This window comes from Dromaius novaehollandiae, chromosome 16 (genome assembly GCF_036370855.1).
Source record: "Dromaius novaehollandiae isolate bDroNov1 chromosome 16, bDroNov1.hap1, whole genome shotgun sequence".
NCBI classification, from domain to species: Eukaryota; Metazoa; Chordata; class Aves; order Casuariiformes; family Dromaiidae; genus Dromaius; species Dromaius novaehollandiae.
In genome coordinates this window covers 10,000,001-10,059,629 of record NC_088113.1, presented here as the reverse complement: position 1 = coordinate 10,059,629, position 59,629 = coordinate 10,000,001, and the positions used below count along the sequence as shown (strand labels likewise).

At 58.5% G+C, this 59,629-nt stretch overlaps 4 protein-coding genes and 1 long non-coding RNA gene across 9 annotated transcripts in view; 2 read left to right on the top strand and 3 right to left on the bottom strand.

The window, feature by feature from the left end:
• Positions 1-743: 743 nt before the first annotated feature.
• LOC112979114 (neuritin-like) lies at positions 744-6,238 on the bottom strand. The gene is made up of 3 exons (XM_026093032.2): positions 6,190-6,238; positions 5,145-5,292; positions 744-1,774 (listed from the first exon to the last, which is right to left on the bottom strand). The coding sequence occupies exons 1-3, from the start codon at positions 6,236-6,238 to the stop codon at positions 1,549-1,551; spliced, it is 423 nt and encodes a 140-aa protein (XP_025948817.2). The 3' UTR covers positions 744-1,548.
• Positions 6,239-14,864: 8,626 nt separating this feature from the next.
• On the top strand, positions 14,865-21,689 carry DBNDD2 (dysbindin domain containing 2). Its single transcript, XM_064521433.1, has 4 exons — positions 14,865-15,013; positions 19,417-19,569; positions 20,076-20,219; positions 21,135-21,689. The coding sequence occupies exons 1-4, from the start codon at positions 14,971-14,973 to the stop codon at positions 21,335-21,337; spliced, it is 543 nt and encodes a 180-aa protein (XP_064377503.1). The 5' UTR covers positions 14,865-14,970; the 3' UTR covers positions 21,338-21,689.
• On the bottom strand, positions 17,741-21,249 carry LOC112979102 (uncharacterized). 2 transcript variants are annotated; one of them, XR_010391875.1, is made up of 5 exons: positions 21,117-21,249; positions 20,049-20,178; positions 19,744-19,813; positions 19,405-19,547; positions 17,741-18,185 (listed from the first exon to the last, which is right to left on the bottom strand). It is a non-coding gene; the product is annotated as an uncharacterized LOC112979102 (long non-coding RNA). The 2 variants fall into 2 exon arrangements; XR_010391874.1 differs by lacking the exon at positions 19,744-19,813 and having other exon boundaries at positions 19,327-19,547.
• Positions 21,690-21,920: 231 nt separating the features above from the next.
• On the top strand, positions 21,921-28,979 carry PIGT (phosphatidylinositol glycan anchor biosynthesis class T). Of its 2 annotated transcripts, XM_064521431.1 has the most exons (12): positions 21,921-22,163; positions 22,723-22,900; positions 24,179-24,306; positions 25,047-25,147; positions 25,310-25,396; positions 25,797-25,884; positions 25,967-26,064; positions 26,377-26,542; positions 26,818-27,018; positions 27,567-27,732; positions 27,883-27,966; positions 28,405-28,979. In XM_064521431.1, the coding sequence occupies exons 1-12, from the start codon at positions 21,986-21,988 to the stop codon at positions 28,655-28,657; spliced, it is 1,728 nt and encodes a 575-aa protein (XP_064377501.1). In that variant the 5' UTR covers positions 21,921-21,985; the 3' UTR covers positions 28,658-28,979. The 2 variants fall into 2 exon arrangements, with proteins under 2 accessions (XP_064377501.1, XP_064377502.1); XM_064521432.1 differs by lacking the exons at positions 21,921-22,163; positions 22,723-22,900 and adding an exon at positions 22,969-23,361.
• An 18,094-nt stretch (positions 28,980-47,073) lies between these two features.
• Positions 47,074-59,629, bottom strand: part of SRC (SRC proto-oncogene, non-receptor tyrosine kinase) — a 26,333-nt gene continuing 13,777 nt past the window's right edge. For 2 of the 3 annotated variants that reach the window (XM_064521428.1, XM_064521426.1), the window contains exons 3-13: positions 59,515-59,614; positions 58,780-58,797; positions 54,861-54,959; positions 54,353-54,456; positions 52,937-53,086; positions 52,505-52,660; positions 51,871-52,050; positions 51,666-51,742; positions 50,932-51,085; positions 50,685-50,816; positions 47,074-49,885 (exon numbers count right to left, since the gene is read on the bottom strand). In XM_064521428.1, the coding sequence (XP_064377498.1) occupies positions 49,677-49,885; positions 50,685-50,816; positions 50,932-51,085; positions 51,666-51,742; positions 51,871-52,050; positions 52,505-52,660; positions 52,937-53,086; positions 54,353-54,456; positions 54,861-54,959; positions 58,780-58,797; positions 59,515-59,614 (1,379 nt within the window). In that variant the 3' untranslated portion in view covers positions 47,074-49,676. The remainder of the gene's footprint in view (positions 49,886-50,684; positions 50,817-50,931; positions 51,086-51,665; positions 51,743-51,870; positions 52,051-52,504; positions 52,661-52,936; positions 53,087-54,352; positions 54,457-54,860; positions 54,960-58,779; positions 58,798-59,514; positions 59,615-59,629) is intronic. The other variant, XM_064521427.1, reaches the window with a different exon arrangement.

Genomic DNA, 59,629 nt, shown 5'->3' with positions numbered 1-59,629 from the left:
TTCTCAGGACCATCAGAAGAAATCACAAGCTTACAGGGGTCTGCATGACTTTGCTGTACGTTGCTGTTGGCTGCTGCTTCCCTCTGCTGAAAACAAGGCAAGTGTCCTGATAGACAGCCACACGATCTGCAATATTGGCCAGTGATGCGTGCCAGCTTTAGGAAAGTCAGATTGGGAGCATCTGTTCTTCCTGTTTCTTCTCTGTTTTTTCATTTTCTGAAATACTACATTAGTTAAACATGGAAATTTCAGATCAGATGACAATGAACTCGCAGCTTTGTCCTGCAAGTAGAACATGGAATTCACTGCTGCATCCAACTGCTGAGCCCTAATTTATAGCACGACAAAAAAACAGCTCCTTCCCCATTTGAGAGTTGCAATACCTAACGGGGAACACACTGGGAGTGGTACAACCCCCCAGCAGGACACACTATTTCTCTTAGCAAAAAATTCGCTCGAGACCCTTGCAGGAGCAGCTGACAGGTCTACACTGGTTCTTGGCTCCTATGGCCCTGCTCAGAAAGGCAGGCCATAGAGGTTCATTAGCACTCTGAAAGTAACTGCCTTGTACTGCCCAACGATGCTGATGATTTTTTCCAGTGTACCCAGAAATCACTTGTAAGGATCTATATTGCTAATATTTTTATGCTTATGCTGAAGCTGTAAAACCAACAGTGCTCTGAGCTGCAAAGGAAAACGTGAAGAGACGGTGCTATCAAACAAGAGGCAGGACAAATGATTTCTACCTTGACAGATGCAGGCTCCATGACAAGTTTTAATACTCTGGAATTACACACTGTCACCCACAGAGCTGCTTACGGGTACCTTGGGGAAAAGCTTTAAAGCAAAGGAGTTACTGTAAATCCTTTCTTTTGCTAACTTGACACTCCCTCTCTCTCCCCTAATATGTGTCTTCTATTTCCTTAGAAAAGGGATTTACACACAACAAAAGCTACTCAGGAATCCAGATGGACGCAGGAGAAGTCATGCACCTGTGATTATTCTTCAGTGGGAGGTTCACTCAAAGAAAAAAGGCCTGTACCCAAGCAGTAAGGACTCCTTTCTGCCTCTGACTGGATAGACACCTTCCCTTGCACCTCACAAATATCAGTGGTAAAAACTCCCATCTTGTTTGTAGCACCCGAATCAAAGACCTGGAGACTTGATCTGGTGGAAACAGGCAGGTAATAAAAAAGCTTCCTTCCAATCTGCATAGAAGGGTGCAAAAGAGTCCAGTGTTCAGGCCCGATTTCCCATTTTTCCCCCAGATCCTCTGCCCCACCTCTACAGCCCCCAAGTCCTCCAGAGCTGAGCCTGCACCTTGAGGCAGAAGGGGACAAGCATTATCCCAAATCATGGAGAAACAGCAAAGCCCAGGAGATCCCGATGAGTTCTTCCAAGTTTCATAGGCATGGGACAGCAGAGCCAAGCATTCACCAGGCACCGCGCGCCATCCTCAAAGGTTTAGAAACACGAGCGTATGACCAGAAAGACGTCGTGACGCGTGCCACCACCACCTCTCGGCTGTGATACTCACAGAGCTGCTGTTTATAAGCTGAGCCAAGTGACCACAAGAGGGATCCCGAGGATGGGGACATTTGGGACGTGTGTCCAGGCGAAGCTCTGGGCTGTGCCAGGGCTGCAGAGCTCAAACAAGCTGCCTGGAAACTTCATCTTTCGAGATTCCCTTTTCAGCATCTCCCAGACGGCCGCTGCTTCCTTGTGGCACTGCCAGAGCGCTGTCAGGGCGCACGCGTGAAACTCGTCCCAGTACCTGCAGCAAGAGACACACCGCAGCCCTCAGCCCGCCTGCAGCAACGCAACACGGAGGCGCTGCGGGAGCCTTCCCGACCCCTTTGGGGGCAGGGGGGGACCTTAAAACACACTGAGATGATTTGACAGGGGTTTTTTTAATTATTATTTTCAGGGAGTCAATAAAATCTATTATTTTTCCATCAGGCAATGTTACTTCAGTACTCAGGCCTCCGAGCATCTAAAACAGGATGGGAACAAAAGCTGGGCGCGCTTCATCAATACGCTTTCCGCAAGGGAGTCAAGGGCAGAACACAAGCACAAAGCAAGGAGGACAACGGTTCCTGCAAACCACCACGGTTTTATAACCAAGATGTCTGGAGAGGCTGGGGGAGTTACTCAGCGCATTGTCATCAGCCAAATCTCCGTTTATCCACTGGGTATCATCCTGCCTGAGCAGAAGCAGTGAAATAGAAACAGGCTCTTAGGGAGCGGGTGAAACACTGACAAAACAAGGCAGAGGTGACACTGGGGTCCTCCAGAGACGGACAGGGAAGGTGGTAACTGCAGACACCCTTGTCTCTCTCCCCTGGCACCTGCAAATGGATTTTTTTCCCCCCCTCCAGAACCAGCAAGGTAAAAGTCCCTGCAGAAACAAGGCTGAAAACTGCAGTCTCCGAGAAGACCTTCCTACAAGGGGCGCGTTGGATGCCGCCTGCCGCGTCCATCACCCTTAGGCCAGGGCCACGTGGGACCGGCCCCATGCTGAAAAAGGGGGAAAAAGGATTTATGCAGCTCAGCTGTGCTTTCAGCCAGGTACCCAGACCTGTCACAGTTTCATCCCCTGAACTTTCTTACCTTTGGTAAACAAGCGAGTGGACTTTGAAGCTGCTTTTGAGCAGTTTGAAGCACGTTCCCTGGTTCGAGGTCCTTGCTGAGGACCGTGGGTGCCGGGACGAGCCGGGGCAGCTGCAGAGGGCCAGCAGCAGGGCCACCCATCCCTGCGGCGGGGCCCAGGACAGCCCCGGGCCCCAGGGTGCCCAGGCTGCTGCAACACTGAGGGACAGGGTGACCCCAGCGGCCCAGGAATGAGGAGAGCACAGACCAGGTGAAACTGCATCCACCCACCAGGCCTGTTGGAGCCAGCCACACGTGCAGCAGAGCGGTGCTTTCTCCCTCACCTCGTGGGGCACGCGGAAGCTACACTCACATCACCACCGTGCAGAGCTGCAGCAAACAGCAGCCTGGAGCAGGCACCTTGCCGTACTCTTGGCTGCAAAATGCCTGACGACACTGGAGCATCAGGCTCGGCATCAGGCTGTGCTGAAGGCTGCAGTAACGACCGCACCGGTGCGGGGAGGCGGCACACACACTAGCACATCTGTACGTCCCCGCAGGGCCAAATTCGCAGGTAAGGGCTCGCCTATGCCCATGCATATCCCACGGAAGGAGCAGCTCCAGGCCATGATCTACCTGGAAGCCACGGGCTGGGAACCTGCATATCCAACTGAAGAGCAACTGTTCTGCCATCTTACGGGGTCCCCTGCACCGAGGGTCACCAGGCACGTGGCCGAGCACAGGCCCTGCTCACAGGAAGGGGCAGCTGCTTTTTGCCCAAGTGCCCCGTGCTGGAAACGCGCACCCTCATCCAGGAGCACCGCGGCAGCACTTTGCTTACTTAGCTTTCCTGCGGGGCCCATGTCATGACACCAGCTGGGAGAGCTCATTAAACAGAGGCACTGTGGCAGAATAAATGTCCCGAGATAATAAGAAAAGCTGGTGCCGACCAAGGCAACCCCCAGCACCGCTCTGCAGCCAGCGGGAGGAAGCGTCTCTGCCAGGCAAGGGTTAACACCGGCCCGCATCCTCAGGCAGTGGCTGCTTCAGGGAGGTGGAAGGGGGGAATCACAACTTCTAGCGCTGCTTCTGCGGTGATTCCTGCACTGTTTCACCCCTCACGACCTCCACCTGCTCAGCCAGACGGGCTCCGTCCAGCAGCTCGGCAGAGTGGCTCCGGGGGAAACCGCACGCACAGAGCCAAATAAGCCGATGCTGCCCGCTCCACGGCGGGCTCCCGCGCGAGGCCACCGCTGTCCCCATCCCCGCGCGATGCTGAGCCGCATCCCCACTCCCAGCACGGGGAGGCATTGTGTCGGGCAGCAGCCGCAGCGAAGGGGGTTAACGGTTAAAGGCCAATAATTCAGAAATATTTCCTGGCAGAAGACTGGGACACCATCATGTTTTTCCTCCAGCCACAGCAAGCCTCACACGGGACTGGCACCAGGAGCGAGCCTGCCTGCCCCGGCGGTGCCCGGAGCCCCAGCGAGAGCAGGCTGGGGAGGACCCCAGCTCCCCACAGCCCACAGAAAACCCAGTCTGACCTGCTGCACTTGACCCGGGGCTGCAAGTTGCAGCCAGGAGGACTCACCCCTGCAGCAGTCAACCAACACATGCCCTGGGTTGTACGCTTGCTTTCTAACAGCAAGAGTGGAGATATTTTGGCTAGGGCAGGCGGGACTGGGGGTCTCCAGCTGGGCTCTCATCTCAGGGCCCCCCGGGGCTCTCTGCCCCAGGGCCGCAGAACCAGCTCTGCAGTTTGCTCAGGCTCAGCCTTCCTCCGGCTGGCCATTGCCACGCAGGGCCAGATCCAGCCCCCACAGAGCACTGCCGGCCGGCACACTGCCGCTGGGCGGGTCACAGCACCTTCACCCCACCATGTTGGGGGGCACCTTCCTTCTCCCGGCCAGCTGAGGTGGCACTCACTAGTTTGGGAAGTCTCCCCAGGGCACTTAGCCCTGCTCCTTGTGCTGGCAGGGTTTACACCTCCCCAAGCAGCTTGTAAGGACATGCAGACAGCAATTACGGGGGAAAAAAAAAGACACCCCTGTTGGCCTTTTCACTCCTGCAATTCGTTGCTGGGGATGCTCAGAGCTGCCAGCTGCCTCCATTTATCTTGCAAACTTTTCATTTCCTCCCTCCACCCACCCTTCCCTTGCCACTGCTACTCTGCTGCTTTTTAATCAGACCCTTCCCCAAACACAGCCTGCCCCTACTCATCTGTTCTTCCTTTAGCCTCTATCACTGCTTTGTGCGATGTTGGGTATGGCCGATGTCTGCCCCCCACCCAGCCCCAACGCTCCCCTGCTGCAACCTCCAAGTGCCCTGGGGCCAGTTTGAGCCTGAGCCAGGAGGGGGTTTGGCAGGAGGGCAGAGAAGGGGCTCGTTTCCAGGCTGCGATACTAACCAGGGGCAGGCTGCAAGCAGACCGCCCGTCTCGCCTCCAATCGCGAGCCCGACAGGGACCAGGCTCCCCGCTCCGCACGGCGCCCCCGTCCCACCACCCCACCGGGGGTCCAGCCCGCGGCCCGGCCCTGCGCGGGGGCCGCACTCACCCGCAGACTCGGCGCAATCCCTGCGGCTCGACGCCATCCGCCCCCTCGTACATGGCCATGTTTTCCCCCAGCTTTAAGACGCAGTCGGAGAAGCCTCGGTAAACGTTCCCGCACGCCGCGGCCGAGGCCAGCAGCCCGGCCAGGTGCCCTGCCGGCCGCCGTGGAGGTGGGCGTCAGCACGGAGACTTTGGGGATGGGAACCCCCCTCCACCTCCCCTGCCTGGGGGGCCTGGCCAGCCCTGGGGCGCAGCAGCACCCGTGCCACCACGCCACCCCGTCCACACCAACAGGCACGAGCTGCCAGCACGCGCCCGGCCCTGCCCACGTCTGCAGGGAGCCTGAGCCAGCCGCTCCGTGAGGGCAGAGGACCGCGGATCCCGCCTGTCCCGGCTCCCCCAGGGCCCAGCACCCACCCCCTGGCCCGGGGCAGGGGACACACCACGGGGCAGGTGGCTCTGCTGGCCCGTCACCGGCGGGTGAGGGACACAGCAATGACGTGGGCAGCAGCGAGGGGGTCCCTGCAGGTACCCCCGGCCTGAGCACCCAAACCCCAGCCTGGGCAGTATCCCCTAGTGTGGGCACCCCAAAGCCCAGTCCAGGCAGTTTCTCTTCAGCCCAGACATCCCAAACCCCAGCCTGAACACCCAAAACCCCAGTCCAGGCAGTGCACCTCCAGCCTGGACACCCTAAACTGCAGCCTAGGCACCCAAAACCCAGCCTGGACAGTGCCCCTCGACCCACACACCCCAGACCCCAGCCCAGGCAGCCCCCCCACACCGGCCAAGCCCCCCAAACCCCAGCCCAGGCAGCATCCCCCAACAGGGGCATCCCAGAGCCCAGCCCGGGCACCCTAAAGCCTTCTCTGAGCACCATCCCTCCAGCTGGACACCCCCCACCCAGCCCAAGCACCCCAACTTGAGCCTGATTACCCAAATCCCAGCCCGGGCAGAGTCCCTTCAGCCCGAGCACCCCAAGCCCCAGCAGTGCACCCCCAGCCTGGGCTCCCCCAAGCCCCAGCCCGGGCCCGCCGGCGCCGCAGCCTCACCCAGGGCAAGGAGCAGCACGGCCGAGCCCCACCGCCGCCGCTGCCCCATCCCGCCGGCTCCGGTGCCCCCATGGCCGGCGGGGCTCCCACCCGGCCCGGCCCGCCTCCGTGGGGAGGGCACCTGGCCCCGGCCGCTGCTCATTAGCGCGTTTGGCAGCGGCTAATTAATTAGGGGGCTTGGCTGCGGCTAACGAGCGCCCCGGGGCACCGATGCACAGCTCGGCGCACTGCCGCGGCAGCCCGGCACCATTGCACCCCTCTGCCAGCACCCGCGGCTGCCTGCGCCCCCAGATCCCATTGCACCCCTCTGCCAGCACCTATGGACCCCATTGCTGCCCTCCACCAGCACCCATGACTCCCTGCACCCCCGGATCCCGCTGCACCCCTCTGCCAGCACCCATGGACCCTATTGCACCCTTCTGCCAGCACCCCCAGATCCCTGCACACCCAGATCCCATTGCACTCCTCCAGCACCCAGGGACCCCATTGCTGCCCTCCACCAGCACCCACGGCCCCCTGCACCCCCAGATCCCATTGCACCCCTCCACCAGCACCTCCGGCTCCCCGGTCTCACACCCCCAGACCCCATTGCACCCGTCCACCAGCATTCCCAGCATCCACAGCTTCCTGGCCCCTGCACCCCTGACCCTGCACCCACAGACCCCATTGCACCCTTCCACCAGCACCCACAGCTCCCTGCACCCTGCTTCCATGGACCACACCGTGCTCCTCCACTGGCTCCACAGCTCCCCATTGCCCCCAGCACCCCCAGCCCTGGGGAGGGCTGTCCCCGAGCAGCGGGGCTGGCAGAGCCTCGGGGTTTCTGTCCCTGCACGCTGCTGGGGGGAACCAGCTTCGCCCCAGCTCCTGGGGGGTCTCTCCCCCGCCCCGGCCTTCCCATGGTCTCCAGCTCCGCTGTGTCCAGTGTGGGGCCAGAAGCCGGCCCCCAGGCAGGAGCACGCTAGCCCCCGCCACACGCCGCCTTAGGCGGGGCGGACGGCAGTGCCGGCCACGCTCCCCGGCGAGCCGTCAGCGCCCCATCGCCATCCCTGCGTCCCGCCAGCATATTGCTGCGGGTGAATCCCACATCTCTCCCCGGAAGGAGCTTGCTCCTTTTCTCTCTCCCAACTTTCTCAGAAGTAGAAAAACTCCGGTTGTGAGTTGCTGGTGTGACGTGGGGATTTTGTTTCCTTCCCAGGGGAAGGCTGGTGCTGCAGCTTTGCGAGCGCTGGGGAAGGGCAGCTCTGACCGTGCTGGTGCCGAGGTCCCACATTCGCGGAGCCCAGGACGGGCACGGCTCCCGGTCGCTGCGATCCAAGTGCTGGCTGCTGGGCTGGCCTCAGCTGGCTGCGCAGCGTGCCCCACAGCCACCGCCGGCCCCGAGCCCCCGCCGCAGCCTGCCCCGCGCCCCCCAGGCAGCACCCGGGCAGAACAAGGCTCGCTTCAGGGTTATTCCCTCTTACGGCATTGCGTTTCTTGCATTTCTCGCTTTCAGCGCTCTGGCCCAGCCCAGTTATCGCCCCCGGGGGCCTGCAACGCTCCGTCCCGGAGATCCGGGGCTGTGAGCGTCCTCACCGTGCAGCGGTGCCGCACTGCTAATTCACTGGATAGATCGATTCATAATGTTAAGCACACTCCTAAGTATAGCTTCAAAGCCTTAAACGTTATCACCTACAGCCATAAAACTTCCTCCGCTGATCCAGGCACCAGCAAGTTCCTTTGCTGTAATATGCTTCAGGGGATTATACGGTATTTGCATCTCTATGGCCTGATCCTGGCTTCGTGTCCGATGAGTCACTTTTCTTTCACCGGGGCAGGAACGGGAGCAGAAGGTTTCCTGGCTGCTTTGATGGCATCACTTCAGGGGCTGCTCCTGTCCTAGTTCAGCCTGGTGACAGCGTTACCACTGATGACAGCGCACTGTAGCAGCCCATTAACGTCCTGGCGGCCGGCGCCGAGACCTGCTGTAGGCAGGAGATGGGGGTGGCTTTCCCGTCCTTCCCAGGCTGGTGAGTCAGAGCTAGCAGGCATTTCATCCGAGAGGCTGGCTGGAGGAACGCTGCCCCGCTCCCCGGAAAACAACCCGCTGGGGCAGCAGAGCCTAAAGATGACCTTCCTCAGGCTCCGGCTTTAGAAGCCGCTGTCTTCTGACCCGGGCCAAACCCCGTGGGGCGTACCGCTCCCCAGGGCAGGACAAGGTCAGGCTTGGCCTTTCCCCTTGCCTGGTCACGAGGTGGCACAATGAAGAGACCTGGGTGCTCTCTGCGTGCACAGGGGTCCCCTGCAGCTGCGGCCACCGTCCCAGCAGCCCCCTGCCACCTCCACCCCCGGGAACCCAGGACAGGTGGGAACCACAAATCTGCCAACACCGCGTTTGCCCAAACCAAACGCAACGTCACCGGGAAGCAAGAGAAGTTTTGTGCCTGAAAGACCCTGGTGATCCCCTTTATTTACAGCGCTACGGCTCAGCGCAGCACCCTGCCGCTCTCCTCCTGCAAGCTCGCCTCCACCGAGCCCTGGACTGCCGAAAGCCTGGAAGGAAAGCAGGGGCGAAGGGGCTCGCCTGGCCGTCGCAGGGCTGTCGAGCCGCAAGGGCCGCGGCTCGCTCAGCAGGCGGCTGCTTAGCCGCAGCTCGGGGTCGGGGTTCGTGTTGATGCTAATTACAGCGACCGCGATCCTGTTAGGCTGCGCGGCACGCCAGCGGAGAGCGGCACTCTGCCAGCGGCACGAAGCCCGGGCTGGGGAAACCTGGTTTTCCCGGCCCCGAGCCATCCCACCCGGCCCCAAGCAATGCCTCCATCCACGGCGAGGCCGGGATCGGCGCCACGGGAATGGGGCCATGGCGCCCGGGGAAGCAGCCCCAGGGCCGTGCCGTCGTGGAGGGGACCCCGTCCCCGCGGCGGCCACTCACGCTCACTGCGGGTAGCGGGCGGCGCGTGCGTGCTCCAGGCTGTCGCCGCAGGAGCGGGTGCAGCAGGGCTTGACCCAGCGCTGGGCCGAGGGCCGGCAGAGCACCTTGGGGGCGGGCACGTACACCCGCTGCGGCAGGGCCTCCAGCAAGCCCCGCTCGGCCTCCTCGGCCACCCGCCGCCCCGCGCCCGGCTGGGGGTCTCCCGGTGGCGCCCCGGCGGCCGGGTCCATCGCGGCATCGGTGGTGTGGTCAGCATCTCCCACCGGGCGGTCGGCGGCGTCCCCCTCGGGCTCCGGCAGCGGGCTGTGCTCCCTAAGCCCAGAGGCAAAAGGAAGGTGGCTTCCCGCAGCCTGGCTGCAGGGCCACGGGCGGAGGCGGCCGCGTTTTGGGGCTCACCCGGCAGGCGCGGGCTGCAGGCAGGGAGGCCCCTTGGCCCTCAGCGCCCTCCAGCAGCGCACGGCCAAGGCGTGGAGCCGGGCGACCCGGCGGTTGGTGCGCTTGAGCAGCTTGAGCAGCGACAGCTCCCGCAGGATCTGCCGGGCGGAGAAGGCAGGCAGGGGTGGCCGCGCGCCGGCGGGGGCGAGCAGCCCCGGGGACGCCCCCGCCACACGCCGCCGAGACCCTTACTCTCCGGACGCGTCTCTTGTCCTGCTGCGTGCTGCCGGGCGGCCGCGGCTCGGCTCCCACGTCGCCAGCCTGCGAGGGGAGATGGGGTTGGCGCAACGGCCGAGCAGCCTCGCCGCGGTGTCCCCCAGCCCGCAGCACCACCGAGGATGGGGCACGGAGAGGCCCCGCAGCGCCTCGGGGGCGGCCGGGAGAGCCTGGTGCAGCTCTACCTCCTGAGGGGCGGCTGGCTTGTTTGGGGAGGGCTTCATCACCCAGCAGGGACGGCTGCGCAGGCCGGCACAGCGACGGGCACAGGGCCGGTGCGGGAGGCACCATGCTGTGACCTCACTCACGGCTCTGTGAGGTGGGAGCTGGGCCCCGTGGGCGCCCATCCGCAGCACCCACTCGTGAGGGGCCCACAGCCGCTCCATCGGCTGTTTCGAGGAGGCAGTGTGTGCGTGGGGCGACCTCCCAGCACCTCCAACGTGGCGAGGGAGATGGGGCGAGCTCGGCGGCTCGACGGCCCGGCCCTGCCACGGGGGCACCGAGAAGGTGAGGCGGCCCCCCTTGCCCCGCCGTGATGCCCCGCGCGCTCCTCTGCCCAGGCAGCCGTCTCCACCTCGGGCTCAGCCCTGGCGCCCCGGTGATGGGCTCTGGCTCCGCCACTCCGCCCGGCATGTCCAGTGCCCGGGGGGTGCTGCGTGAGCCGAGCTGCTGCCAGTCCCAGCCATTTGGGGAGAAGAGCCCTGCACTCCACCGCCCGTGGGGCCCAGCGGCGTGGCTCAGTGGTGCCGTTTGCAGGCACCCGTGGGAGATGACGCCCACCTGGGGCTGGTCGAGCTGCATTTCCATAAAAGCCAACTGCCATTTAAAGCTTTTAAAGCTTTAAAGCGGGGGGAGGGGGGAAAGGCAGGTACACTGGAGAAATGAGCTTTCCTGCATGGCAGGGCTCTGCTCGCCTGCAGGAGCCGGTGGGATTTCCTGGTGCAGGGAGCCGCCGCGAGCGCGCTCCCTCTGCCGGAGCAGGGCACGGGAGGTGAGAGACGCATGGGGAGGTGGAAACTGTGGCAGCAGCTCGCAGAGCCCCATGAGCGGCTCAGCGGTAGCAGCCCCCCCAGGGCCAGGACGTCCCCGCAACAGCCGCTTCAGCTGCCCTCCCGCAGGTCCCCTCCTCCTCTCCCTCTCCTCTCTGCAGCCCCCTGCGCTGTCGCCCCCCCCGGCAGCATGCTGGGGGCTCGGGGCTTCCCGGCTGCTCTAGACCCCTTGCTCCCCTCCATGGACCGTGCCTGTGCTGCTGGCCGCGGGGCTCACACCAGCCCTGCTCCTCACTGCCCGCCTGGCGAGGGACATGCGACCTGGGTTTGTTTTTTGGTGAACAGGGTTTCACAGCAGACGCCGGCTCGGACGCCCTGCTCCCCGCAGGCTTGTGCTTCGGGCACCCTCTGCCCGGCTTTGGGGCAGTCTGGCCCCGCGTCTCTGGTCCCTGCTGCCTCCTGCTCCTCCTGCCCAGCCCAGGTGTGCGTCATGCCAGCCCAACCCTCCGGAGGGGTTTTCTTTGCCCCCCATCTCCCCTCCCCAAATTCACCACTGGAGCCCGGGGTGTTGCAGATGGGACAAGAGCCTGGCCTGGCCCCGGTCCCCTTCTGCCCCAGAGACGGGCACTGCTCCAGCTGCAGCCCTGGGCAGCACCCCGTCCTGACAGCACCCACGCAGCCAGCAGGCAGCGGGCGCAGGGACCGGCATCCCCAGCCGGGGAGGACGGCGTCTCGCCCAGCTCCTTGCCTGCCACTTTCCCAGCCACGGGAAACGCCGCCGAGCTCCTGCCGGTGTCGGAGACCCTGCGCACCTGGTGCCCCCGGCCCGCCTAACCCCGCGCTCGGTGCTCTCCTAGATGCTCCCACTCTCTGAGCCGGACGGGTGCAGCAGCGCTGCCAGGACTGCCTGGGCACCCCCGAGATGCCCTGGGAACTGGGGCTGCCCAAACTCAGCAGAGAAGAATCCTGCGCAGGACAGCACGTGACAGAGAGGAAAGCCGTGGCAGCCGCCCTGCTCCAGTCCCGCCTGCCCCGGGAGCAGTGGGAGGCCACTGGGACGCTGTCAGCGGGGGCTGCCCCCGCACCTGCCCAGTGGGATCTCACCGTGCCCGGCACCGCCGCCGGCGCCCGCAGAGATGCAGCAGCCATGGACTGGCTCCGCTCTGCCAGGGCGGGCGCCAGGCGGATCTGCGAGGGCGGATGGAACGGAGCCTGGCTGGCGGCTCCCCGCGCGGGCTGCCCTGGCTTGGGCGCACGTTTGTTATGGCCTGGCCGCCCCCGTTTCAGCGACTGCCTTGGTGTCATCCTGCGCGCTGGTGCATTCCTAGCCCCTCTGCCCAGCGATGGTTTATTCGCAGTGCTGGAGCCCCCCTGGCGCCGGGCCCGCTCCCGCCAGCGGGCTCTGGCACATGCTGCTGCTGACGGCGAGCACGACCTGCGCGCTGCCCGCACACTTCCCGCAGGGCTCGCTGACAGCGCTGCCCCATGGCAAGCACAAGCAAGCAGAGGAGCTCCGGGGAGAGAATTTCCTGCAGCGGGCGGCAGCGAGCCCGGTGCTGCACATCAGCTCGTGGGTGCTGGAGGGCAACCCCGGAAGCCCCCACACCACCTCCCACCTCTGTCACCTCCCGTGCCAGCAGCTGGCCAGCAGCAACGTCTGCATGGTGTGGAGCCTGAGGACACGGAGGCACGACAGCCCCTGCGCCTGGCAGCAGCCTCGCCGGATGCTGCACGCCCGCGCTGCGCTCTGAGCCTGCTTTTCTCTTTACTCCGCAATTTAAAGAACAACTGAAGCTGTGCCTCACCTCCAGCCCCTCCAAGCGTTGCTCGTAACAGATAAATGCTATTTCCACCGCTGAGTGATTCACCTGCCTGGTGGCAGCTCGCCTCCCACTGCCTCCTTCCCAGCTGCTGGTCCCCTCCTGCCCTGGGCCCTGACTCACCTCCTGCTTCCCGCGCACCTGGAGCAGAGCAGAGAAACCCCAGCAGGAGTGGCAGGAGGAACCAGTCATGCTACATTTGCTCCTGGTGACAGCCACGCTTTGGTGCTGCCTCCCCTGGGGACCTTTGGCACAAGCCAGTCCCTGGGTGGGGGCAGGAGAAGACACGTCCTGCTCCCTGCGCCTGCGACCCGCAGTGCCGCGGCTGCCCCCCAAGGACCGGGCATCCGTGGCTCGGGCGAGCGCTGCTGACCCGGGATAATGCCAGGAGCCTTCCCTGGACGCGCGAGAGAGGTAGGGGTGCTGCTGCCGGCCGGGGCAGGTATCTCTCAGGGCTGGCAAGGTTTGTTTATAAGGCTTCTTACCAGGTGTGGAGACTCTGCCCCAGCTTTGGTGTCACCCTTGTTCCCAGGTGCTGGGGGCCACAAGCAAAACTCATTAAGTGGAGCTGGCTTTGCCTGCATTTGTTTAAATGGGATAAAACGGGTGCCCCGCCGAGCAGCGCAGCTCGTGCCAAGCAGCCGGGATGAGTCAGTCTCCACGCTGCTGATTTCACCGCTTTCCCAGCCCAGCGCTCGCCCCGCCAGCGAGCAGGCCGGTGGGCAGGCAGCCGCAGGTGCCCAGCGCGGTATTGCCCCGCGCCGCTGTCACCCACGCGCTGCGTCCCCTGGCACCAGGCCTCGGGCACGGTGAGCTCCAGTGAGCTCGGTGGCCTCCAAGGAGCTTCTGCACATAGAAACCGTCCCAAAGCCTCACGCTAGTGACCGATGCCAGTTGGCACAGACAGCTTGCATAGCAGAGACCTGAGCTAATCCCCTGGTCCTGCCTCTCGCTTCCTCGCCGGCGGGGCAGGGCAGGGGGTCGGAAAGGACGGCTGACGCTGGAGAAAGCCGCCCGGATGCTGCGCCGGACCGTGGGGAGCTGTGACAGGGCCAGAGCTGGCAGGGACCTAGCAGAGGGCACAGATGTTCGTCCCCGCGGCTCCTTCGGGACGGCGCTGAACAACCCCTGTCCTGATACACCATCCTGGGACCCCCCAGCCCTCCAGGCTCCCAGGCACAGGTGGAAACCGCCAGGCAGGTCACAGTGCTTTTCGGATATGCATAAACATCCGTGTGGTCGGAGCTAAGTCCTCACAGCCGCTGCTGCCTGTGAGCCGGCGCCGGCAGCCACGTGCAAGCACACAGGCTGTGGGCAGCAGGTCCCCGGGGCAAAGCGGCTTTCGGCAGGAGGAGCTCCTGAGAGGCATGGCGGGGACAGCAGAGCAACAGTAGCCAAAACAGAGCCGGGATACAAACAATACCCAGTATCTCTAGTCAGCCAGACAGTGAGATAAACACACTGAGAATGGGGCTGGCAGGACACGCCATAGACACTGGAAACTCCCTTTCAGCCAGAGGAAAGGGCACAGGGGATGGCCTCACTCTGCACGGCTGTCACGGTCCCTCTCCCGGCTCCGCTGTGACCAGGCCTGGGTGCGGAGCTGGAGCTGGGCACCGCGACAGACTGAGTCACTCTGCTGAGATACAGCAAGGAGGCAGAGGGCCAAGTCTGCTTCTCTGCCACCGAGGAGCAGCCTCGATGTGTTGGACCAGCTGCGGGAGAAAAACATCCCCACATGGCTTCTCAGGAGTGCTGCTGGGGGACGGGAGTCTCAGATACCCAGGGAAGAGCCGAGGAAGGAGCCCACAGTCCATCCATGTGTGCTGTCCTCTCTCCTGCATGACCATGGGAGCTGGGCATTTAGAGAACAAAAGCAAAAAGAAAGCACGCATCATAACCATGCTCCTGTCCAGGCACAGAGGCCCCCGTCTCCGGCCCGGGCCACCCCTGCCCCACGTAGCAGAGCTCCTGCCGGAGCAGAGCACCTGCAGCTGGATGCTGCGGGGCAGAGAGCTCTGCCTGCCTCTGGCTTCTGTGCTGGCAGGCAGGTTGCAGGGAAAAGGGAGGCCTTCTGCAGGACCCCTGCATGGGGACCCTCCATAGGGACCGGGGACCCTGTGTGGGTACCAGGGACCCTCATTAGGGACTGGGGCCCCTCCATGGGGACCAGGGACCCTGCACGGGGACCCTCCGCAGGGACCGGGCTCCCTGCACGGGCACCCTCCAGGGGACGCCCCGTGCCCGCCGCGGGAGCCGCCGAGGCCGGGGCCGGGCCGGGCGCGCTGGCGCCGCCCCGTGCAGCGCCGAGCACCGCCCCGCGGCGCCGCATGGGCGAGCGGCGGGCGGCGAAGGGGGGGCGGCAGCCGCCGCCGCTGAGCCCGGCCCGCAGCAGCCTCCGCGCCGCGGCATGTCGGCGCCCGGCGCGCAGAGCCGCAGCCGGCGGCTGCCCGGTGAGTGCGGGGGTCGGGGCGGGGAGGGACGGGTCGGGACGGGACAGCGGTCCCGGGGCCCCGCTGCCGCCCCCGGAGCGGCGGCCGGTGCCGGTCGCCGCGCAGCAGCTCCCCCGGCCGCGGCAGCAACCTGCTGCGCCGGCCCCGGGCCGCCTCGGGAGGGCTCTGCCCCGCCGGGCCGGGCGCCGCGGGGGCTCCCGGCAGCGCCGGCGGCACCTGCCCGCGAAGCGGCGGCGCTCGGCGACCTGTCGGGCCGCGGGACCCCCCAAGCCGCCGAGACGAGCGGTCGCCCGGCGGGGGACGGGGGACGGGGGAGAGGAGGCCGAGCAGAGCGGGGACGTCGCGGCGCTGCCCCGGCGGCTCGCTGGCAGGGGACAGCCCGCCTCGCCTGTCCCCTCTGGCACCCCGTGCCGCTCTCCCGGCTCTCTCATCCTCGCACTCGTAGGCGAATCAAAGCCCGGCCCCGTAAATAGCAGGGTCTTGTGACACAGCCTCTGCTGGGGAACGAGCTCCGGGCGGCGGGGATATTTTTAGTGCGGAGACGCAGGGGATTTGGAGAGCGGTTGGAAGAGTGCGGGCAGCGGATCGGCGGCAGAGACAAGGGTCACAGGGTGCCGCGTCCTCCCTGGCTCACCCTCCCGCCGCCTTTCCCAGCAAACGGCCCTGCCGAAACCACTGCCTCCCTCACACTCGCCCTGCGCGTTTCCTCTTGCCGGGGCTGGGGTTATTTTTGCTTTGCTGCAACGCGGGGTCAGATGCGCGGCTCGAGAGGGGACCGTGCAGGGAGCTCGCACCGGCGCCCGCATCCCCCAGGCGTCCCGTCTCTGCACAGCCCGACGCTGCACGTTTCTCGGGGGCATTCCCGGCTCTCCCCTCTGGCTGCTGCTCCCAGGACAGAAGGAGCTGAGATTTGCCCTTTGTCCGGGTTTTGCTGAGGCAGGGCCGATAGGGAATGGCTCGGGCTCTCTGCCGGGTCTCCCGCAGGATGTCCCGGCAGCAGAGGAGCTGCGAGCAGCTTCCCTCCGTCCGACCTCCTCGCAGTCCTGCACACAGAGAGCCGGAGCGTGAGGCAGCATCCTGCAAGCCATGCCGCAATGGGGGCCCTGCACCTCTCGGGTCAGGGAGCGGGCTCCTGGAAAGCTGCGGGGCAAAGGGCGAAGGCTGGCCGGGCCAGACCACCTGAGCTCCTTCATTCTCTAGGCAACTGGCCCATACTTGCAGTGACTCCTCATTTAAAGTCCACTAACCTCCCCCGACTCCCTCCCGCTGTCCCCCCCCCCCCAGTTATTTTTCAGAACTTTCTTTAAATTCCTCCAAAGCTCTGTGAGGTATTAGGGAGCCGTGGCCTGAAGAAAAGGCCATCCCCAGGCTCACTTTGCCTCGGGCCTCCGTTAACCAGCCTTCCTTCACTCCCAGATACCCCCCTCCTGTTCACCAGCGCAGCGGGGGGTGATACCAGCATCTAGCGGGATGAGCCGAAATTAAAAACGCATCCCCTCCTGGCGGAAGCGCAGCCAGGTGACCAAAACGCGCTCAGCTCCCTGCCGCGTCCGCTTAAAGAGCGTGTTCAGGCGGTGCTCCCAGCACCCTAAAACCTACATTTGCTCTTCAGCCCCAGCTACTTCCACCCCAGGAGCTGCCCCAACCACAGCTCCTGCCCTCCCCGGCGATGATGTGGACGGGACGGCTCTGAACTTTTTAAAGCCAGCACCCCAGGTCCCTTTGCCAGCCATGGTGAGCCCAAACCACGCAAGAGGCAGCTCCTCTGTGTGCTGAGGCCGGGGAGAGGAGCGGGGGGAGCTGGCACCCATCACCCGCCCGCCCGCCCCTACCGCGAGAGGAGCGGTGCAGATGCCCGAGCACGGGCGAGAAGGAAACCCCTGCCTGCGCGTCCTGGCCGGGGCCGGCCCCTGCCCGCGCAGCCCCCCTTCCCGCGGTTCAGGGCCAGTGCCTCTCCCCGCTGCGCTGGCTAATGAGCCGCGGGAGCCGGAAGGGTTTACAGGCAGCGGGGCGCTTGGTGCCGGCGCCCGCACCCCGCCAGGCAGGCATGCCCAGAGCCCAGCGATCCGGGAACAGCCTGGCTCTGAATGCAGATAAGCCTCTAGCCCCTCGGCTGAGCCGCTGGAGTCATAACCATTACAATCGCAATAAAAGCCAGGCCACCAGCAGGTACCGACAAACTCCCCGCGGCGCACAGGGGCCGTATTGTGTGCGCGAGCGCGTCCCTCAGTGGGAACATGCCAGCCGGATGAGACAATCCCGGGACCGACAGCCAGGGAGAGCGTGACCAGCAGTCACATGGGGAAGGGAGTGACAGCCAGCGCCGCTCTCCTTTATTTCCCCAGCGAGGGCTGTTGGGCAGCAGCCACGCGAGCAGGGCTGTTTGCTCCCCCGGTGCCCGGGAGAGCCTGGGAGGAGGCAGAAGGCCCCGTCCCTGACTCTCACCGCGGTTACGGGTCAGGCTGGGCCAAGCGGCCCAGCTGCTGCCTCCTGCCGCGGGTGCTCCTTACGTAATGGCATCTCAGTGCTCCTGCCCGACTCCCCGGCAGGAGCTTGAAAACAAGTTTGTAAACAGGTCCTGCTAGCTTCTCCTGCAACACACGTTCCCCACCGGCATGCAGCAACGCCACCGCCAGCGCCCGTCCCTGTTCCTCATGTCGGCCCTGTGCTGGGGAAGAGGTGGACAGCAAGTGTGTTGCTGGTACGGATCAGCCACGCTCACAGCAGTTGACCCCTTAGAGCAGGATTTTGGTTTATATTGCATTTGTGCTGCAGGAGGATTTAGACACCCTGCATATATTGAAGCAAGGGCCCCTTCGGCAAGCTGCAGCGTGGCGAGCTAGTCCGTCCCCCTCAACGCCTAAAAACAGACCGCGGGACGGGAGGCAGGGGCACAGCCCGGCCCCTGAGGCCACGCTGCAGAGCGCGGGCTGGAGCAGGACCAGGCAAGGGAGCCCTCCCACTGCTGCAGGTGCCCAGTGCTTAGGCTGGACATGCCAGACCACGGCCCCTGCAGGCAGCCAGGACCCCACGCTGGGCACGGCAGGGACGCGCTGGGTGGTCGAGAGGACCAGAGCTGCTTCCAGGAAGCCCGTGGTGAGCAAGCCCTGAGTCACACCGCATCTCCAGCAGTGCGCTGCAGGCAGAGGGACCCGGCTTCCCGGGCAGGTGCCTGGAAAGGAGGGGGTTTAGCTGAGGGACGTCCCAGAGAAAGGGGTGCAGGCAGCTGAGAAAGAGCTCTCGGGAACAAATGACATCGATCTCCGGGATATCTTACCACGCCCATCCCCTCTCTTCTGTTCGGGTCTTACACCACTGACGGAGAGCCCCCCGCTGTCCTCCGCCCCCTCGCCAGACAGGGTGGGGATGCTGGGCAATGGCTGATGTTTGCTTTGTTCCCCTCCTCCCCAGCCCGAGGAGCAGAGGGTTTGGGCCATGCTCAGAGCGAGCAGAGGATGTTTGTTTGGTTTCCCAGGTTACCGCACTGCCTGCTTCAGTAATCACATTTTCCTTGTGCCTGCTGGGCCAAGAGCAGCAGAGAGGAAATCTGGAACAACTGAGGTCAAACACTGGCCTGGGAACAGCCGGGGCCACTGCTGAGACTGGCCACAGCCCCTCTGTGGCATTTAGGTCCTTGCTGTTGCGGGTACCCAACCCAAATGGGATGTACCAGATGTGAGGATGCAGGCTGGGAGATCACTTCTGGCTCCCTTCAGCCACTGCCCGAGGGCTCTTGTCACACCCGTGTGAGTCGTCGGGGAGGCAGGGAGCAGCGTTGAAATGCAGGAGGAATTAAAGGAATGAAAATGTTTGTGCAGGCAGAAGCCAGGCTGGCTGCATGAGCAGGGGATGTGAGCAGGAGAGCCTGCAAGCGTGGGTGCGGCTGTATTTATAGACGGGCTACAGCAGCGGCAGGGTGTCTGCACACAGGGGGTGGCAGGGTTGCTAATGCCTCTTATTCCTCGAGCAATTCTCAGCCCCAGGAACTGTGGAGCACTAATGCCAGTTCTTGTCCTTGTCCCTGGGAGAGTTTCTCCCACATGTTAGTGCTCACAGACAGTCCTCTGTAGCGACAGAATTCAAGTTTGACATGTGCAAACCATATCAAACTCATATCTCCTTTGGCAATTCACTTCATGCAAAGTGAATGTAGCATTAGAGCTCCCAATTCCTGGCTGCCCTGCATTTGAAGGAGAGATCTGAAGCTCCAACACAGCAAGTGCTGGTGGCACTGCTGCTTTAGCATGTAATATCTATTCACGGCAAGCAAATCAACGTGCACCAGTAAAGCAGAACAGAAGAAAATCACCTACCCTCCAGCACAGCAGCACCACATGAGCTGGGACAGGGAGAAGGGCTCGGAGAGCCCTGCTTATCCTGACCCTCCTCACCTTCCTCCCCAGCCAACATGGAGCAGGGGCAGCACAGCCTGGATGCGGAGCAGATGCAGCAGCAGCTCAAACTGCGGGACCGGCAGAAGTTCTTTGAGGAGGTTTTCCAGCACGACGTGGATTTCTTCTTTCCAATGTCTCACCTGCAGATAGAGCATCGGAGACGTAAGTGCTGGGGCCATCAGCGTGGGAACTGGGGGCATTTCAGGGAACAGTGGCACAGGCCTTAGAGCCTGGTGGGTTACAGGTGTTGCCAGTCTAAAGGTGGCTGGGGACACGTGTCTTGCACTGAGGCAGCATCGCGCACACAGCATGTGGGTGTGCGTACAGATTACTCACACCACTTAACTGCAGGCACTGAACTGAGTACCATGGCTTGCTCCCTGCATAGTCACTGGATCGAGGCAGGCTTTTCCAGACAACAGTTTGGAGCAGGAACAGGGATGGCAGTGAGACAGCAGAGTCTTCCAAAAGGATGTTTTAAAGAAACACAATTCTCCCAGAGATGACTAAACAGCAAGTGGAATTCAGTTCCCCCCAGCAAGGCTGGTCTCACTCTTCCAGGTCCTGCCTGGAGCCCGTGGGCTGGGCTGGCCTCGCCAGCACAGGGCTAATGGTGCCCTTTGTCTGGCAGGAGCACTCACCTTTTTGCTGGACCCTGTTCTCTGCAGCTCCCTTAGGCAGCATTTCCTCCATGGAGGTGAATGTGGACATGCTGGAGCAGATGGACATGATGGACCTGTCAGACCAGGACACTGTGGACGTGTTTCTTGGCTGTGGGACAGAGGACAGCAGCATTGCTGGGCCCCTGCCAGGTATGTGCAGTCTGAGCTCTTTGCAGGCCAGGCTGGGAGCTCTTCCTGCCCGCACTGCGCCCACCAGCTGGCTTGTTCTTCAGCCCGGGCCACCCTGCCTTGTCCCTCCCCAGTCCCAGGCTCGGCACGTGCACATAAACACAGCACCCATGTAGGGTCAGCCGCTTGGTGCTGGGGACTGCAGGCTTGGGTAAACTTCACTCTGGGCTGGCCCGTGGCAGCATCCACCTTCACCTGCAGAGCATCTAATCCCAGAGGGCAGCCCTGAGATGTGGATGCCTGTAACTAGCTTCCGCTGCAGGAGACAATAGAGCAGAGGCCTTTTCCAAAGCCTGTGGGGCTGAATTCCCACTTCCTAAAGCTTCTCTGGAGCAACCAGTGTCTCGTCATGATTTCTCAGGTCCCCACGCCCCTGCAGAGCTCGCTGCGCTGAGCAGGAGGGCTCCAGCACCCCTCCAGCTTGCAGCCCAGTCCCCGTGAGCCAGCAGCAGGCAGCTGGGCTGAGGTCCCTGCAGGGAAAGCCTGGGGTGCCAGGACCTTCCTCCCCACGCACATGCGCTGCAGTGATTCACTCCAAGGCCAAGCCAAACACCTCCCTCGCAGATCTCACGGGCTGCAGCCGATGGCCACACGCAGCTCCAAGCCACGTTTCAGAGAAGACAGAAAAGGCTCCATTGCCAAAAATGGGGAAGGAATGCGAGACACTGCCCAGAGCCAAGCCTGGGGTGAGACGGGGAGCAGGCTGAGGCAGCCACATGCCTCCCCATGGGCAGCGGCATGGGCAGCAGCCGGGAGGGCCTGGGGAAGTGCGTCCTGCAGAGGAGTGAGGTGGAAGGGGCTACGCATGAAGCTCAGGGAGCAGGAGACCTCCCACAGCCTTTCACTTCCTCCTCTCACCTCTCTCCCCGGGAGCAGATGCCAGCCAGCGCCCGGAGGAAATCACCCTGCGAGTGCCCAACGCAGCCGAGGCCAAGTCGCGCGTTTCCTCCACGTCCTCTGTCTCCACGGACCCGAACAGCCTGGACCCCAGCGAGGAGGGGGCCGAGACCCCGGTGGCGCAGTCGGACGAGGAGGACCTGCAGGAGGACAGTCCTAAAGAGCAGGCGGCGACAAGCTAGCGGCCGCCAAGGCCCTGCTCCCGGCCGCCTCCGCGCGGACCTGCCCGGGCGGGCACGGGGCAGCCGCTGGCTCCCACTCCCGCGGCAAACCCCACCCCGGCCTGCTGCCCCGCCGGGGCGGGCAGCGGCCCCCGCCACCCTCCCGCCTTCTCCGGGCGGCCGGGGAGAGCGGAGGGGGCACCGGCGGCTCCCGGTTAACGCCGCAGGCTTTGCTGCTGACACCCCGCTTCGCCCGCCCCAAGCGCTCGGCCCCCGCTCCGCTCCGGGGCTGCCTGCCCGCACCACCTCCCCCGCCCCGGGCACGGGCACGGGCGTCCGGCGGCAGCGCCGAGAAATAACACCGATGTCTGAACGCGCCGCGGTGCGTGTGTTACTGCGAGAGGCCGGGTGCCCGGGCCGGAGCCGGGTGGGCCCTGCCGGGGGGGGGGGGGGGGGGGGGGCAAACCCCGGCGCCCCGCTCCCAGCCCTCGAGCCCCGCCGGGGGAAGGCGGGGGGAGGGCGCTAGGCCCCGCGGGCGCCAACAGCCGCCAGAAGCTTCGCGCGACTGGCCCCGCCCCCGGGGAAGGCCCCGCCCCGTGGAGGAGGTGCCGCCCGCTCCGCCCCGCGCCGCCATTGGGCGAGCGGGCCGGAAGCGGAAGCGGCGGCGGGATGCTGGCGGTGGCGCCGCTGCTGCTGCCGCTGCTGCTGCTGGCGGCGGGCGCGGGGCGGGCGGCGGCGGGCGACGCGCTGCGGGAGGAGCTGCTGCTGAGCCCGCTGCCCGCCGGCGGCCTCGCCGCCACCTTCCAGTTCCGCACGCGCTGGGACTCGGCGCCGCAGCGGGGCGCAGGTAGGGGCGGGGCCGCGCCGGGCGCAGTTATGGGCCGTGGGGTGACGTAGGGGGCGGGGCTGGGGATGACGTAGGGGGCGGGACGAGTGGCGGCACGAGCGTGAGCTGAAGGCTCTGACGGCTGGGGCGGGGCGGGGCCTGTGATGGCATGGGGGCCGCGTGACGACATAAGTGGGGGGGGCTGAAGGTTGTAATGACGGGGCGGGGCTTGGGGTGATGACGCAGGGGCGGGGCCTGTGATGGCATGGGGGCCGCGTGACGACATAAGTGGGGGGCTGAAGGCTGGCTTGGGGTGGTGATGTGAGCAGGGCAGGCCCAGCTGATGAGGCCATTGGATTGAGTGCAATGACGTGAGCAGAGGGCGGGACCAGCTGATGATGTCAGAAGGGGATGGAGGGTGCAGTGACTTCTGGGCCACGTGACAATGGGGGGGCAGGCCTCGTGCAGGACGATGCAAGCAGGGCGTGCGATGATGCGCGTGGGTCGAAGCAACGACACAGGCGGGCCGGGCCTGGCGCGATGACACCCGGGGGTCCGGCCCCGGCTGACGCCGCCCCAGTCTCTCACTACAGGCTCTTCCCCAAGGCGCTGGGGCAGCTGGTGTCGGCACAGGGCGTGCGGGAGCTGCACCTCGCCCTCACCCAGGGCTTCTGGCGGACACGGGCCTGGGGGCAGCCGCCGCTGCAGGCGCCCGCCGGCGCCGAGCTCTGGGTCTGGTTCCAGGACACCGTCGCCGAGTAGGTACCCGCCGGGGCCGGGCGCTGCTGCGGGGCTGCACCGCACCATCGGCCCTCGGGCTGCGAAGCTCTGCCAGGCACCGGCAGCTCCGCCGGGAGGTGGCTGCGGGCACGACCTGAAGCAGTGCTGTGATGGCGGCCAGGAGCCGCTCCGCCATCGGAGCACTTGGCGCTCCGGGAGCGAGCAGCATCAGTGCCCGCCGGGATCTGGCCCGTGCCCAAGCTCTCCAGGAGCCATGGCCTTTCCCACAAAAGGCAGCTGCGCTCTGTTGGGGCCCAGCTTGGTTTGCAAAGGGCGTGAAAATGTGCAAGTCTGTAACGCCAAAAAGAGCTCTAAGGAGAAGCAGAACGTGCTGCTGCTCAACGGGACGGGGCAGGACACAGTGCCGCAAGATAAAGCCTCATTCACTACAGGAACAAAGCAGTTCCCTTATGGGCTTTGCGATGACACGCCTCTTGCGGTGGTTATGTTATGAGGTTATAAATTGAACTCCCATCCCTGACTCACTTCCTTAGATTCCCTTCCAATATCTGTCACCCTGTGCCATAGCACATTTCCTCTGGCTCAGCCACAGCAGCTCTGTGTTTGCAGGGCTCCCTCCCTCCTGCAGACGGCCCTTTTCAGGGGTTGCCAGCCTGGTCAGCATTCGGAGCTGTGCTCCAGCGTTGCCATTGCTTCGTCTCCGCAGACCCCATCCCCACGTGCCTCACATCCCCTCCCGCACGCTCCCTGCTGCCCCAGCCTGTCTCCTGACGCACGGGTTGCATCCACCTCCACACGCCGGGCTGTGGGAAGCCCTGCTAGTCCAGTGACTGCCCCGGCAGTAAGTGCAGCAAGACCAAAGCTTGAGGACTGTCACAGCAGAGAAAGGCCCCCCTCGCGCACCAGCTGGGCCACATCCCTTTACTTGCTCAGTGACCTCGGGTGCCACGTACAGCTGGTTGCCGCAGTGTGTTCTTTGCTGCCGCCAGGCTGCACGTGCAGAGGCTGGCACTCCAAGCCATTTCGTGGGAAGGTGCTTGCCCTGGCTTGCAGCCTCGTCCCATGGTCCTGCCTGTCGCAGGAGAGGTGATGGCATCTCCCAGTCCCCCAGATCTCATGCTTTAGAATAAAATACCAAGAGAGCTGGAAAGCAAGTAACCAATAAGCTGAAAGCTCCTTGCAGCACCTGACTCCCAGTGTGGTCACCCCAGTATTTATTGACTGTTACTGACCTGAGACTTGTTATTCCGAGGGTCAGGACTGCTGAGTAATCTGCGGTGTCTTTTGTTACACAGTGTTGACAAAGCCTGGGAAGAACTGAGTAACATCCTCTCAGGGATATTCTGTGCTTCTCTGAACTTCATTGACTCCACCAACACCGTCACTCCAACAGCGTCTTTCAAACCCCTGGGCTTGGCCAACGGTGAGACGGAGCAGTGCTCGTCTGAAGGGCTGGCTTTGCACTCTGACTCCTCTCTAGCTTTAGCTCTGCTCCATGCCACCGCAGAGAGCTTGGGTGCAGGTCTGGCAAGGACTCTTCCTCTGTCTCTGAGTTCACTGGTCACTGTGATGAGATGTCCCTAGAAGGGGAAAACCTGTCCCAGAACAAATACTGCTGGGGCTGCTGTGCTAGCTGGCTCCCATGGAGGGGCAGGAGAGCGAGTGTGCCCATTCTGTCCTCTCTGTCAGCTAACGCTGCTGTCAGGAAGGTCACTTAATGCCAGCTGCAGTATTAGGTATCAGGCCATGGGCATATGTACAACGGGAACTGACCAAACTCCCATGTTAACGTCCTTTTGGAAGCGTTTCCTCTCTGCTGAGGTGGCTTAGATTTGAACAGAGGAAACCCACAAGCAGTATGTGGCAGACACTCCCTGGCCCTCAACTCTCTCTGAAAAGCTTACAAAATACCTGGTGAAGACTGGAGGATTTAAGACTCTCAAAAAAAAAAATCTATTTTTATCTATTTTTATCTAAACCATTACCTGTTTGCTCCAAATCTCGCTGAACAGAGTGAGGATCTATTCTTCACTGAGCTCATGGCATTGCAGGTATATTCAGAGGGTGGTGAGCTCTGGGGTACACTGGAGGATGGGGCAGGTCTGCTTCAGCTCTCATGCCCCTAGCAGTACCAGCCCATTAACCCTCCACCTCCCTGCCCAGGGACTGATCACCACCTCCTGCGATATGCCGTCCTGCCGCGGGAGATCGTCTGTACAGAAAACCTTACACCTTGGAAGAAGCTGCTACCATGTGGCTCAAAGGTAAGGACAAGTCCTGCTGCCTTGCTGGGCCACTCTGTACGGGGCTGGGTTCCCGACAGCAATCCTCTACCATTCACCGGGATGCTGCAGCAGGGACTTGCTCTCTCCCAGCAGGGACAGAGAACAGACTGTGGATTGACATTTTCCCTTTTCTTTCTGCAGGCTGGTCTTGCTGTGCTGCTCAAGGCTGAGCGTTTGTTCCACAGCAGCTACCACTCGCAGGCAGTGCATATCCGCCCCATCTGCAGGGTAAGCGTGAGGCTCGGTGGCTCCCTCCTGTGCCTGTCCCTCACTCCAGAAGCTGGGAAGAGAGGCGGTGTCAGGCAGCCTGGCGGAGCTGCTGATGCTTTCGGAATGGAATAAAGGCTGAATATTAGGAAGCTTTTCCCAGTGCTGAGTCACTGACAGATTTAACACACCCCAAGAGAAAACCAGAAGCCTTGTTGCTGTGACAGCAAGGTGACACGCTGTGTTGCCCAGCTCCCCTGCAGTGGGTTCAGTTTGTCTAATAGAGGTGTTGTCCTGCTTCTCTAGTCTTACCTGGGCCCTGGTGGGATTTGTGCAATCCTGGTGTGGCTCTAGCTCCCTCCTCCTGGTGCCTTGCCCCTCCGGTAGTGTGACGAGAGCCGCCCTTTGTTCTCTTCTCCAGGATGCTTCCTGTCTGGCCGTCTCCTGGGAGCTCAGGCAGACTCTCACTGTGGTCTTTGAGACCTTTCCCAGTGGCCAAGGAAAGAAAGGTAAGCTCATGCTAGTGCGCTGTGGTCCCCGCGTGCCCATAGCCTGCTTTTCTCTGCCTGACACTGACTTTGCCTCCTGCAGACTGGTCCCTTTTTAAGATGTTCTCTCGCACACTCACTGAGGCATGTCCTCTGGCATCGCAGAGCAAGATCTACGTTGACATCTCTGCTAAGGACAAGGTAACACTCGCGGATGAGAGAATACGCTGTGCTCTCTCTGTTCAGCCGCTTCCGTGTGACTCTGGAGCACTCTCACCTCTGCCCAGACTGGTCCTTCAGGGAGACCTCCCTGGGCTAATGAAGGGATGTGGCTTCTGTTACTTCCCTCCTCTATCAGGGCTGTCAAAAGTGGTCAGGATTAGTGCAGTGATGTTGAGTGCAGAGCAGGCTGTTGGGTGGTAAAGCTCAGGGCTAGCCACTCCCAAGAGGGGCAGTGCCCAGCTCTTAGTGCAAGGGGAGACTTTTCCTTTCATGATCTGTTTGCTTTCTCAGGAAAAGGAGTTGCTGGAAGTGACCCCTTCTCCAACATCTGTACATGAAGCGATTGTCCAGGGAGAAAAGAGAACCTATGCAGTCTATGACCTGCTGAGTCCCTCACTCTTCAATACATCTCGCAGCCTCAATGTGCAGCTGAAGTGGAAACGGCCCCAAGACAGCTGTGAGTGACCAGAACTTTACTCCACCTGCACCTTTGTTGAGGACTCCAGGCACCAGCCTGAATTACTTGGGCCTTGGCAAAGAAGACAGTTCTTGCTGGGGAGGAGGACTGTAACAACAGGCAACAGACTGTTCTGCCTTTTCCTCTTCCACCTCAGGTGGTGTGGTAGGGTCTCTGCCCAGGGGAAGTGCTGCTCTTTTAGCACCTGCCCGATGCCTGGCAGAGCTACAGCCTGGCACTGGCTCCTGACTCCTGCTTGCTTTTCCCTTTTGCAGTGGAACTGTCAACACCCGTACTCCATGCTCAGCGCTATGTGAGTGGATACGGGCTGCAGACCGGCAAGATCAGCACTCTCATCTACAACACTCACCCGTACCGGGCTTTCCCCGTGATCCTGCTGGAAACCGTGCCGTGGTATCTGCGGCTCTACGTGCACACTCTGACCATCATCACTAAGGGGAAGGAGAACAAGCCAAGTAAGCAGACCCCTCCCAGGAACCAGACCCTCCCGATTCCCTTGGCACAAGCAGCTCATTCCAGAGATGGTTAAGTCCCTCTGTTGGGCCCCAGTGATGACTGGGAAACTGGACATGGGAGTAGAGCTAGGATAAGGAAAACAGCCTTCAGTTCAGCACTCACAGCTGCTGAGACTTGAGAGTCTATTTTATAAGGGCTAAATGGACAGTGTCTCACAATCCAACAAGGCTCTAAAACAAAGTCAGTTGACTTCTTTAGTAAAGCAACCTTGATTTAACACTGATGACTTAATCTGGTTTTGCATTTGTACCTCTTGTCATCAACACTTGACTTTCATGGGTCATCAGCTATTAAGACCTAGCTATTAAGCTATTAAGGCCAGATTTAACTTCTACTCACGCTTTTTGCTACCTGTGCATCTTTGCTCACTCAGAAAACTTCTCCCAGGACAGTGAAAGCAAGATTATTCACCCAGTGGGAGATCTCTAGGCAATCTGAGACTGGGCAAGGTCCCCTCACTGTCACTGACATGTGTCTTTGGAATTAGGTTATATCCACTACCAGCCAGCTCAGGACCGGAGACGGCCTCACCTACTGGAAATGCTGATCCAGCTTCCGGCCAACTCTGTCACCAAGATCACGATCCAGTTTGAGCGGGCCTTACTGAAGTGGACAGAGTACACGCCTGACCCTAATCACGGCTTTTACGTGAGGTAAAGACTCACCTCAGCATAAGCCAGGATTCTTGTCTCCTCCTGGGCTTTGTGCAGGACTTGCTGCCCAGGACTCTGGGGATGGGACCATTTTCCACTGTTTCTTTGCTGGCAGGACTGACACTAATAACTAATAATTTGCCTCCTTAGCCCATCTGTACTGAGTGCCCTGGTGCCCAGTGTCATTGCAATGAAGGAGGTGGATATGGAGCAGAGTCCTCTCTTCACCTCGCTGTAAGTGTGCCTTTCTCCTGGGGAGAGGGGTTGTACTGCAGTGCACATGGGCTGGCTGCAGCCACCCTCCTGTCTGGGCTTTGCTAGCCTACAGAGACGCTTGAGTCACTGGGGAGTTGCTGGAGGATGTTCTCAGCATGCCAGGAAAGAGCAGCACAGGGGCCCTCACAAGGGGAGCTGCCAAGAGGGAGCTGCTAGTTTAACTCCCTCTGCCCTCGGGCTGGGACAGCCATGTGCCTGAGCTGCATTCCTCCTGCAGGTGCTCTTCTTTCCCAGCACTTGCAGCCTCTCCTGTGGATCTCCTAAGAGATTCAGAGGTCCTGGATTGAACCTGACCTCTAAGGGGGGATAAGCACCTCCAGAGGTTCATGTAGGTCCAAGGTGGTTAGCACCAAGCAGTGGTCTTATGCAGGCTGACACTCCCCTTCCTGCCTCCAGGTTTCCTTCCTCCGATGGCTCCAGCTATTTTGTGCGCCTCTACACGGAGCCGCTGCTGGTGAACTTGCCAACGCCAGACTTCAGCATGCCCTATAACGTCATCTGCCTGACCTGCACCGTGGTGGCAGTGTGCTATGGCTCCTTCTACAACCTGCTGACCAGGACATTCCACGTGGAAGAACCGACCAGGGGAGGGCTGGCCAAGCGGCTGGCCAACATCATCCGCAAGTTCAGGGGTGTGCCGCCCCTCTGAGAGAAACCAGGGTGGCCAACACAGGTGCGGGGCTCAGCAAGAGCCTGGGGGCTTGGAGGGGAGGCCAAGGGAGCAGAGCGCTGCTACCTCTCACCTTTGCTGGAAGCAGGCTGCTCCATTTTGCTGCCTGAATCTCTTTTTTTGGGTCTCTGCAAGCTGAGAGATCACTTCCAGTTAAGAGGCTGCTGGGGAAATTGCTCCAAGCCCATTGATTACTGAATTGCACGTCTACAGGATTAGGAAAGGTGCAAGTCTTCTGTTCTGGAGAGGGGTAACTTATGTGATGGAAATAACATTAAAAATAAACTTGTGCTGTTTTGTACATCTGTGCTGTTCCTCATTGGTTTTACTTTCTTGACTCTGCAGACCCAGCTTCTGTCATTGCAGTCGCTTTCCACACACCAGCTGAGGACTGATGGTCAGAGCTGAATTGTCATTTGAATGCTGGAGGCATTTGCTTTCTTGGCATGTCTGTTAACCAGCCTCTAGGCATAAGCGCTTACAGTTTCTGAGAACATCCAGGCAAAGCTGGCCCTGTGAGACCCAGTAAGCCGCTAAGTCTATAGAAAACTACCTAAGTCAGCTGCAGAGGGAATGCAGAGAAGTGTGAAGGGGGAAGGAATACGATTTGCAGGGCAGAGAGATGGTTTCATCTGCTCTACCGTCTTACCCTCCTCAAGTGCCACGATTCCCAGTAGCCTCATATTAGCCGAGCAGCACCACTTCCAGGAATAGGGTCTCCCCTCTTCTAGTCTTACCACACTTGATCCAGTTTGCAAATTAATTGTCGTTCTCAGTCTGCAAACTACCTGCCTTTCGCCTAATCCATGCCAAAGGCTTATTTTCTTTCTTGACAAAGCTCTGCTTGCTCCCAGCTTGTTTCTGTGGCATGTTGATAGCTCTCCACCTGCTCACCCCTCTGCTGCAGCACAAGATCCTCCTCCGTTTCCCCAGGGGCACTGGTTGCCCTGCCTTACCCGTAGCATTTCTGCACGGCTGCTGCTGGCTCCCCTGCACAACGAGCTGTCCCCAACACTTAGAGGAGCGCTGGGGCTCGGCCGCCACGCCAGGCCCTGAGCTGCCTGGGCTCGTCCAGGCTCTGCAGCCTGAGCCCTCCCCCAGACCGGGGCTGTGAATGCAGCAGCACTGCAACAACTGCTCTTTTTCATCATTTTCATACACTATAAAGCAGCACTTTGTTGTTATTTGCACACTGCAATAAGATGACTTTGGTGGTACTGCTTGGCCTAAGATTTTGTTGTTCTCAGGGAGGTTTCCTTTATGTCTCAGACACCAGGGCAGACAGCTGACTACAAGCACCTAAATGAAACATAAGGAAATCTTTAAAAAGAAATATTCCTGAGAATCAAGAAGCAAAGCACCTCCACAGATCCTTTAAAGGTTAATTATCACTGAGGCTTTGGTTTGAACAGAAAGACTGTAAAAAAAACAGTCTTCTCCAGTCCTGCACAGAATAGTCTGCTCCACCAGGATGGGAATTACCTCACCTTTCCCTGCCAAAAATGTTTTTCTCTTTGCAACTGCTTATGGATCCAGTCTACTGGATTACTCTATGCAGCCTGTGGAGCGGCTGGAAAAAGGACATTTTGCTGGACGGAGGAACCCTGCCTGCACTGGTGACTAACCCTGCACTGGGTAAAGCCCAGCTGCTGCTTGATGTGGATCTGGTGAGCTCACGCAGTTTCCAGCCCACTGCTGCCGCCGCAGCCACAAACGGCCTGGTGGGAGAGGGGAGGCTCCCTGCGCTCGGCTCACCCGTTTTCACCTGCAAAACCAAGTTCCTAAGCTGAACCCAAACCAGTGCAAGCACAAAGTTCCCACGGCAGCACTGGGCAGAGGGAAGAGGCCCCGAGCGTCAGCTGTGAGGGTCCACGTTCCCACTTGCAAATGGATTTGGGGACCTCAGGCTGATTCTGCTGGATCTGAGGCACATCCCGCAGACTGCAATGCTCAATGCGTGCGTGCCGGGGCAATTCCGATTTACCCGACACCAAGGCGGCCTCGGTCCCCCAGGCGGCGGGTGAAGCCGGCAGCTGCAGGCGTTAGCCAGGGTCCAAGCTGCTGAAAGCAAAGCCGAGTCCAGCACCCTGCACGCAGCGAACCTCGGGCCAAAACAGCGCAAAAGGGATGAGAAACACAGTGTACGCACCCAGATTGCCTAAGGCTGGCTTGGGCATCACTGCCCGCACAGGTTTGCCTCTTGTCCGCAGGTTTTCAGAGGCAAAAGGGTTTAAAAAAAATACGGCAATACAGAGCTTTTTTGCTATTTGGCAGCAGCCCCAGCTCGGTGCAGGTAAGAGCCCGGGCGGAGGGTGGCGCAGGGCGGCCGGGACAGCCCAGAGCCTCCTTCCCCATTCCCGGAACGACACAGTGGCATTAGGCTGGGCTCTGCTTACCGGCACCATAAGGGCAACTCCTAAGCGTTGCAGTAAGACAGGAATTAAATAAGCCTCCGCAGAGGTCATTTAGGGACTGGAATAATCAGAGAGGAGTGAAACCGTTCTGCGCTGGGTTCAAACATGCCGTGCCGGGGAGGAATTGGCCAAGTCTCATTGCACACATCACACGCAGGCCAAGCAGGGCAGAAAAGCCCTGGGGAAGGAGGCTGGCCGGGAGCCACCTGTGCTTCTAAACGGCAGGGAAACCCCACGGGGGAGCCAGGCACCACAGAGCTCAGCACCTCTGGCCCCCAGCGTCGGCTGCCCCCATCCAAGGTGCTGCAAAACACCTCCGTTACGTGGCGACCGGCTGCGCTGCAGGTGCAGGGCACAGGCCCGAGGTGGGTGCCGTAAGCACGGCCTGCTTCGCCCAGGGCCACCAAGGCACCCGCGTCCTGCCGCCGCCGCGCAGCACCAGGCACCTCAGCGGGCAATGGGTGCTGCTCAGGGCTCCTGCCGCGTGGGAAACCGGGGCCCCTTGCGTTACAAGCAGCGTGCAAGCAAGCACACGAGCGACGTGCCGCAGCACGCAACAAGCGCGCCACGCAGCACACAGAAGGGTGCAAACAGGGTGCAAAAACAGCAGGCGGTGGGCAACAAAGCCTGCCACAGCGCAAGCAAGCGCGCACACCGCGCTGCAGCAGCGGCACGCAACGGGCAGGGCAGGGCAGGGCAGCGAGCGGAGCGCGCCCGGGACCCAGCCGCGCCCCCGCCCCCGCCCCGCTCGCGCGAACAACCACCGAACGGGAACAAAGCGCCCCAAACCCGCCCCGCCGCTCTGCGCATGCGCGCCCCCCCCCCGCGCACGGCCGCGCGCATGCGCACTGTCCCGCACGCGCGCCCCCTCCTCTCCCCTCCCCTCCCGCGCGGGCTGCCCGCGGCGCGCCTGACGCGAGCGGCGCCCCCCGCCGCCGCGAGCCGCCGCCTCAGCGCGGGCCTGTGGCAGAGCCGGTGCGCGGCCGGGCCGGGCCGGGCCGGGCGGGCGGCAGCGGGGGCAGCCGCGCGGGGTCCTGGGCGGGCGGCGGCGCCATGGCGGGGGCCGCGGGGGGCGGGCGGGGCGCCCTCGGCGGCGGCGGGGCGCGGCGGCGCGGCCGCGTCTGAGCGCGGCCTCCCCTTCCTCCCTCAGGGCGCGGCGGAGGCGGCCCCGGCCCCGGCATGGCGGCGTGAGGCGGCGGCGCCGCGGCGTGAGTACGGGCCGGGCCGCGGGGGAGGCGGGGGGTTCGGCGCCGGGCCGGGGGCTGCGCGCTCCCGTAGCCGGGGCGGCAGCCGGCACGAGCGGAGCCCAGCCCTGTGAGCGGGCAGCCTCGCCCGAAACCACCCAAATTACCCGCTTTTCTCCTCAGCCCGCCTCCCCCCCCCATAGCCCTTTTTTCCGAGGCAGGCCCACATCACAGCTGCCAGCAATACCCTCCACAAGCCAGCCCAGGCCCGCCGCTCCCCGGCGGAGCAGGACAGCTTCTGGAGGGCCTGTGGTCCAGCCACCCGTGCTCCGCGGGACCCCGCTGCGCCGGACCCCTCGGCCGGCACCACGGGAGGCTGCGAGCAGCTCTGGTGCGTGCCCATGGCTCGCGCCGCCCTGAACGCGCGAGTACGACAAAATGTTAAACGTGGAGCTCTACGTGCAGGCCATAACAAACCGACTTCTGTATGTCTTTACCCCTGTAATGAAACATTATAGTCAGTCTCACAAATACTGTCATGGTGAAAAAACTTTTGGATACTCAGTCTCTCTCATATAGACAGACACACGCATTTATATACCTATCCATCTATAGAGAGAGATCAAATCTTGCCAGAACTGTTTTCTGAAATTGCATTCTTTGTCTCTCTTTACTTGAAATGCAGAAAACTGGCCTTTATCAGGCAGTATTTGCAGCTCCTGAAGCATGATACTGAAGGGAAAAAGGGTTGTAAAGAGATCCAAAATAGAAACTAAAAATAATGAAATGTATTTCAGGACACTTGGAATGGGCCTGGAGTTTCTGATCTTTGGCAATCAAAAAAAAAGGGGGGGGGGTCACTGAGGATGTACTGACAAATAAATACAAATGAAGATAGTGTTACTCCAGATGACAGGTGTCCCTGTTTACCTCTCTTCGTACCACAGAGCTGACAGACTTGAGGTTCTGCTCCTGTGATTTACTGTTCTGAGAAACAGTGATAGCACTGTACTCTTACTGCTTACAGCTAGAGGTTTGTCAGTCTGACACTGATGGGCACACTGCAGTCCCAAAGGACCTGGACACTGGGCTAAGGGGGATAGTGCGGCTAATCCAAAAAAAAAAAAAAAAATTCAGAGAGCAGCTATGAAAATGGTGAAAAGACTGGACTTTTCAAAGGATGGGATAAAGCCTTTGCCAAAAACTGAAGACTCACTTTTTCCAGCTGAGTCATAGTGACAGATTAAACCTGAAAAAAATGACAGAAAAGACAGTGGCAAGGATAAGAAGGAAAAAAAGAAGAAAAAAAAGCTGAAGAACTTAAATCCCAGATCCTGCACATACGCGTTCAGAAGTGTGAGCAGTTATGATTCTTAGGTTTTTTGAGAAATAGTTTTGAATGCTAGAAAGCTGGTGTATTGTTGCTTATCTTAGTTGAACTCCTTAAATTTGTCATTTGATAGCTTTTTCACTTCTTTTTTAAACAATGCTTTTGATATTGTGCTTTTTTAGCAGCTGTTTTAGATGCTATGTGGTATTTCAGAGTTGCTTTTAAATACATTCTGGCAGGCCAGGGTGATATAAAGCACAGCCCACACACATAACTTAGTTATGTGGCTGTGACAAGGCTTTTGACTTAAACAAGATTTTAAGCAAGCTATATTGTAGGTGTACCTTATAGGAAAGAAACTCAGTGCAAGACCCTGAGGCCTACTCTAAGTGTATGTGTACTGTGAAACTGGGAGAGTTCTGTCTAGAAGTATGGCTCTTAATTCCCAAGTAGAAACTCACGTTTCTGGGAAAGGGAAAGATTGGCATCAGATTGGCACCTCCCCCCCCCCCAAAAAAAAAAAAAAAACGAAACAGTCTATTATTCAGTCTTCTGTTGCAAGCCTTTCAGCTCTTTCAGCTGCCTGGCACTGTGTGTGTACCCTGTGCTGAGGAAGTTCTGGCTTCCTCTTGGAAGGTACCTGCTTACCAGCTACCTTGGTAAGGTCTGAACAAACTTGTTTCCAAATAGCTTTTTGAGTGTTTAGTGAAAGCCAGCTGATTATTCTCTCCTGTCAGGATAAATGGACTGTTAAGGAATTGAGAAAGGTATAGGCTTGGTATTGGCATACTAATGTATGAAACATGGCATATGAACATCTGCCAGCCTTTTAGTTGCTGTGTTAGCTTGTGAAATACCAGGGAATAGCTTGCTAGTTCCTCACATGGATTTATTCTAAAATCTGAGTAGTCGGTTACAAAACACTGCACGCTTGAGCTGTGCTGCTCACTTTTGACCTGTCTCAAATGACAAGGTTTTGCTTCTGTTCCCGAGTGGGAAAGGTGTGCCGGTACACATGCACTGGAATTTGAAAATCCTTCCCATATGCCAATAGGACATGCTGGTTTTGAGGCTCTTGAAAGGGAGGAGAGGTGATGACAAATGGAAAGACTGAACATGATGGAAGCTGATTAATAAGGATGTGGAAAAGTATTGGTGTTTGCTTACTGGTGAGGCATGTGGGTAACCTCCCTGAGGTGTTCCTCTGCCTGCAGGAAGTCGCAGGGAGGAGACGCCAGCAGAGTCTTTGGAGATCAGAAGGGAAGCACAGCATGCTGACTGCAGGGAGGACAGCAGGAGCATCGTGGGCTCTCTGCAGCTGAGAGGTTTGAAGTACAGTAGGTTCAAGTGGCTCTAATAGCTGCGGAGGAGCGAGAGGAGGCAGTGCTGGTGCGATGAATAGGAACTGTCTGGTAAACGCAAGTGGCTGCCAAGTCAGCTGACTGAGCAGGACACCAGGTTAGCTAAAGAGATGAGTCAGGCTTGAGGAGAACAAGAGCAACAGGCTGAGGAAAAGCAGGATGCGACTGTGAAACAAGAAGCCAGTAGGAGTACTGTTGGGTGACAGCTAATTACTCTGGGATATGGTAATCTTGCTTGGATCATGAGGAGGGAACAGAGAAAACAAGGTAGGAATTTCTTACTTGCAAGTTTCTCCTTCAGATTATTGCTTTAGAATCTAGGCAGATTTGAATATTATTATGGCCTCAAGAAGAGCCTTCCAATCCTGGATGCTGAGGAAAGCAGTATTTTTCTCTTTAGTAGAGAACTGATAGCAGGAAACGCTATTATCCCTGTAGGAGACCTAAGCTGTGTTAGGATTTACAGCTTGGAAAGAGAACTCAGTCTTGTTGCCAGCTGTATAGAGGAATCACCAGTGATGAGCTAGGAAGACTATATATCTTAATAGTGGAAAGTCCCTTAAAGAAGATAGAGCAGCAAAAGTCTTGAATACTAGATATGTTATCTAATATCTATCATCAGGTATAGTAGACAGTAGTTTGACAACCTAACTGGTGGATAGTTAAGGGGCATATGAATATAAAAAGGGCAAACTGACTACAATTATGAGACATCGTTCAAACATCTGCATTTGTCAGAAGTTTAAGAGGTTTACAGATTGAAGGGCATTGACATAGAAGAAATTTCATAGTTAAAATAATCAGTATTAAATGTTTCTTTATTCTGCCAAGTGGTTGTATTGATTGCTCCAAGCACCTGGCTCTTCCAGGAAGTATCAATATTTACAAATGGATAACTTGTTCTCAGATCAGATTATTTTTGTAGGAAGTGTTTAGGTAATGCTTACATACTTAGAATCAATTCAGTGTTTATAGCATTATCTCTAAGTCTTTGCTGTGATGAGGAGGCCTGACTGTCCTGTTAAATGCATATAACTATGTCATGAGTTATAATTACACTCTTCAACTGTAGTCCCTTGCAGAGTTTGGAGGCTGCAGACTTGGTAGCCAAACATGGCATTGTTACAATGAGAGTGTTATGACATAGTCCTAAAGGATTCTAGAGCTTTCCTCCAGCCTCACACTCCTTTGACAGGTTGAAAAACAACTTGAAGACTTGTCTGTTTCTTTACCCAAGAGACAGAAACCTCAGTGCAATTGTCTCTAGGCACTTAAAATTATAGCTTCAAGAATTAGTGACCCAAAGACTGCAGTGTGTCCTGCAACATAAGTCAAGCTGACAGGGTCTCAGGAGTGGCTCTAGCAAAAGTATTACATGATATTTATGCAGTGATTTGTACTGCACAGTGTTTGAGGCAGTTGGGACAGAAAGGCTATGAAACTTGGAGGAGGGAACACTTTAGGAGGGTAAAGAAAAAGGCTGCAGAACACTTATCCAAGATGGTTTTCTTGTATTTAAAACAACCTGATCTTTGCCTAAGCAGGATAGGCAGTAAAGTGTTGGATGGCAGGGGTTTAATTACCTAGCTCTTGAGACCTTTGTTGTTAAATCATTTCTCTGAGTACTTCCCCTTGGAAAAAAAAAATTACCTAATACTTAACTTCCAGGTTACTTTTACTCCAGAAAACTCAAAGTGATTTACAAAGGCTAGCAGACATCATCTATTGCTATGAAATAAGTAATCATTATTCCCAGTTTACAAATGGGGAAACTGGCATGGGATTAGACTTGACCTTAGAGATATGAGTCAGCTGCATAAAACAGGACCAACTTTGAGAGTTTTATTCCTTTGACTTGCTTCTAGGCATATTGCAGCATAAAATAACTTCCTTCCTATTCTTTGGCTGCCTAACTGCAGCTTAGTTTTACTAATTGAACCCCAGCTGTCCTCTCTGCTGGAGAATATTCTCTTGCAGGAGAGCCAGCATGCTTTCTCCAAATACTCTTAGTCTGTTTGCCCTGATGGAGATTTTGGCCTCCATTCTTTTTCACTAATATTAAAATAGATCCTGCTGCTAAGAACACAGAGGATGGCAACATGCTTCCTGCTTCTGACAACAGACTCAGTACCTAGGAGCTTACAAAGCTGCAAGACACGCATCCGACCTCAGTGCTTTTTGGAAGAGAATCATGTGCAGTTTTGTCTTGGCTTCGCCATGCAATCCCTCATTCCCCCTCCCTTAGCCAGGAAATCCCATCCCCTGCCAGCAAGAGCCAAAGGAATGTGCTGTTTGTTTACCTTCTCACTTCATCCTATTAACCTTCCCACCCCCCACCTCTAATCCTAACAGTCTCAACTCAGTTCTTTATCCTTCTGACAGAGTACTACTCAGCTGAGTATTTTCAGATAAAAGGATTGCTGGAAAAAGCTGTTCTGACCAGGGCCTGCTTACTCTAGGTGAGGCCATGGCATTTTGTGAGACTGTTTGGGTCTGTCCTCGTGCCTGTCCTTCTGTGCCTTGGCTGGCTGCTGCTGCATTCATTGTTGGTGCATGTCACTGCAGTATGCTACAAAATCACAGGGAAGAGCACTCTTCCCAAGCTCTTCCCTTTCCCAACAGTGCCCTGTGTGATTTTGCCTTTCTGGGGTAGTAAGCTAGGAGCCTGGATGTACCCTATTCTCACTGTTTCCTTGCTGCACACACTCAAGGAAGTATTGCCAGTTATTCCCCTCACCATACTGATGTCTTCTAGCCTGACCTGCTATCCCAGACTGGTAAACTCCATTCTTCTGCCTCCTTTCAACAATTCTGGCTCTATGAAAGCAAGTATAAGGTTTTTTTTGTTTGTTTGTGTTGTTTTTAAGCCCTCTGAAATTCTTGGGTGGAAGTATTTCAGCTACTTTGAACTCCCCACACTTAACATGGTTGATATGGTTGCTAAAGGTAGAAATTATTTTCTGGACCTACAGTCAGCTGTTTTGTCTGATGAGAGAAGCCCTTAAAGGGCACTGTTTTCAGAGTTTTATAATAATCCATGTGAGAAAATCCTGTGTTTGCAGTACTTATAAAAATTGCCATTTTGAGACAGTCCCCTCTTTGATCCATTCACATACTTTGTCTTATCTGACTTTAGCCGATTGGCAAGGATTATAGATCCCTTAAGCAGATACTGTCCTTTCCTTTGTAGCATGGACACTATCAGTTCTTTCTGGGTTAGCTACATGTAGCTTGAATTTTGTGTGGTCCCAGTGGAATTCCATTTTTTCAGATGGCAAGCTGGAAGAATTTATAACGAGTCTGTGTCTGGGGAGCAAGCAGGCTTAAGACTTCCTGGAGGTGTGGCTGAATATCAACCCTAAGTGCTTCCAACCCTTCTTGTCTTCCATTTCTTCCTCTGTAGCACTGATGAGTTCACCTCTATCAGTTCTGTTTATACTGTCGTTCAAGTCTGTTGAAAGCCTTGGATAAATACATGCTTAGGAGAGGCTGCAGCAGCTTGCTTTCCTTTCTGTTATTTCCTCCTCCCGCTTTCGGTTCTACATTACGCTAAAGAAAAGGATCTGACAACTTTTAGCCTGAGTAGAAAGCTGAGAAAGAGCACGTAAGGGATGCTCCTCCACATTAGCAGTAGGTAATTGTGTCTCTGGTTGAAGTGCTTCGGAAAGCAGGAAAGCTTTCACCACCTCTGAGACAGAAACTTTAGTATTAGGGGTTTAAACATCAGCACACCATGCTTGGGAATAAATGAAGCTGCTCAAGAACTGCTGTGAATCTTTTTGCTGTGAATCTTTTTGCTGTGTTTCTCCAAGTCTGACATTTTACCCCTCTCTACAGAACAGCCTGAAAGCCCACCAACCGGAGGAGCTGCTGGAGACTGCTCTGAGAACCCATCTGACCCCTGCTGCCACAGGGCCCCTGCCAGCCAGACACAATGTACTGCCTTCAGTGGTTGCTACCTGTCCTCCTCATACCCAAGCCCCTCAACCCAGCCTTGTGGTTCAGTCACTCAATGTTTATGGGCTTCTACCTGCTCAGTTTCCTCCTGGAACGGAAGCCTTGCACAATTTGTGCCTTGGTCTTCCTGGCAGCCTTATTCCTCATCTGCTACAGCTGCTGGGGGAACTGCTTCTTGTATCACTGCACAGGATCCCAGTTGCCGGAATCAGCTCATGATCCCAGCATAGTAGGCACCTAAAAAAACAATAATCTTCCAGTCTGCTGACAGCTCTGGTTTTGCTTTTAAAAAGGGGGGGCTAGGGAGGAGGGAGGGGGTGTTAGGCATGTGACTGGAGTACAAACAGCCTGTTTCCTGTAATGTACGTGTGGACTAGAGCGGTAAATTCCTGACCAGCCCTCCCACTCTACTCTGCCTGTGAAATTCGACTTGTTTACTGTGTGAACTCTGGCAGTGCCACCTGCTTTTTTTTTTAAGAAGCAGAAATCTTTTTTTTCCTTCCCGTATCATTGGGAATGGACACCAGCCCTCCTAATTGAGAACTGGTGGAGGAAAGAGCTGTTGCCTCTGTCCAACTGTTGCATGGTGGAGTCCTGTGTCACTCACTTGTCTGCATTAGGCCATGGTGGTCTGACTTAAGGCTCTCAGCCCACTGGTTCTGCTCAAGTATGCAAGATTCTCTCCATCTTTGTGTTTGCGGGGAGCCAGCCTTCCCACCTTGCTGATCAAGGGAAAGCTCAACAGCTAACAGATGCACTTGGCCAAAAGCTGCTGGAGCCAGAGGCAGTTGAGTCATCTCCTCCTGCTCATCCTGCCAAAGAGAGATGTGTGCACTGCCCAAGTGCTTTCTGAACTACTTATGCTCCAAGATCATAGCCTGAAAACCTCAGTTATGTTGCTGCTCTTACAAAGACTCACATGCAGTGGAGACTGCCTCTTCCCCTCCTAGATTTCTAGACTTTACTGCGGTATTGACTGTTGGGATAAAGAACAGTTATGGTGCAAGATGTGGGGTTTTCAAAGCCACTTTATAAACCTCACCCTGAAAAATTCATGCTAGCTCAAAAGGCTAGGTGAGAGCAGGGCAGGAGAGGATCCTGAGGTGGAACAGGGCTTGAAGTAATAAATAACTTCAGCCATTTTCAGTGACAAGCATTTGCAGGCCACAGGTGATAGAAGTTGCTGGTACTACAGAATGGAGAAGGGAAGAGGCTAGAGAAGTGCCCAGTGTCTCCTTTTTTTCCTGGCAGGATGTCAGGAAGCCTGGGTGGTGGGGAGTAGATCTTGTGTGGCCACTGCTGTGCAGACCTCCTCACAGCACACATCACTTCAGTCTCATAGTGGAGAGCAGCAGAAATGGCTGTTGTTGTCCTGAGGAAGCTCAAGCTATGAGATTGTGAAACTTCCAGAGTATTGTTTGTTCATTGCACAGCTGTTCAAAATGTTTAATAAAGCTTTATAAACTTTGGTCTGTGGACTCCTGCCCAGCGTGATACATTTGCTGCCCATCCCAGATGGCTTAGGCCAGCAGTCGTTTGTTCTCTGTATTGTTCTGTTCCCAGCACAGTAACCCCAGAGAGTCTCTAGCAAAAGGCAGAGCCCATTTGCTCTGTAGCTGCCATACTGACTTCTCATGAACTGTTTAACCTAGTCCTGGGCAGACTGAAGTGTACTGGTGACTCCTAAAACAAACAGCAGGTAGCTTCCAGTTGTACCACTTGTCTGACAAATTCCTCTTTTCCTTACTGCTTAAGAACTTAAACCACAGAGCCAGGTCCTGAAAGCCTGCTAATCCCTAACACCAGCAGTAAAAGTGGTATCTGCCAGGCATACACATTGTGTAAACCCATCCTGTGATGCTGTCTTCCAGGCCTGTCACCCTGCTGTAGGCAGGAACTGGGCTGTAACTCAACTACTGGGAGTCATTCAGAGGATCAGGGTCATTCGGTTGTGTCAGCCCTCACCCAGCTATAGGATATGACCATTTGGGGTGGGGGGGGGGAAGGCATGGTGCAGCCAGAAGCTAAGTTATTGTATCTGCCTGCATCCAGGAGCAACTTACAGAATTACACATACATAGGAGAGGAGACTGCTTCTGAGACAGGAGTTGTTTCAAAGAGGTCGCAACATGGAGCTCTCATTTCTAATTAGATAGCTTTACTGATTTGCTAGAGTAGTCTCTACAGCAAATTTGGATATTTCATAAATCTATGGAGTTACATCTTTTTTGTATTACTAGTCTGAAAACTCCAGGAGACTTGAATATTGTCCCTTTAAAGGTAGCTTCCTCTCCTTTGAGGTAAAAGCACAACCAGCATAAAGGAGTTTCCAACACTTGCAGGAAAGCCACAGACAAGTCAGGGGTCTCTTTCCTCATGCTCGTAGAGTCCAAATACACTGATACTGAATTCCTCTGCATGAATGCAGGATGTCATAGCATGAACTTTCTGTACTGGTGCCTGGGCACTGCTTAACTAATATGAAGGCTCCAGGAGCACTGCCTAGTCAGGCAAGAGCACTGCCACCCTTTCCCATATGGTAGGGTGTCTCGACTTCATGCTCAGCAGTTGTGATCTGCTGGAACTGAAACCGGCTTCCTCTAGCCCTCTCTAAGCCTTGACAACCAAGTCTAAGCTGTCAAGGGTTCAAGGCAGATCAGTGTTAGCATGTTAGGAAGAAGAAAAAAAAAAAAAAGTACATTATCTAGAACAGATACGACAGACAGCTCTATCACCTGTCAAGCTGAAGCAAGTCCCAGGAGTTGTCATGATATTAGCTACAGCATAAGGAAAAATATAAAGGAAACAGGTTTATTGGTACCAGAGGAACGCCTCGTTTGCAAGTTATGGCAAGATTGTTCCTGCCCTGTGAACAACTTCAGTAATTCAAGCTAATGCAGTCAATTCTTTCAAGAGTACATTTTTATTGCTAACTAGCCAAGTTCCAGTCTACTACAATTTAAATAAAACTTAGTCACAAAGCCAGACAGTCCTTTCGGATGAGAGCAAGCCCTCACTTTGTACATCCAGGTCAACACATCCATTCTGCAAGACGCACAACTGTAGCCTTTCCCTTCTAAGAGATCTGACTCAGAGGAAAACACTTCAAAGAGGGAAGCTGCTAGTGTGGCGACAGAAGAGATCTCAGCAAGCTGATGCTTAAGAAATTTTACAGCATTCCCATCTCAAACATAGGTAATGAGCACTCTTTGATATGCACATAGCACTACCAGAATACCATCTTAAAGTCTTCAGCACACTGAGATACCATCTCCATTTTAAGATGGAAAATGAAAGCAACTTCATCAGAGTCAGACAGAAAGCCTCGGGCACAGCAGGGAGTCCAACCAGGTCTGACATCCCATGCTAACGCCTTGCTCACCAGACCATCCTTCTCTAGGAGACCATGAAGAACTACAGCCTACAACCGCCAAACAGGTCAAACCCGGTAGCTTTTGAAAAGCATCAGAGCGTCACTGCTTGTGCACAGCAAATTAGACTGAGCCCATACAAACCTAGTCTCTGTGCTCTCAGGTAAGCGTTTGCTAGCTACGCAGAAGTTAACAGACATGTTTTGCCACGTTCCCAAAGAGTTGTCCTGCCAGAGTGACAATTGAGCAGTTCTATCATTTGACACAGGATTATTACAGAAAAGGTAAGCCAGATAACCCGGGTGGACTCTGAACTACTCCAGTGATCCCGCATATCATTCCAGAGGCACCAAGGGATCTCTTTTCTGGGAGAGGCTGGTCTCATACTGTAGGGACCACACAGATTTGCAGGCACTCCAGGTGGGTAGTTACAATAGTCACTATTAAAGCACTGGGGTTTAAAACACAACTGCTTGTATCATGCCAGGTCCTGTCTGGCTTGGACATTGCCCAGAAGGGATTTGGCACAGAATAGGTCTCAACCTTGTGTTATTACAAAGCATCCATCTGCCTTGTTGTTCCCTACACACAGGGAGCAGGAGCTCTAAGCTGTTTCTTTGCCTTTCCATTTGAAGGGGAGATCATTTTCTTTTCTAGGTCATGTAACAGACCAGCAACAGAGCAGGGACAGGAAAGGAGAGAAAACAAGCTCAGATCCCTAGAAACAGAGATGCGACTTAGCTCAAGCAGACCTTGGGCTTCTCACTGCAGCCTCAGGGTCCTGGGGGCTTCTCTCACTCCCACCCCCTCACCACCTCTCTGCAAGAGACAGTACTTTTGCGCTGCCTGTAACTAGAGCAACTGGGGCACTGCAAGGCTCCCTGGAGAGAAGGGTTGGCCATTACTGCCAGGCTGCCATGGCCTCCTGAATTCTAGATCTGCCAGGGAGTCAGTCTCACATCCCCTCATCTTGGGATACTTTAGTCAAGTCCTCAGCTCTGACTCGCTTTCCTCTTGGCTGGACAGTAACCCCAGCTCAGCCTGCATCCAGCTCTGGGGTGAGCTGGACCCATCACCCACCTGCTCACTCGTCTGTCCCAGCTGACACATCCTGGCTAACACCAATTTGCTTCAGGGGCTTTGAAAACTAGGGGGAGGGAAGAGAGAACAGAGCTGTCTTAGAGCCCATAGAGGCTGGAGCAGGGGAAGCTCAAGAGCTCTGCTAGCTTCACTTCCTTCCTCTCCTCTTGACCTTCCCCCAGATGCAGAAAGGTGGTGCTGCCTACCCTTAGGAGAGGCTGGCTGTGCTTCTCCCTGCCAGGTGCTCCTCTCCCAGTTGAGATATTGCTGGGCAATTAGTTCCTCCTGCCCGGATGCTCTCCCTGCTTGTACTGTTACAAGCCTGCAATGTGGCTGGCTGCCTTATTAACCCAGGAGCAACCAAAGGAGAGGGCCTGATCCCAGCTCGGAATAGTCTGAGCTGGAAGCAGCCAGCTCAGAGGGAGGCAGCCAAGTCCAGAGGTGCCCCAAGGCCTTCAAACTCATCCCCTCATGCCATTAACACTAAGGCTGGTCCAGCCAAACCTCACTGCTCCAGGGAAGCAATGAACAATGTTTGAGACCACAGACAGCCCTGCCCTTGACTGCTGGAGCACACGGATCTGGTCATTCCTTGCTCCTCACACAGGAAGAGGATTTTCCTTGCCATTAGTGCCTGACAGGAGTTAAGCAGTGCAGCAGGTAAGGACTTTAGCCCTTCCCCCTGGAGCCCAGGGCCTGATCCTTGCGAGAGGGCTTTGCTACATCTCTGAGCAAATGCAAATCCTCTAGTAGTATGACAAGGAAGGACAAACCATCCGGGTGCCACCCAGACCTCGCAGAGCAGCACAGGGCACTGCAAACTGTCACCTGTCCCTGCTGCTGGAGGCACCGCATCTTCATACAGAGAGAAAAGACCCAGAGGGCAGAGCCCAGCAGCGCCAGAGGCAGGCTTCACCCTCCGAGCCAGAGCACGCTGGGGAATCCCATTTACTCATTGCCTCCAACAGACAGACAGACACAGCGGGTGCTGGAGCACCACTGCCGGGGCACCCCGAGAGCCCAGTGCTGCGGCACAAAGCAGAGCCCAACATGGGGCACAGCCTCTCTACGAACTGGCCTGTTAATGAACATCTCTTTGCCTCCACACCAAAACCCTTTTTTAGCAGGTCTGGGGTGTGGGAGAGACCGCAGATCTCCAGTGCAAAGCAGGGGCCAGGCTGTGCTCCGGGACACCCTCAGCACGCTGAGCGGCCAGCGCTGCCTCCCCACCTAGAGCAGGCACGTTCCACCTTCAGCATCTCCAAGCTGAGATCGAGAGCCAGGGCTCGCTGCACTTTGGGGGCTTTACACTGAGCTTTGGGGGAAACGAAGCAGATATTCAGGCCAAACAGCAACTCATCCTGGCTGTTTTAGGGGCTCCCTGCCCACAGCCACCCCAAAGGGCCCCGCACAGCTATGTCCTCCAGCACCTCCCACGTCCCCACTCCAGCCCTGCCCGCGGGGTGGCCGGCAGCCCCGACCTGCGAGCCTGGCCCCCCTCCGATGTTCATGCAACACCCAAATCCTCTCCCTAGCTTACAGGGCGAAACAGGAGCAGAAGACAAACAGCCAGATTAAGTCCGTTAAGGAGGTAAGCGGTGTAATCCCCAGCCACATCTGCCGTACTGAGAGCGGGCAGCCAAATGCTGGCGTTTCCCCTGCCGGGGAACGGGTACCAGGCCCTCTCCCACATCCCCCAAGCGCAGCCCCCAAGACCCTCGCTGCTGCTGCTGCCGGATCCAGGCACTGTGCCCAGGCCTCCCTCCCCGCAGGCTCCGACCCAGCAACAGCTCCGCAGGGGAGGAGCAAAGGGCCCCGCGAGCCACAGCCCCAACTCCCCTCCGCAGGAACAGCCACGCTGGCCCACGCATCGGCCCACGCGGCAGACACAGCCCAAGAGACTTACTGACAAGAGATACTCCTTCCCTCACTTAATTGCTTTAAAGAAAAGTAGAAGATAAAGCACAAAGCATTTAAGACGATGAGGCCAACTCACCCACCTTTGGAGATCAGAGCAGCAGCGCGCAAGAGCCGAGTGCAAGAAACGCGTGCTGTTAGGCAACCTCACGCCAAGCCCTGAGCAGCCAGAGCCCTGTTTGCCTAGGGCCTGTGCCGGGCAGGCTGTGCCACATATCAACTCCCCAATCAGCGAGCAGGGGATCCCAATCAACTCTCCGCCAATTACCCTAACAAAGCAGGCCTGCTGCTCATCAGGTTGCTGCTCACACAGACGCAGCCGAGCGAGCGGCTGGGGTTGCAGTAGGGCTCTCTGCTGGCCCCGGGGTGGCCAGGCACCGCGAGCCCAGGGGACGCGTTGGGGCGCCGACGCGACGGCTGCCAGCCCCGTGCACGAGGCTGGCCCGGCTGCCGGTCCTGGCAAAGGCACGCTGCCCTCTGCTCTTTGCAAGCTATAAATCAGGGCAGCAACGTGCAGCAGAGCAGATGCTAGCAGCAAACCCCTTGCCCCAGGCTTAGATGGGGGTGCGACACACCGCAGCGGTGACGTCTCCCTGACAAGGGACAAGACGATCCTGCAGCGGGGCTGCAAACGAGCCTGTTCATACACGAGCTACGCTTTTTTTTTTTTGTGAGGTCTGTTTGTATTTAATTATCAAATTGCAAAGTATTTACACCAACATCAGAGTTTCAAAGCATCTCCACCCCCACCACCCACAACGCCGGACGTTTTCAGGTTTTCCCCAAAGTTTTATTATTATCCAAAAAAAAGCTAAATATTTTACTTAGACACTCAGAAAGGCAGGTGGGGACAGAGGGGAGCTGGGAGAGAGAAAGAGATCCACGTGTTCCCTGCATAGTCGTTTGGAGATTTTACAAAACACTGTTTAAAAAAATTCCGGTAGCAGAAGCGAATACCTTGTACGGCATTGCCCGGCCCCCGGATCAACGCCACGGAGCATTGGTAGGAGGAGAGGTCCCCCCCTCACGCTTAGGGGCTTAAAAAACAAATTGGCAAACAACGACGGTGACGGAGGAGAGTCTCCGGGTGACGCCAGCTGCAGGGGCAGCGCGGATGCCGGGTGCCGCCGAAAGCACGCGCCGATGGGGACCCAGTCCCTTCATGCCTGCCCCACGTCTCCGCCTGGGTTACGTTGCTATCTTCTGCCCCCAAAAGTCACCACGCTTTCCCTTCGTCAAAGCTTGCGAAAGCCAGGAGAAAACGGAGCAAATCCCGGGTGTTTCTTGCGTCACTGCTGCGTTATTGCTCTGCCGCTTGTCATAAAAAGCCTGATGGAGCCAGAAACTGAAGCAAGTGTTTTAACATCCTTCCAGTTCCGTTTTGCTCTTAAAGGACTGTACGTGCTAGAGGAAGTGAAAGGTTATCCGTTAATACGTGCATTTGCCCTCGGTCTCGCCCAGCTTTCAGGTCAACTCTGGCTTCTGCACGTTCCGACTCACAAGTTTAAGGGATTTCTCCGCGACGGGGATCGCGTGCGACTCGGGCAGAGTCACGGCACAGGCCGCCCCTCGCGGCTCCCCCGTTCTGGAGGTGGAAGGGGTTTCCCTGCGCGGTGGCGGCGCTGCGGGAGGCGGCGTGACCAGGGCTGCAAGGTCTGAAGAGTCCCTGTGCGATGGGACCTACATGGGGCTCAAGGTTTGGAGAGTCGCTGCGCGAACGCAGACATCCAGGCACAGCCAACGTGCCAGGGAGGAGGAGAAGGGCTTTGAGCCCCCAAAGCATTCAAAAACTCACTACAGCAGCTGCTGCTCTGCAAGCCAACCAGGACAGGATCGCGCTGTGCTGACCAAGGAGAGCCCATTCGAGCCGATTTTGAAGCTGTTGCTAATTAAAAAGGATCCGCAGACCAACCGACTGATGGAGGACTTGGTTAATAAATAAGACGTGGGGCTGCACCGGCGGCTCGGGCGGCTCCCGGGGGCAGGAGGGGCGCCACGGCAGGGAGCCCAGCCGCCGTCCGCCGCCTCCCGGGGCCGCGGAGGAGTTTGCCCTTTAGCAGCACGGGGCTGGCGGCGAGGCTGGTGGCGAGCGCAGGAGGCTGCGGCCCGCGGCACGCTGCTTCTCGGGGCAGCAGCGGCTCCTCCCCGCAGCGCAGCGCCCCTTGCCCGGCTTCACGCAGGTGTCGAGATGCTCCTGCCGCGCAGGGAGCGGGCGAGAGGCAGGTGGGCTCTGCCGCAGCTTGCACAAATGACAGAGGCAAGGGAAAAAACGACGGAGGAGCGAGAGGGGCACAAAGCTACGGGGCCCAGGAGTGCCCCCGCAAGCCCCAGGGCCCTTCTGCGCAAGGAGGCCAGGCTGCTGCTACCAGGGAGAGACGTCTAGCCCTGATGGAAGCCACAAAACGCTGCTGAGCTCCTGGAAGAAACACCCGGGCTGAGAGCAACACACACGCATTGGACAGCGGTCCTGTCCCGCGAGGGTTTTTGGCACAGAGGATAGCGGGAATACGGGCAGGGACACGGCAGCGGTGGCTGTAACCAAAGCCCAGCAAGCCAGCGCGGCCAAGGACTCCGGTTGGGTACAACCGCGAACAGACATGTTAGCGTTACCGTCGGGGGGGGAAGAAACACATGCAACAAGTCAACTTCTGGGAGAGCGCGCGGGCCGCTTGAGGGCTATGTACAAATCCCCGCGGCAGCTCGGGAGCGCTCCTCCCGCCAAGAGCAAAGGGCTGCTCCGCCGCTCCGGCCACCGTGGCCGCGGGACCCACGGCTTCACTCCCAGGGGGGTTCAGCCTCCAGGGGATGTGCCTTGGGGAGCAAGTGCGAAGACGAGCTGCTTCCCGGGAATGCTCCTCCGGCGGCCTAGAGCCGTCGGCACGGCGCTCACTTTGCCCCACTGGGCGCTGCGGCCGCGGGAGCGAGGGCAGGCTGCTGAAAACATACCAGGCGGCCAGAAGCGTCGGTGAAAGCCCAACGCTCCCCCAGAAACAGCCCCAGGGAGCTGCTTGCCACATCCTTGTGCAGGCTGAGGGAAGAGGGAGGGGGCATGGGGGAACCACACCGTTCAGGACTTCTATCGGCACCCAGAACAGCCGTGCTCCCGCAGGAGCGCTGCGGCCGGCTTGGATGACTGCGCACACGCGGCCTGCGAACCGGCACGGGTGCTCCCACCAGAAGAGGTCCGTCCTCCAAGGACGCTCCGTCCCCAGCCTCATGGTGGGCCGGGGACCTGCGCAGGGACAGGACGGAGCGACTCCACAGCCCTGTTTCTCTAGCAGTGAAAAACCTTGCAGCAAAGTGGGAGGGAGGGAGCGCGCAGCTTGGTGTTGTTCCCACGCGTTTTGTGGGGTGCCGGCTGGAAGACCAGGAGCGTTTTGTGGAAGAAAACCCATCTGAAGCAGCGGGGCTGGGTAGCGAGGCAAGGGAAGGGACTCTTGTGGCATCTCCCATGGTGGTGTTCCCAGAAGTAGCTCCCTGGGTGACACAGGTCCCCTTTGCTGGGGGACAGACACAGCTGGAAGACTCAAACCTGCCCCCCGGCAGCCCAGGACACAGAGCCGCAAGCAGTGACATTTAACACTACCAACACAGGCGCTAATGCAGCTCGGCCGCAGAGTCCTGCCCGAGGTACGGACAGGGAGCTCGAAGCCAGAGCGACGCAGAACGGCCACGTCCTGGCTCCCACCCCACATCTGCAGCCATGCCACAGGGAGGATGGAAGAGGTGGCCATCACCGGGCCCCGGTGCACCGAAACGTAGCGTCCGCCCTCCGGCTGGGTATCCGAGTCAGAAACAGCAACGGCTAGTGCCTTCCCCACAGTGAAAGGTCCCCGCGAGCCCCTCGGGGAGGACTGGCACGGGGCACGGAGAGGGACTGCGGGGCAGGCGAAGGCGGGCAGGGAGACTTGTGCTGATGCAGAAAGGGGTGCGGGGGGCCAGGACCGTGTGTCCGAGGCGGGAGGTGGTGTTCTGCAGCGCTGACGTCCGACCCGGAGAGCCGGCCACCCCCAGGCACCACGGGGCTACCGGGGGGAAAGCGTCTCGCAAAGGCCAAAGGCTCTCGGAGGATGGTGCCCCACAAGCCCACTTCTCCGCTCGCCATCCGGAGCGATGTCCCCGGCCTGGCCGGTGCACGGTGCCTTCAGACTCCTCTCACCAGCAGAACAGCGACGCTTCGTTAAACAGGGACCAGAAGTCTTAATTAGCCACAGGAGAATCCAGCACCTCCACTGTCCATGCCTGGAGGCACTGCCGTGTCCTGCCCCCGGGACTGCTCCTCAAAACCTGCCTCGTGCACGAGGAGGGTAGACCTCCGTGAGCCACGTGCCCCACGCACGCACAGCGAGGCCAGGGGTCTCTGGCACCAGGAGGAGGTCCAGGTCTATAGGTTTTCACCGGGCTGGTACTGGGGCTCTGTCGACGTGAAGTAGTCCTCGAGGAAGGCCTGCAGGTACTCGAAGGTGGGCCGCTCCTCCGGGTCCTTCCTCCAGCACTGGCACATGAGGTCGTGCAGCGACTCGGGGCACTCGGGCGGGCAAGGCATCCGGTAGCCCCGCTCCACCTGGTCGAGCACCTCCCGGTTGACCATCCCTGCCAGCCGAGAGGAGACACAGCACCAAGTGAGAGTGGGCCACGTCCCTCAGCAGCAGCTCTACCAGGGGGGACGAACGAGGGCATGTTGCTGGGGCAGCGAGCTGCAAGACTTACGGAAAACCCCCATGGCTCACTTTGCGGGGAGAGAAAGGGGACCTGCCTCCCCAACACTGCTTGTCCTTGCTAGCAGACACCCCGTCACCTCACTGGGGGTCCGCAGCAGGACAGGAAGGGTGGCTGTAACACAGACAACTGCTCCTGGCCCACAGTCATCTTCCCACTCGGAAGATGACTTGCCCATCAACTTCTTTACCGTGAGGGTAACAGAGCACTGGAACAGGTTGCCCAGAGAGGTTGTGGAGTCTCTATCCTTGGATATATTCAAAAGCCATCTGGACAGGGTCCTGGTCAAAGTGCCCTAGATGACCCTGCTTGAACAGGGGGGGTTGGATAAGATGATCTCCAGAGGTCCCTTCCAACCTCAACCCTTCTGTGATCAGCACGGAGCCGAAACCCGACTTTCCTACACCACGTGCTGCTTGCCACCCACCGTCCTGAGGCTCACATACACCAGCACAGCATGGTCTGACCTGGGGATGGGGCAGCATGAGGAGTTGGCCCTCCGAGACTGCCCTCTCTGCCCAAATAGCAGGAGACATATCCCATCAATTCGTTCCTTTACTAAGATGGTTACGGGAGGCAACGTAACACCATGGGGCACTGCTGCTTGGAGGGCAGCTGGGGTGAGGATGCTACTAAGCTGACAGCATTTCTGCTGGTGAGTGCCCACTCTTACCTGGGTATGGCACTCTGCCCTTGGTGGTCAGCTCGGTCAAGAGGATGCCAAAGGACCAGACATCCGACTTGATGGTGAACCTGCCATACAAAGCCGCTTCGGGGGCTGTCCACTTGATGGGGAACTTCGCACCTGAACAGAAAGACGCCGTGAGGGACAGCTCCCAGTAAACAGCAGGGCCTGAGCCCATTGCAAGTAGCTCTAGGTGTACGCGGCGGCCTCGCTTCAGCAGCAAGCCAATGCGTACCTTGCCGGGCGGTGTACTCGTTGTCCTCGATGAGGCGTGCTAAGCCGAAGTCGGCCACTTTGCACACCAGGTTCTCACCCACGAGGATGTTGGCTGCGCGGAGATCGCGGTGCACGTAGTTCATCCTCTCCACGTAGGCCATGCCGGATGCGATCTGTGGCCGCACAGAGCAGAGCATGAGAAGCGGCTACAGGACCCGGCACACCTGAGCACCCTGATGCTCGCTGGGCGACGCCAGGGCCCCAGGGAGCTGCCAGCACCCTGGAGGAAGGCTCAGCAGGGGAACAGCTCTGCAGCTGGACCAGACTTGGCCAACAAGTCATGGGAGCAGCTGGTTGCTTGAGAAGAGCCATGCATGTGCGGGCTGCTGGTGATGGCTGTGCCAGCTGGCTAGGGACACTTGGTGGTGATGGGACCCTTCATTCCCCCAAGAACTGTGCAAAATGCTGGTCCCAGACTAGGGCCCAGCTGGAGCTGCTGGTGTAGGGCTGCACCGGCAGGATCCACCCATTAGGTGACCACAGCCAAAGCCGTTGGAGGAGATGGTTTAGCACAGAGTCTTTGCACACCTTTTCCAAGTGTGATTTCATTTCCCTTCTGTCAAGCTGCTCCAGGCTCCCAAGCACCCTGCAACCCAACATGGGCTGGACCCATGTGATGGGCACAACAGCCTGGTGAACACTGCCAGAGCCAGACGCTCAAGGACCAGGTGACCCAGGGAAGCCCAAACTCACCTGAGCCGCCATGTCCACGAGCTGGGGCAGCCGCAGGTACTTGCCCATCTCTCCCTTCAGGAAGTCCAGGAGGCTCCCTGCGAGGAAGACAATGATGAGTGCCCTTTGGAGGAGCAGAGCCAGCTCGGCTGCCTGGTTGCTCCTGGCTCAGGAGCCTGGTAGATCAGCTCTGCCCAGGCAGCTCCCGCTGCCCAGAGGCGCTCACCTTTGCTCATGTACTCTGTGACGATGTAAATGGGCTCCTCCGAAACCACTGCGTAGAGCTGAACCAGCTTCTCGTGGCGGAGCTTCTTCATGACCTGGGCTTCCTGCAGGAACGCCTCCGGAGACATGGTGCCAGGTTTCAGTGTCTTTATGGCCACTCTGGTGGTGCCGTTCCAGGTCCCTGAAGCGCAAGGCCGAGGCCGCTCAGGAAGCGCCTCCGTTTGCGGGGCATGGGGCTGTGTCCCCGCTCCCCCCAGCACCGCAGGTTTGAGCCATCTGGAGATGGCTGGGCAGAGAGGACGCTGCGCTAACCCCGGGCCACCCCACATCCTTGCGAACCCCCCTGACGGAGGAAGCTCCCAAGGGGAGGAAACACCCCTTGCAACCGCCTCCTTCGTTCACCCCAGGTCCCTGAGCCAGTGGGCAAAGACACCATCCAGACTTGCTGCCAGTCAAGCTTCATAGGATCTCACTGAAAAGACCCTGTTTGGGCTGGGTGGATTGCAGCCCGTTCTGCAAAGGATGGCAAAAGCAGCCGCTCTGTTCACCATCCATCCCCCCTCGGCTCCACGCGGCTTCCCCGGGGCGAGGGCCGATGTCCCCGAGCCCGGGTCTGGGGCTGCGGCCGTCCTTACCCATCCACACTTCTCCAAAGCAGCCTTGCCCCAGCTTCACCTCGAGCCGCAGAGACTCCCGGGGGATCTCCCAGGCGTCCTTGGCCAGGCCTTGGGTCTGGGGCTTGGAGGTGGGGCAGACGTTGGTGAGGCGGTGACACAAGCCATCGGCATGCTCTAGGGCACGAGGGGCAAATTCCAGCGTGAATTTAGGCATTTAGACACACGGCAGCTTTACCCCCTGTCCTCCCAGCCCAGCGCTTTGGGGACTTGCATCCGCACCCTTTCCCCTCTCCCCTGAAATCCAGGCAGCTTTCCGCCTGGGTCTGCTCCTCTGCCGGTTGGGCCTCCAGCTCAGTGCTCGCTTCCCCCCGGCGCAGGGCACTCGCTGCCCGCGGGACGGGATGGGACGGGATGGGATGGGACAGGACGGGCCGCGCGGCGGGTACCCACTGGAGTAATAGGCCACCAGCTGCTGCAGGCTGTTGAACTGGGTGCGCGAGGTGATGTAGAAGCCGCCGCTGTCCAGCTTGCGGATCTTGTAGTGCTTCACGTTGAGCCCCTTGGCGTTGTCGAAGTCGGAGACGGAGAGGCAGTAGGCACCTGCGGGTGAAGGCGAGCGGCTCGGGGCTGCCGCGGGGTGCAGGGGAGCTCTGCTGCCCCGCGGGGCTCCACGGCGTCGGTGGCTCTCTGGGAACCCACTGGCGATCGTGGGGAGGCACCGGCGACCGCCGCGGGGCTGAGGGCTCCGCTGCCGCTGTTGCGGCCCGGGAGGCAGGAGCCGGGGGCAGCTACACGGCATCTCACGCAGGGGCGAAGGGACCGGCAGCCCTGACTGCCCCCTCCCCAAATGCCACTGCAGGCATCGCTTCAGGCCCTTGTCTGCGCTTTGCCCCCGCTCCTGCCGTACCGCGGTATCAGGGTGCAGACAGCGAAAGGCAGGATTTAGGCCTCTGCTTAAATGAGCTGTTTCTACCGGAATAAAGCAAATAGTGCCAAATTCAAAGCACCAAAATAGGACAGCACATCAAGGAGCTTTTCCCAAAGGTGCAGTTGGAGCCAAAACTAAACTGTGTTTCCAGGTAAGAAACAGTGTCTTCAGGCAGCTGACTTGCAAAAAATCACAACTCGCACTTTCAGGAGACACAAAATTAATACAAGGAATCATTAGACATGAAGTAGGACCTAAAAATCCATCATTTGCCCTGGCAAGTTGTGCAGGAAGCATGTTTTCAAGGTCTCGCACTTATAAAGGAGCCAGGAAAAAGCAAAAAAAGAAACCCTGTGCACTTGGGGAAGTGGAGGGGAAGGAAGAGCATCCTCCAGCGCAGCCCTCCTGCAGCCGGGAGCTGCTGTTTCCACTCCCGAGCACTTCAGAGGCGCTCGGGTGTTTTGGCGAACAAGCCGCTGGGGCCGAGACGGGTAGACGACAGGGCTTTGGGCAGGGGGACAGCTCTGCCTCCCCTTTGGGCTCTGGGAGAAGCAAGGGGAGGAAGGACAACAGCTTCAGGAACAAACGTGCGGCAAACCACAGCCGCCAGCGCTGCGCAGGCAGCAGAGCTCGGACGCAGAGCCCAGGCAGTGGAGGCCTGCGAGCACCGACGGGGACGGGGGGAGGCACCCGGCTGCCCCAGCTGCAATCCCTCTGCCAAGGACAAGAGTCGGCGGTGGAGCCGGAGTGGCCGTGCCCGCGGGGCCGAGCGCCCGGGACGTGCCGCCGCAGCGGAGGCGAGCGCAGAGCCCCGGCCCGGCGCTGCCGCCCGCCCGCCCGCGAGTCCCCGTTGCTCCTGGTTACGTGGCGGTTCCCGCGCCCTGACCCACTTTCCCGCGGCGGGCTGGGGGAGGCAGGGGCGAGCGGGCACGGCTCACCTTTCGTGGTCTCGCTCTCCCGCACCAGGAAGGTCCCGCGGGGGTTCTCCGGGTTGAGCAGCAGCCGCTCGGACTCGCGCCGCGTGATCTTCCCAAAGTACCACCTGGGGAGCCGGCGAGAGCGGCTCAGCGTGGGCGGCCAGCCCCGCGCCCGCCCCTCGGTGCCCCCCGCGTCCCGGCCGCCCCCGCGCTCCCCGGCCCCCCGATCGCAAGGCCTGCGCTTTCCGTAGGGGCAGCGCCAGCGCCTCAGCTCCGCGGGGCCCTCGCAGGCGCGCGCTCGTCCCTCGGCCGCGCAAACACCTCAGCGCCCCGCGCGCGCCTTGGAGACGGGCAGGGAAGCGTTCAGCAGCATCGCGGATGCGAGGGGGGGAAAAAAACCCAGGACCCAGGGGCGCCGTGGTGGGGAGCGCAACAGCGGTGCCGGGGAGGAGGGGACGGGAGAGGGGAGAAGCGGCCCGCGGGGCTTCTTGCGGACGCGTCCGTGAACTGTCTGAAAGACGGCAATTACTCTTCGGCCTGGATGGAGTCCGAGGGGGCGACGTAGTTGCTGGGGATGTAGCCCGTCTGCCCGGTGGTGAGGGAGTGAGCCAGCCACCAGTCGCCTTCCCTGGAGGAGAAGGAGAGGCAGCGTGAGCCCAAAGGGTCCCCGGCCACCCCCGGCAGCACCCGGCCGCGCGGCCCCTCTGCACGGGAGCGCCTGGCGCGGGCAGGCGGGACGGAGAGACGGCAGAAACACACACCCCTGGGTGCGAACCAGGTCCACGGGGACCAAAAGGCAAAGCAGGGATGAGAAGAGAAAAATAAATAAATAAATAAATAAAAGAAACAAAATGATGGAAGCGATTTCAAAAAGCGCCAGGGAAAACAAAACGGCAGAGTTTGTTAAACTCCGGCTACACAAAAGCAGTAAAAGCGGGGAAATAAATAAGCAAAGGGGAGAGGTGGAAAACAGCCAAGCGGCGTTTGCCCTGCAGCGGGGCCAGGGCCAGATCTGGCGGGCAGCGGCAGCCGGGCAGCGTTCGGGGTCCGCCGGCCGCCCCGGGAGGCTCCGCAGCGGGTCAGCAGCAGGAAAGGCCGGGAAGCAAAATCAAAGGGGCCCTGGAAGGAAGCGTCCCCTTCCCAGCGTACAGCGGGGAACACAACATGGAGGTGCCTGTCCATCAAAGACAAAATCAATTAAAAAAAAAAAGTATTTTTTTTAGTATGCATCTAATTTATTCTGATCACGAGGGAGACAAGACTACAGGAAAACTGCAGAGTCCCGAGACGAGCACTGCAAGGATTTGCCAGATGGTGAAACTTTTCGGGGCAACCTTTTCAAACACTTAAAAAAAATAATAATAATAAAATGAGGTAATCATCTCAGTCTCCACTAGCAGCCTGGCTCCCAGCACAGCCCCTGGCGACCGTGAACCCCGGGGGACTCCAATGCGTCCCTGCTCCCTGCGAGGGCAACCCCAGCCTTGCCGCAGGCATGCCGCGGGGATGCTGCCCCTGCCGCCCGCGCGGAGGTGGCTGGAGGGATCCCACGGCTCCCCGGATGGGGCTGCTGGCCCAGTCGCCTGCGCTGGGGCAGCTGCGAAGGGGCAGGAGGCTGGTTCAGCCTCCTTTCTCACAGGACCGGAGAAAACATCTGCTTGCAAAATGCCCAGATTTCAGCTTGTGGCTTTATTCCAGCTTGGGCTGAAAGGTTGCAATGTGGGAATTCTGCAAAAACAAACTATTCCAAAAATGTCTCAGTGGGACAGGAAACAGAAAAAAAAAAATCAAAACAAAGCATTTCAACAATTCCCTGTACGACCTTACCCAAAACACCCCATTACATCCCTGCTGACTGCCAGCTGGCCGGGAGGAAACCTTCTCCTGCTGGAAGCGGTACCAGGAGAGCCTTTCCCTCACTGCCATGAATGGATCCGGCCATTCGGGGAAGCAGAGCATCTCCACAGACAGCACTGGATGTCGGAGCAGGGGGTGAGCAACGTGGCGACCACATGCTGGGACAACTCGAGCATGGGGCTGGCTCATCCTCTGCTTGTCCCAAGCTAAGCCCTGGGTCTGCTGCAACCACGACTGGCCTGAGCAAGTTTCCCAAGCCCTGTCTCCTCTCGCCCTCTGAAAACACAGTGCCCTTGCAGCAGACAAAACCACTAGTCATCCCCCAAAAATGTTGGCCTGCCGCTGAGCCGGCCAACGACAGCACCCCACGGCTTCGATGTTACGGCGCAGGGACAGGCTTTCTGGATGCAGAGGCTGCAGGTGAGACTCGCGCCCTCAAGCCTCGAAAGGGGATGGTGGCTGGTCTCCAGCTGAGCTTGGTTCACGACGAAGCACAGAGCTGCTCTCAGTGCAGAAACCCCTCTGGCTGGCACACCTTCCTGCATGTCAGCCCCATCGAAAAGCGGTCCCAAGCAGCCTCCGATTTTGGGCTCCCACCCTGCGAGGGACCTGGTAGCCCTTTTCAGATCAAATGCAGCATTCTCCAAAAGAGCTGCTTGACAGCCCTGCCAGCCTCCTGGGCTCCGGCTGTGACTCCTCTCTCAAAGCCCAGAGGCAGAAGACATTGCATGCCTGCCTTTGCCACCTCCAAAACTTCACAGCTCCCTCCTCCGAAGGCTGAGGAGTGGAGTGCCGGCTGCTTGACTTCCCCGGAGGTCTGCAGTTATCTCATTTCAGTCCATATGGCTCCTTCCCCTCCAATTTAATTTGGACTGGAGCAAGTCCAACATTTCAAGAACAGTGCTAAAAGGTCTGAACTCCGCAATTCCAGAGATCAATCTGGATTCATTCAAAGCCAGGCATGGATTAGAGCATGTAACACACTCAGCCAGACAAGTTGCACAAGAGCATTACACGACTCCCAGCCCACCACCAAAGGGCGTGCAGGTACCATCAAGCAACACCCTCTGGCTGCCACATTTTTCTAACGAGCCTTTTCGGAGGGAAAACAGTATCTCCAGTGTTCAAGCTCACTGCGCTTGCAGCACATGGCTCAAGCACGAGCTATAAGGTCAGTGAGCACAAACGCTGGGCAAGGTGGGCAGCTCTTCCAAGAGTGTCCGGAGCACCTGGGCACCAGAGCAGGATGCTGAGCGGCTGAAAGCATTCAGCACAAAGAGACGTTTACTCCTCCACCAGCACCGTGCAAAGGAGTTTTCCGAAGTCTGTCTCCCTCTGGAAGCCTCATCAATGTAGTTGCACCAGATACCAGAAGGGTCAGTAGCTAAACACTGCACCTTCGATTTCCTATGCTCTGCATCTCCAGCCCAGCCCTTTCGTTCGCCAGGATGCCGCAGAGCGTGTACCACACAGACCTCCCCTCCGACCAAGCCTTTGAAAAACCACAGCGGGAGAGGAGGGTGAGGGGGAGAATGGAAACCCCATAGCTGCTTTAATGGATAAAGAAAAAAACCCTGAGCTGGCGGCACAATCCAGAATCCCTGACAGGCAGAGCTCACTCTGTAGAAGCACAAATCAGAAAAAAAGGCTTAGGGCTTGTACATCAACACAGGTGTGAAACCAAGAGTCACCGAACACCCCAAATTAAGGCTTTTCTCGTACCATTGAAGTCCTTCACTCTGCACATCCCAGGCTTCATGGATTAAATGCATCACCGTTAATACACAGTGTGGGGGGAACAAGGGAAACAAGGATCAGATAGAAAAAGCATGTGCGCAACACTGCTGGATCTCTGCAGGAGGAATATTACCTCTGGGACATTCCCTGATGTTTCCACTTTTTGACTTTGCCGTGTTATTTTTGGTTCCCAGGTTTTAAGGAGGCAGCAGAAGGGAGAGCCAAAGCTGCTAAACTGGAAAGCTGCCCCCGGGCACGCCGTGGCAGGCGCCCCTCGCCGCGCGCAGCCGGGCTGCCGGCGCTGCAGCCCACACGCGGGCACGTTCCCACTACAGAGCACGCCTGCTTCCAACACCGGGCACGTCTGGGAGCACTTACTTTTCCAGCTCGTCACGCTGCCCTGCTCCACACGTCAGGCAACGCATGCGCAGTTATGACTGCGATGGAGAGGAAATAACCGGGAGCCACAACGCTGCGGACGTGCCCGCGTCCCCCTGAGCGACTCACACACCTCACTGCTTGGATGAGGAAAGAGAATAGGCAAAAGAGACCAGGAGGGAGCAGTGGGCTAAGTGGAACGGGGCTGAGGGGTGCCAGACATGGACAAAGTGAGCAGGCCAAGCGCAGACCTCCTCGGCGCAGGCAGCTCTGCACAGAGCTGTTCCCCGGTGCAGGAAGGGGCTCCATGCTCTGTCCTGCTCTCCCAGGGAGGAGAAACCCAGGAGACCGCAAAATGATCAGGCGACCTCTCCTCCCAGCCCTGCTCCACCCAACCCTGCCCCGACACAGGCAGCAGACAAGCTTTTACCATCTCAGATCCATTAATAATAATAATAGTAACTGGCAATACACACCTGACGTCCACTTTTCTCCTAAATGAAAGCATGGTGCAAAGGAGAGAAAAAAGTCAAGAGAGAAGCTTAAATCAGAGACGCTGTGTAAGCGCAGAGGCTGCGGAAAAGCAAAGCCGAGGAGGCATCTCCAGGCAAACGCGAGGGAGCTGAGCACTGACGGGACAGGCGGGATCGGGACCCCACACAGGAGGACACGGACAAGCGCCAGGGAAGCTGCTGCCCCCAGGACGAGGAAGCGCCATGAGAGTCACGGGCGGCTGGGTGGTGAAGCAGCGGTGCCGCTGGCAGGGGCCAGGAGGACGCAGGAATACGAGCGGCCCGAGCACCTGAACAAGTCTCAGCTTCTGGGGCGCCCCAGCTCCGCGCGTTAGCACTAACCCCGACGGGAGGTGCCGTCTGCGTTTGAGGCGCTCTGAAGGTTTCTGCCCCATTTCGCTTCTGGGCTTTCCCCCCCGGAGCTGGGGACACGCGCGCTGCCGGTTCGCGGCCCTCGTCGTCTGAGCACCGCCCCGGCCGCCTGCCTGGGCACGGGGGAGGCAGCAGCTCCGACACCGGAGAAGGCTCTCGGCGTGCCGGGAGGGCACGGGGTATCCGTCACCAAAGCCCTGGGGCTCAGTGACTCCCCTGATCCCCTCTAACCCCGGCAGGGGTAGGACAGCCAGCAAGGTTCCCCGAGTTGGGGAGAAGGCACCAGCTCACCCACGCCAGAGCAGGCCGGCCCGCGGGGACACTTACGTGTTGTTGACAATTTGGAGACGTTCTCCTTTCTTGAAGGACAAGTCTGTTTCCGTCCGGGACTCGTAATCGTAGAGGGCCACGAAGGTGGTGACTCCACCTGCAACAGACACAA

Coding starts and splice junctions, on each gene's coding strand:
- LOC112979114 (XM_026093032.2), bottom strand. CDS start 6,238: ATGGGGCAGCGGCGGCGGTGGGGCTCGGCCGTGCTGCTCCTTGCCCTG. Junction 5,293..6,189: donor CGTGCTGCTCCTTGCCCTGG/GTGAGGCTGCGG, acceptor GGCGGCCGGCAG/GGCACCTGGCCGGGCTGCTG. Junction 1,775..5,144: donor GGATTGCGCCGAGTCTGCGG/GTGAGTGCGGCC, acceptor CTCTTGCTGCAG/GTACTGGGACGAGTTTCACG.
- DBNDD2 (XM_064521433.1), top strand. CDS start 14,971: ATGTCGGCGCCCGGCGCGCAGAGCCGCAGCCGGCGGCTGCCCG. Junction 15,014..19,416: donor CCGCAGCCGGCGGCTGCCCG/GTGAGTGCGGGG, acceptor CTTCCTCCCCAG/CCAACATGGAGCAGGGGCAG. Junction 19,570..20,075: donor GCAGATAGAGCATCGGAGAC/GTAAGTGCTGGG, acceptor TGTTCTCTGCAG/CTCCCTTAGGCAGCATTTCC.
- PIGT (XM_064521431.1), top strand. CDS start 21,986: ATGCTGGCGGTGGCGCCGCTGCTGCTGCCGCTGCTGCTGCTGGCGGCG. Junction 25,148..25,309: donor TGCTACCATGTGGCTCAAAG/GTAAGGACAAGT, acceptor TTCTTTCTGCAG/GCTGGTCTTGCTGTGCTGCT. Junction 27,019..27,566: donor GGGGAAGGAGAACAAGCCAA/GTAAGCAGACCC, acceptor CTTTGGAATTAG/GTTATATCCACTACCAGCCA.